Source organism: Sminthopsis crassicaudata, chromosome 2 (genome assembly GCF_048593235.1).
Source record: "Sminthopsis crassicaudata isolate SCR6 chromosome 2, ASM4859323v1, whole genome shotgun sequence".
Classification (NCBI taxonomy): domain Eukaryota; kingdom Metazoa; phylum Chordata; class Mammalia; order Dasyuromorphia; family Dasyuridae; genus Sminthopsis; species Sminthopsis crassicaudata.
The window spans coordinates 400420662-400486930 of NC_133618.1; the positions used below are offsets into that span (position 1 = coordinate 400420662).

At 44.2% G+C, this 66269-nt stretch overlaps 1 protein-coding gene across 2 annotated transcripts; it reads right to left on the minus strand.

Annotated features, from left to right (window-relative positions):
• Positions 1-31335: 31335 nt before the first annotated feature.
• On the minus strand, positions 31336-53644 carry SPARC (secreted protein acidic and cysteine rich). 2 transcript variants are annotated; one of them, XR_012486656.1, is made up of 10 exons: positions 53472-53640; positions 42632-42701; positions 40954-41019; positions 39273-39357; positions 38517-38638; positions 36921-37041; positions 34677-34810; positions 34289-34495; positions 33663-33838; positions 31336-32631 (listed from the first exon to the last, which is right to left on the minus strand). XR_012486656.1 is itself a non-coding variant. In XM_074291854.1 (10 exons), exons 2-10 carry the CDS (start codon positions 42686-42688, stop codon positions 32603-32605), a joined length of 912 nt encoding a protein of 303 aa, XP_074147955.1. In that variant the 5' UTR covers positions 42689-42701; positions 53472-53644; the 3' UTR covers positions 31336-32602. The 2 variants fall into 2 exon arrangements, 1 of the variants encoding a protein (XP_074147955.1); XM_074291854.1 differs by having other exon boundaries at positions 33663-33811; positions 34347-34495; positions 53472-53644.
• Positions 53645-66269: the final 12625 nt, after the last annotated feature.

Genomic DNA, 66269 nt, shown 5'->3' on the forward strand with positions numbered 1-66269 from the left:
TTAATATCAAGTCAAGTGAACTGAGATATCTTACTTACAAAATAATTGTGGGGAGTTACTGCCTGCTAACCCTCTGCCAAATCACTGCACAGTTACTCATGCCCAAGCTTTGGGCCCAATTAAGTGAGAAAAGACAGTGGTTAATGAAGAGTAAACAATCAGAAAGCCAGTAATTATACCACAGCTTTGCTCTCACATGTTTGGGGTGGGGGAGGGGGAAGAGAATGAAAAAGGGGGAGGGTAAGAGTGGGGAAGAAGAAGAGGAGGAAGATTCAGAGGGACTTTGACTTTGAGGGAAAGGGACATCAGGCTTATGTGGGATAGAAGGCTATCCTTTCTATAGAATCATAGAATATTAAAACTAGAAGGAACCTTGGGAAATAGCATATAAGAGCTGAATTTGGGGAGACATAGAAGAGGGAAACTTAAAACAGAGTTTTATATATACTATAGAGATGAAAGGTACCCCAGAGACTATCTAATTTGATCCCAACCTGAACAGGAACCTCTTTTATGACATTTTTTTTAAGATGCAGTGATGAGGTGACCAGACCACCTCCCAAGGCAAGCTTTGAATAGCCCAAATCTTTAGACATTTTCCCTTAGGGTGAACTTAAATCTGTGTCTTTGCAGAGTTAAAAGGGCCCTTAGAACACTGAATGCCAGAGCTGTAGGACAAGAAAGATTTGAGGGAGGTTAGTCTAAAAAGGAAGGCTGAGTAGTCTACACAAACTATTCAGGTCAGGTCAGAATTTTAATGCTTTGGATTGAAAGCAGTTGCAAAACTTGCAAAACAAAAACCAGCTTCAGTGGAAGTCATGATCAGACTGTAAAATCTATATAAGTGAAATATTCTGAACCAGTAGGTAGTGAGTGACCCATATTTAGAGTTATCCAAGCAGAGGTTGGATGACGACTTGTTGGAATTGGCATTGAGGAAGTTGTTCCCTGAAGGCCCTTTTAGCTCTGAGTTTCTGTGATCCATTAGATCATAAGCTCTTTGAGGGCAGAGACTGTCTTCTTTTTCATGTGTATATCCACAGCTCTTAACACTGGCATTTAATAATGTTTATTGACCAACTGGTTGATTCTGCGATTGGCCCCTGGATCCTGTGGCAGCCAGAGTGAAGACTCAAATGCAGATTTTTGAGTCTAACTTCAAGGTTCTTTTATTTAGTACCTTTTAGCAGGTAAGAAGCACATAGATAAGTGGCTAGAGTGCTAATCCTGGACTGAGAAAGACCCTAGGACAAATATGACCTCAGACACTTGTTAGCTGTGTGATAAGCCCTGGGCAAGACATTTAACTGTATACCTCACTTTCTTCCACTGTAAAATGGGAATTACAATAGCATCTGCCAGGGTTGTTGTGAAAATCTAATGAGATACTTGTAAAGTGCTTAGCACAGTGCAGGGCACATAGTAGTCACTTAATAAATGCATGTTTCTTTCCTTCCAAGTAACCCTACAAAAAAACTTTTCTAGCATTATTCCAAAAAAAGAAAAGAAAAATGTGCTCATCAAATTAAAAAAAAAATGTGCTCATCATAAATAGCTCAAGAAATATCTGTCACTTTTATAGACACAGAGAATACACTAAAAGTAATAGAGAAGATTCAAAATTCATTCAAAAAAGGATCAGTGCCCCATAGGAATGGGGAAGAGTGTTCTCTGGGCATTTAAATATTAGGTAAGCCTCCATGCTTAGCCTAGTCTCTTTACCAAAGGTTTCTGTGGGGCTGCAGTGGTTTTGACTTTTTCCCCATAACATGTCATGTCCGACTCTTCATGATCCTATTTGAGGTTTTCTTGGCAAAAATCCTGTAGCGATTTGTCATTTCCTTTCTCCAGCCCATTTTATAGATGAGAAACTGAGGCAAACAGATTAAGTGAAGTGCCCAGTCACACTGTTGATAAGTATGAGAGGCTGGATTTTAACTGACCACGAGGAGTCTTTCAAGCCCGTGTTCTGCCCACCTAGCTGCACTAATAATACTGGATTATTCATTATTGGATTACTGAAGCTATCTTGATGCTATTACTAGACACCATTTGCATTAGCAAGTGGATTTTTCAGTCTCTCTGGGGATAGGGCATTCCTTTCCCAGAGGCAATTTATAGATTAGGACTAATTTGAATTGGGGTCCCAGCTAGGTGCCACTTACTGGCCATGTCCCTCTGGGTAAATGTCTCATTCCCCAGAGTCTCAGATTCCTTATCTGTGAAATGTAGATAACATCTGTACCACCTAAATATTATGCCTGACTCTAAGTTGTTCAGAAAAGGACCGTAATGTGAGCTTTACTGAGAATCAATATGGAGTAACAACCTCTGGAAAAGCACTGTGGAACAGCAGATAAAGAACCTGCCTGGAAGGCAGGAGGATTGGATTCGAATCCTGCCTCGGACACATAATGTGACCCTTGGCAAGTCACTAATATCTTAACGCCTTGGTAAAGAGATGCTCCTCACTAAGAGTTCCTTATATTGTTGAAACCACAGATCTGTGCAGTCAAAAACCGGCACTAGAAGAAGGCACTAGACACGAGAGTTTCCTCTTAGTGAGCCTCAGTTTCTTCCTTTTTAAAAATCAAGAATCACAAATCTGACCCTGCTTACCTTTCCAGGTGACTGTAAGCTATTGTGGCTCTAGATGAAGCAAAGGTGCGGAGTGACTTACTGTCAGATCACCAAGCAACCAGCCCCGAGTGGCTGCCAGACTGTTACACTTTGCTGCCATTCCCAGGGTAATGGCATTCTCTCATGATGGTCCCTCCTCCTTTAGCCCGAGTCTGAAGTCACTAAATTGGTCTCATTTCAGAGAGCCTGGATCTCCATGAACTTCAAAACACCAAGTCCTGAGCCCTGGAGCAAGCACAGATCAGGAGAACCTAGCGGGACATGACCCGGCCTGTCATTTACCACCTTCCCTTCACCTTTAGCAGGCCAGTTAATGAGAGCAAATTACAAGAAGCCCATGAGCAAACAGGAGTTTTATGGCCTGGGTGGCGGGCTGAGACAGCTATAGAGAGTTTTTCCTCCACTTCCTTGGCTATGACACAACCATCCTTCAACTGGGAACAGGCAGGCACAGGCCAGGGCACGAGGCAGGCAGGGGAATATTAGGTAGGCTTTCTTCCCTAGTTCCCACAAGAATGTGGCTGGGCCTTGTGGAATGAAATTCTGGTATCCTCACAGCCACGGGGGGAAGCCTGGCTAACAGATGCTATGCACAAGGAGAAGCCCAAGGCTTTCTTCCTCTGCTCCAGGGATTGAGGTCTGATTCTCCCTGTGCTCCTGAGGTCTTTGTCTCCCACATGGACTCTCTGTTTCTCTCTTTTTCTTCCTATGTCTCTCTTTCTCTCTGTTTTTCTTTTTCCCAACACCTCTTCCCCTGTCTCTTTTTGTCTCTCCCAATATTTGTCTCTCACTATGTCTCTTTCTTTCCCTTACTCTATCTCAACTTATGTCTTTTTCTCTTTCCTTATGTTTCTCTCCATATGTACATATGTATCTATCAATCGCCTCTTTTTCCTTATGTCACTCTCATTACAAATCTCTGACTTTCTCTTTTGCTCCCAACATCTCTCTCTTCCTCTCCCACTATGTCCCCTTTCTCTCCTTATGTCTCACTTTCTCTCTCCCTATGTCCTTATTTCTCTCTGTTATGTTTTTCTCTATTCCTTATGTCTGCATTGCTTTTTCTCTGTCACTTTCTTCCTCTATCTTCTATCTTCCCCCTCCCTTTCCCATTCTGTGGACTAGAGGATTGGTTCTTATTCTATCTTCCCTCTTAAAAATCAGTGAGTTTAGGCTCACAATATCATAGAATATCAGAAACAAAAGGGACCTAAGCTTAAAGAACAGAGGTAGTCCTGATTCCTCTCAGTGTAGTATCTTTTTCCCTGTTGATTATTCCAAAGCTGTATCTAGCTTTTTAAACATAGTTTGCATATTATCTATCCCCTCAAACTGTCTGTCTTTCTTTGAAACCCCACTGCCTGGCACATAGTAGGTAGTTAATGAATGTCTATAGCCTAACTGAAAATGTTAAGAAATCCTTGATTTAGAATATTTGAATTTGAGTTCTGGCTCCTATTTTTACATAGAATTATATATATATATATATATATATATATATATGTGTGTGTGTGTGTGTGTGTGTGTGTGTGTGTGTGTGTGTGTGTGTGTATAAAGAGAGAGAGAGAATTCTATATTATATAAAAATTCTATATATAATTATATATGTATATACATATACATATATATATATACACAAACATACATATACACACATAACAACCACAGACAATTTAGTTTCTTTAACTATAAAATGGGGCAGGAAAATTACTTGTACCTTCTTCCATCATGGTTGCTATAAAGAAAGTGCTGAGTGAGCTTTCGAATGCTATATAGAAGCATATGTTATCGCCGTAGTACATCAGAACTGGAAAGGACCTGGAATATAGGGCATAGAATCTCAGTGCTGGAAGGGACTTTAGAACTCTTGATATCACAGACTTAGGTTTTCTTGAGCCTCTGAGCACCTGAGGTCCTTGTTCCCAATTCCTGCTTCACATTGGCCTCTGCTGGCTGCACTAGGGATAGCATTCAATAATCCTGGAGGAAGGAACACACTCACCTGTCTGGATGACAACGCTGAAAGTCATCTCTCTACTCGTAATCCTGTTTCTTGCCTCCCAACAGGCCCCTACCCAAGCCTGCGTAGGTAAGTGAACTCTCCAGCATACAAACTCCTCTACTTGTCTCATCTAAGACCAAATCTTAAAGACAGCTCATTGGCGCAGTGGACAGTGTGTGGGGCCTGAAGTTACCAAGACTCTTCTTCATGAGTTCAAAGCTGGTGAACTCACAACTGAATAATAGCAAAGATCAAATCACAGGTGAATTAGGCTCTATTTTCAATTTTGGTTCATTCCATTCCCTCTCTAGCCAAATTCTATCTGTCCCTCAAGCTTTCTCAAGTAGTCTAATCTGCTTAGCCCATAGGGAGCTCTCCTTTATACTTTCTATATATTAATATACTGCTTATTTTCCACAATCCTCATTATAACACAATTGATTTTCACATTGTTCTTCCCTAGGGTTAGCCTATTCCTAGTGCAGCAGTCTAGGGGAATGTCATGAGAGTCCATAAACTACCTTAACATCTGTATTGTCATTCTTTTTCCCAGGATGAGCATTTAATAAGCACTTACCACATATAAAGCTGTCTCAGAGAATACTGAGAGAGGAAGACATGGAAGACAATCCAAGGAACTCCCCGTGTAATTAAAAGGGTAAGAAAGCCTTTAGTGATAAAAGGAAAAAGCCTCATAAATTCCAAATTATTTATAGGGGCACTTTTTTTTTATAACAAAGAAGTGGAAACAATAGATCAATGCCTATCGGCTGGGAAATGGCTGAACAAATTGTGGTTAATGTATGTAATGGATTATTATTGTACTATAAGAAACAGTGAATAAAGAGGAATTCAGAAAAGCATGGGGACAATTTACGTGAACTGATGCTAAGTATAGTAATCAAACCCAGGAATATAATATGCATAATATTATAATAAGCATGTAATATATTATATGTATCATAACTATAACAACATAAAGAGAAGAGAGAACAAAACAGGCAATAGAAAGTGAATACTACAGAATTATGATGACCATTGGTCCTCAAAATAATATGTGAGATGTCATCTTTTCTTGTGGGATTCTGCATATGATCTTGTGCCTACATTTCAAATGGTTTACTGGACAGTGGATATGACTGTTAGAACACAATAAGAGCACTCAAAGTTTTTTAGTGATAGGATAGAATTAGGATCTGGAGTCTCAAGGATTAGTATGAATTTTATTGTTGGAATAGGACTGGAATCTCAGGCATCAATGGGTACACACAGAGGAGTTTTCAAGAGCATAAATTAAGCAGAGTTATATATAAGAGCTTGTTTACAGTGAAGCTTAATCTTAAGGACCATATAGATAAAATAATGTACACTAATTGTTAACTGAATTTTTTCAAGGGACTCTGACTCCAAGAAACCCCTGAAGAAACTAGATCTTATTGAGGGTTGAGACAAAGACAAACTGAGAGAGGAAAGAGTGTCCTTGGGGCAGCAATGAATGTAGCACAGATGAGGATAAACAAACTTAAGCTGATTTACCACTGTTTCACAGGGCTCTATACCAAGGGGTGAATAAAGAGAAATAACATAGTGTATTGGAAAGAGTACTGACCTGGAAGCCAGAAGAGACCTGAATTTGAATTTCTCCACCCATATTTATTTGTAGTGTGCCCATAGGCAATCCATTTAACTTCATTTAATAAAATGTGCAACTAGATGTTGAGGTACATGGAGTACCAGTTCTGAAGTTAGAAGGATCCGAGTTTAAATCTGGCCTCAGACATTACTAAGTTGTATGACTATGAGCAAGTTACTTAATCTTGTTTGCCTCAGTTTCCTCATCTGTAAATGACAAACCACTACATTATTTCTGCCAAAAAAAATCCCAAATGGGTTCATGAAGAATTGGATGTGGCTGAAACAACTCAGCAATAGTACGTAAAACAAATTTATCCAGAAACAAAAGGAAGTTGTGACTAAATGGTAAGCTAACCCACAGATTTTCCTTACAGAGAAGATAAAGGAGGCAGCAAAGTCAGTTTTATCAAGCCTCTGAACACAACAAGAAACTCATTTCATGAGACGTGTGGTCAGTTTGGATTACATTGTTCATAATAAGCATTTGCAAAAAGATCCCTGTGATGATGTGGATGATGAAAAGAATAATAATTTATTTCTCAGTCTTCTCTGATGCTTCAAAACCCCATTTCACTTCACAAATAGAGTCTCATTTGATCTTCACAACAACCCTAGGAGGTAAGTGCTATTTTTATCCCTATTTTACAGCTGAGGAAATTGAGATGATTAGAGTCTTTTAGAGAGGGTAAGTGCCCAAAATGACATCATTATATTAGAGTCAAGTTACAATGTGCTGCAATGAGTAGAATTTGCTATTAGAGATAAAATCTCTTGGGACTGTAACTAATATTCTTTTTTTGTTTGTTTGTTTTGTTTTGTTTTAATTTTATTTATAATTTTTTGACATTATATATGCATGAGTAATTTTTTTATAACATTATCCCTTGTATTCATTTTTCCAAATTATCCCCTCCCTCCCTCTACTCCCTCCCCTTGATGACAGGCAATCCCATATATTTTACATGTGTGTAACTAATATTCTTTTAAGTTTTGAATTTGATTGCCTGATCATTAAGTCTGTAACCCACCATTTGAGAGAAATGTCATGTTATTCAGAGGGATGCTTCCTGAACTGTTATAGGTGGATGTCTTATCTGGGCAAGAGCTGGGAGGACAATCTTGGCCTTTGTTCAAGGTCAGAGCCTTCTGACTCAGTTTCTCAGTTCTGTTTCTTTGTTTCCCACCTGATTTTTCCTGAATCTAGCTATGAGGTGGAATTATTACTTCATGATAGGTTGTCAAACAGAACTAAAGAAGCTTTATCCCATCATGTGTGTGCTCTCAGGCTGAAGCCTGAAGGACCTGTTTGTTTTTTTGTTTGTTTGTTTGTTGTTTGTTTGTTTTTGTTTTTAAGTGGGCTTTAATATAAACAAGTACTGAATTAATCAATGTCCATTTCAGGAAGTTTCTTCTCAGAATCTGGGGAGATGTTTGGATCTATATTCTGTTCAGTGGCTTGAACCCCTCCATGCTATCACCTTGTCCTTCTAGTGGTCCATTCTGTAAGGACCTGCTTTTTCCTCTTATAGCAAATTTCTATAATCAGAGCAGCCATGAGCCCAACACAAGTATCCCAGGTGACAAAATGGTTTTCTATCTTAGATCTTAAAGATGCTTTCTTTTGCATACCATTGCATAAAGACTCACAATTTCTTCTTGTCTTTGAAGGGGTAAATGCAGGGGAATGCAACTCCTACCAATTAACATGGATAGTTATGTCCATAGCATGGAGGCAGCTCAGGACTTCCGTGACAGCCCCTACATATTTGCATAGGCCCTGGCTATCTAGCATGTACATGATATCTTGATCAGCAGCCCCACCTGAAAGGCTTCTCTGGCTGCAGCCATACAGCCCCTCTTCCTCCCACCCAGGGCTATGAATTTGCCCATCAGTCTGTTAATCACTCCCCAAACCCTTGTGTACTTTCCTGGGCAGGGCTGGATTTTATACCTCACTTTAGTTATTGCCAGTCCCCTCTGTGAGTCTATTCTAGGACCTGACACAATTCCTCTCAAGTAGGGTCAGTGATCAGGCCAAGCTTTTAAGACCCTGAAAGCTAAACAACCTCTGCCCCAGCCTTAGTCCTACCTATAGCCTTGTACACTATACTTTGATGGACGGCGGGACCAGGTCCTAGGGGTCTTGAACCAGTCCCTTGATTCAGACCCTATCCCAGACCCCTTGCTTACTTCTCGAAGAAATTCCGTGTCTTTAGGATGACTCCTGCCTTAGAGTTAGCTGCCACAACCCTTCCAATTGAGGAAGTCTAAATTCTCCCCAGGACAACTTTTGGAGATTCTAATTTCCTCACCAGGTTCAGAGAATTTTTGCCCTTGGAGTTTTAGAACTGGGGAAAGACTGTGATTGAACATCTTTACTGACTCCAATATTTTTTGCATGCTCATAGGGCTAGATGGAAAGGGCAAAACAATTATGGCAAGTTGTCCATGGACCTAGAGAGGTTTCTGTTATATTTTTTAAAGGACATCAGAAGGGGGATTCACTTCAGGCCAAGGGAAACAGACTTACAGATTCAGCTGCCCGTGCTTCGGTCTGTCTGCCCCTTACCATAGCACCTTTAATTCCCCAGCTCCCTGTCTCTTATACCCCTTCATGTAGCTTACAGACACAAGCCTTTGTTTCTCCTTCTGGGTGGTTTCAAACACCCTTAAGCCAGCTCCCAGAGGCAAGCCAGTGGGAACTTCTTCCTGGTCTGCCCAGCTCTTTCCAGAGTGACAATGGTTCATCTTCACTTCTCAAATAACTCAAAAGGTGGCTGAGCCACTTAAGATTACTTATCTCCACTCTGTCTGGCGTCCTCAGGCTTCTGGGAAGGTGTGGAAAATGAATCACACTCTCAAATGAGTCCTTACTAAACTGTGCTTAGAAACTCTAGAAAATTGGATGAAGAATCTCCCACTAGGAAGGACCCTCAAAGTCATTCTGACTGCTCCAACTTCAGTCAAACTCGAAGGTTTCCCCAGTTGGACTCTTATTTCTAGAATTAAAAGTTCTACTTCTGTTAACTTCTTCCTCAGACATTCCTGAATATTCCTGTGAACCCTTAGAGGACCTGAAACTTCTCTTCTGCGAGGACTCCTGGAAACACTGGAAACACACTGGATAGAGAAGAGTGAAATTGCTTGTGTCCTTTTCTCCCTCTCTAGTTTTCCTTCTTTCTTGTTATTTTCCACCTTTTCCAGATGGACCTTTAACAACACTCTGAGGATGAGAGCTTTGCTCCTAGTATTTTCTCTCTAGTTCTCCTGGCGTCGCTCTGTGGGCCCCCACCAGTGGGGAGATAACTCCATGGACTCCATGGACATGGGGGCATTTAGGATTGTTGGGTGGGCCCTCAGCATCCTTAAGGCAGCCCACATATGTTACCTGACACATTTTTTTGCAAAGGCCCCATTGCCAAATGTCACCATCTCCACCCTGGAGGCCACCCCATTTGTACTAGTTCCCCCCAAGGAATAACTTTAACCTGACTTGCTGGAAAAGATCTCTTTCCCACATATCTCAGCACCTATATCACAGGTACAGAAATTGTCACTTTGACCCATAATGGCCATGTTTACGTCCTAGATGTTGAGACATTGATTTGTACCACTAATACTGTTGGAGCAAATGAGTGCAAACCTTCTCGCACCTGCTGCAATTCACTCTGTACTAGCAATACAGGTGAGTCAAGGGCTCACGGTACTTATGACTGTGGGCCATAACTAGAAATAGTTGTAGGATATATTTTCCAAAATTAGTCTGGCAAGCTCACTCATAATGCTTCTTTCTCCACCACTTTCCTTGAAGCTTCTTCATAACCTTCTGAGAACTAACATTCCTATTGGTAGATTTGTTTCCTCCAGAGTCCAAGCCATGAACTTCCAACTATTTATACATATCCCCATCTAACTGATTCTGACACTCAGCACCTCTGATTGCTGCTACTGCCGCCATCTTCAAGTCATGTGCCTCCCCTCCTCAGTCTGGACCCCCAGGGACAACTCTAACCCCTTATCAGCATGAAGCAGTTCAGAAGATAAGATCTCTGTCCCTTTGTCCCAAATGAATTTGGAAGTTCAAACTGCTTGAGAGGGAGATGTAGGAGTATAGCTTCTAGGGGAGACAGCACTAGGGAAGTTCCCCCCAACCTTGGAGTACTATTGTTCAGGCAATCTGTCTGTCAATGATTGTAAAAGTCTTCTGACTTTGAATATAATAATATTCACTTTTTGCAGATGATATGATGGTATACTTAGAGAATCCCAAAGACTCTGCTAAAAAGCTATTAGAAATAATTCAGAACTTTAGCAAAGTCGCAGGATACAAAATAAATCCACAAAAATCCTCAGCATTATTATACATTACCAACACAATCCTACAGCAAGAGATACAAAGAGAAATTCCATTCAAAATAACTGTCAATAGTATAAAATTTGGGAATATATCTACCAAAGGAAAGTCAGGAATTATATGAGCAAAATTACAAAACATTTGCCACAAAAATAAAGTCAGATTTAAATAATGGGAAAGACATTCAGTGCTCTTGGATAGGCCGAGCGAATATAATAAAGATGACAATACTCCCCAAACTAATCTATTTATTTAGTGCTATACCAATCAGACTCCCAAGAAACTATTTTAGTGACCTAGAAAAAAATAACAACAAAGTTCATATGGAAGAACAAAAGGTCGAGAATTTCAAGGGAATTAATGAAAAAAAAATTAAATGAAGGTGGTCTAGCTGTACCTGATCTAGAACTATATTATAAAGCAACAGTCACCAAAATCATCTGGTATTGGCTAAGAAATAGACTAGTTGATCAGTGGCATAGGTTAGGTTCACAGGACAAGATAGTGAATAAAAATAGCAATCTAGTGTTTGAAAAACCCAAAGATCCCAACTTTTGGGATAAGAATTCATTATTTGACAAAAACTGCTGGGAAAACTGGAAATTAGTATGGCAGAAATTAGATATGGATCCACACAACACCACATACTAAGATAAGATCAAAATGGGTCCATGATTTAGGCATAAAGAACGAGATCATAAACAGATTAGAGGAACATGGGATAGTTTACCTCTTAGACCTGTGGAGGAGGAAGGAGTTTGTGTCCAAAGGAGAACTAGAGACCATTATTGATCACAAAATAGAAGATTTTGATTACATCAAATTAAGAAGCTTTTGTACAAACAAAACTAATGCAAACAAGATTAGAAGGGAAATAACAAACTGGGGAAACATTTTTACAGTTAAAGGTTCTGACAAAGGCCTCATCTCCAAAATATACAGAGAATTGACTAATTTATAAGAAATCAAGCCATCCTCCAAATGATAAATGGTCAAAGGATATGAACAGATAATTTTCAGATGATGAAATTAAAACTATTTCCAATCATATGAAAGAGTGTTCCAAATCACTACTGATCAGAGAAATGCAAAGTAAGACAACTCTGAGATACCACTACATACTTGTCAGATTGGCTAAGATGACAGGAACAAATAATGATGAATGTTGGAGGGGCTGTGGGAAAACTGGGACACTGAGGCATTGTTGGTGGAGTTGTGAATGGATCCGGCCATTTTGGAGAGCAATCTGGAATTATGCCCAAAAAGTTATCAAACTGTGCATACCCTTTGACCCAGCAGTGCTACTACTGGGCTTATATCCCAAAGAAATACTAAAGAAGGGAAAGGGACCTGTATGTGCCAAAATGTTTGTGGCAGCTCTTTATGTAGTGGCTAGAAACTGGAAGATGAATGGATGCCCATCAATTGGAGAATGATTGGGTAAATTATGGTATATGAATGTTATGGAATATTATTGTTCTGTAAGAAATGACCAGCAGGAGGAATACAGAGAGGCTTGGAGAGACTTACATCAACTGATGCTGAGTGAAATGAGCAGAACGAGGAGATCATTATATGCTTCAACAATGATACTGTACGAGGATGTATTCTGATGGAAGTGGATATCTTCAACGTAGAGAAGAGCTAATCCAATTCTAATTGATCAATGATGGACAGAATCAGCTACACCCAGAAAAGGAACTCTGGGAAATGAGTGTAAACTGTGAGTATTTTTTGTTTTTCTCTCCAGATTATTTTTACCTTCAGAATCCAATTCTTCCTTTGCAACAACAACAACAAAATTCGGTTCTGCACATATATATTGTACCTAGTATAGTATAGAATATACTATAACATATTTAATATGTATAAGACTGCCTGCCATGTAGGGGAGGGGGTGGAGGGAAAGGGGAAAATTCAGAACAGAAGGGAGTACAAGGGATTATGTTGTAAAAAATTACCTATGCATATGTACTGTCCAAAAAAATGTTATAATTATAAAATTAATAAAAAAAATTTTTAAAGAATATAATAATATTTCTTCCCTTAGACTTTAGGGAAGGTATATTAGTGATCCTGAGAATACTTAGAATACTATTGTTCTAACAATCTCGACTGTCAATGATTCTAAAGTCCTTTGGCTTTAGGATAGTCCTAGGTCTGCTGATCAGTGATAACCAAATTCCTGAGACCACCCCTCAGTTCTACCTCTAAGCCATAAATTAGCATATCAATAACATGAAGAACTAGATAAATGTGTCTCCTTGCTCCAGGTTCTTTGCCAAAAGTTCTATTTTGGAACTTAGTCCGCTTTCATTGGCATTACAATTACAATAAACTTTGCCTCTTGACTTGGCTATGTGTTCAAGCCTGCAAATTCTTCTGAGACACATTATGGCACCAGTCTGTGACTCCAATCTTTTGGGGTCTCTTCCTAACCTCAACAGTAACATGGCATCTCCCTCTCGACAAAAAGGTGATGGATTCAAGATCCAGAAAGAGACATACATTTTCTAATATGGCTAATGTGTGAATTTGTTTTGCTAGCTAGATGTGCTGTATCAGTTTTTGTCTTTCTTTTTAATTTTTCTGGGGAAGAGATTGGATGGGGAAGAGGCTAGCAATGAAGCTATAAAAAAAGAAAAGAAGATCACTGAAGCATTTTTAATAAGGAAGATCAGAAAGAACCATGAAAAACAGGATAGCTTTTAAAGTTACATCTTGAATTTATTATATACAAAATTTATTGTTTTATTAAATTTATTATATATCAACAGCAAAAATTATATAAGGAGGAACAAAGTGACGGATGTCATTAAAGAGATACATAACTGAAAAATTATGGATTGGCCATATAGGAAGAATGAAAGATAAGGGAAGGATATGCCCTGTATTTTTTAGGTAATCTCAAGAAATCTAGAGCTACCAGGATGTTGGGCGGATATGATATATATAATTACCATTCCCAGGAAAGGATGTACAGGAGAATATGAGTCACCCAGAGAGTAGAAATTTCTACCCAAAGGTAGAAATAGTTTTGTCTGTATAGAAAAATGAATAAAGTATTTATTAAGCATATAGTACGTTCAAAGCCCTGTGCTAAATTTTAGGAATGCGATAGGAAACTAAGACCATTTCTGCTCTTCAAGAGCTGCCATTCTAATGGGGGAGACACGAGTGGAAGGATTCTGTCACAAATAAGATAAAAGGTCCTGTGGTTCTTAGGGTATAGGGGCAAAGCAGACAGTAATGGCTCTTCCTTAACAACATTTTCCACTGAGAAAATAAGATCTTTTTCTGATGTTGGATCGTCTGACAATGCCAAGAACTTTGGTGACAAGAACTTTCTTTTCAGGATCATCAGCAGCTGCAGTTGTAGCCCAGCTGTATCTCCGCAGGTTTACTTCCCTGGAAAATGGCTGTGGAACCTGGGCTAGAAATAATGCTGCCCCAGAAGCGCTTAGGCTCAGGGTCCTGTCAGTATCTCAGTGATTTGGCTATGCCGGCCCACCTGCCTTGTAAATGGCCCTTGTTGGCAGCCGATTCTCTGCAGGGAAAATGGTTATAAAGCAGGACAGGTGGTGGGACCTGCTGCGGCTCCCAGAGTTCTCGTGTTCATTTGTCTGTTGGTGGTCAGCAATTGCGGCCAATGGCGATGAACAAGGTGATCTCCATGATAATTCCCCTCTTCAGTGATGGCTGTGGAGTTGGGTGAGAAGCAAGTCTAATGGTATGGGGAGCATTGTTATTCTCAAGCCTTTGGTCTCAGGGTCCCAGAAAATCTTCAGGCCAAGATGAGGTTGGTCCAGTTTTTCCAGTGTGTGCTGACTTCCTTCTCTCTCAGAGTGCCTGGTTGCTTCAGTTAGGATGGTGTAGCTGCCCTGTGAGTAGCGGTCGGTGGAGATGAATGGCTCCTCCACAGGAGTTGCTCCCCTGGCTGGTGCCTGTGAGAGCAGGGCTGCAGCAGGACTGGTGGTCCGAAGAGTCCCGGGTCTCCTGCGCTCATCATACATGGCATGTCTGTCCTTATCACAGAGACCGCTGCCAACCCACTGAAGTACCAAAATACTCATCCCTTTTCATCCCTTCACAATGCACTGCGGCAGCATGCTAGCCTGTCTCCTACCCTTATTTTCTCCTTCTATCTAACCCATCCTCTGTACACTCCTGGATTTTCTGATTGCCTTATGTAGCTCCACGAGGGCAGGGATACAATCTCTGTGCACCCTCAGGGCCTTGCTATGAGGAAATACCTGTCAGTTAGGCTAGAGATGCTGATGAAGACAGCCAATCAGTTCTTACATCTTTACCCCCGCTCTAGTCAAATTCCTCCTTCTAATTTGTTTCTCCTTCAGCTCTTGACTGAGTATCTCAAAGCCTTTCCAGGAAGTATGGAATAATGATTCTGGTCTTCACAAATACCCTCTGGCTTCTATACTGTAAAGACTATATTTCTACCCTGACAGTCCTTCCAGCTCTGAAAGTCTGTGTTGGAAAGTCCCTTCTGGCTGAAATTCTGAAATGTTATCCTTTCTCAAATCCACTCTGGGTGTGAGGGATAAAGACTGACATATTTGAAAAGCATGGCTCCTGACACATCATAGGTCCTAGATAAATATTAGCTATCCCAGTGATGATGATCTTTGTTCTTTAAGCTCTCACATTCCCTCTCTCCATCCTCCCCAACTTCTCACCTGGAGGTGAGTTCCTGGGATGCACTTTTCATCCACTATTCTCCACAAGGCCACCAGGGGGAGCTCCGAGGCCCTCTGTCTATTTCCCCCTCAGGCTGCTGGGCCTGGAGGCAGGGGGGCCTCCCTCAGCTTCAGATACAAGCCCTAGTTTCTTTGGCTTGGGTGCCAGTCCACAGCCTGGAGCAATAGCTCAGCTGGAAAGAATGTCCGGCTCTGGCCAGAGTTTCTGGCTGACAGAGAACAACTGGGAAACAGGTTGCGATGCTGCCTTCTCCCCTTCCCCACTCCACTCTTGGGGCTCAGTTAAGGGAAATGGGAGACATTTCCAACCTCGGACCCCCCCACCCCCCCTTGTGGTTAACCCTTGCAAGCCTGGTCTACTTCCAGCTCTCTGTACGACTCTGGATTCCTACCGAGACTTCCCCTTCAGACCTTAGTTTTAGCTTCATTTAATCAGTCCCACAGGTTGAGCAGCTGCTCTATGTTCACCCTATTCCTATGTTTATGATGGAATAAAATATATATATATAATATGTGGCTTGTGCTGAATTCTTCCTACCTTTTCCTCCCCTTTCCCCCTCCCGTGGTCTACTTTCTACTCAATTGTCTGCTTTGGAAAGCTCACTGTCTAGTTGGGTAGATAAACTTCATATTTAGACACTTAAATGGATTCTTTATTTTGCTGTCTGGGTGGTCCCTTCTCCCAGGACCGATTCAAATGCAGGCTTTTTCATCTTATTTTGACTCTTGTCCCTATCTTTTCATCAACTTTTGGAAAATCCAACCAACTCCTTATTTGGTTCCTTAAATCTCAGTGAAGCGCTTGGTCAGTCTCTTAACCCTTTGTCTCACTCATAAACAGCCCCTTCTTTTGTCAGTCATTGTGTCACTTCTCATGGTAGAAACCTCATTCCCTGCAAGTCCAAATCAGCCTTGTTACTCATACCACATCAGTACCGTCCGCCCCGGAAACCCTCTCAATGAAGAAATCTTGCCAGAACTGCTGTGGAAGGAGGGGACCCGGGAACTCTCTTCATTTTCCACTTCCTACACTGCTCATACCCCTTTCCCTTCCTCCCACTTTTTTAGCTCTTTAGATTGTAAGTTCCTTGGAGGCAAGAACTGTCTCTCCTTAAAAAACAAAACAAAACAAAAGAAAAAAACATTCATATTTGTATCCCCCCACACTTAGTCCAGTGCCTGGCACAAAATAAATGCTTAATCAATGTTTATTGACTAATAAACTGAAGGCCATTTATATATATCATGCATCTTTCCTGAAAGCTCCTTTAGACATGTTGGATTGAGACTACTCTAATAGAAAACTCACTTGTTCTTTCTTTTAATCTGGATTGATTTTTAAATAGTATTGTGATCTGACTGCACAGGACAGCTGAGTCGAAAATATTTTACCAGTCATTTCCCTGTCTGTTAGAATATGGTAGGCTTTATTTGTTTGTCATATTGTTTGGTTCTCAATACCTTTGATGAGAGTTGGGGTCCCTTTAAGCTTCCTAATTGCCCAACCCATGACAGACCTTGATTCACAAATCCTGGTCAAAGGCACCCTTTGAATATCCGGGCCCAGCCCCCCACTCTCAGCTCAGCTTCCCCCAGCCCTCACCTGATCTGGGCTAATTGAAAAGCCCGCCAAGAACTTAGGGGTACCGCCCACCATCTTCTAGGTATAAAAGAAACAAGCTGGACCTCCCTCTTTGTAGGAGCCCTCCCAGCCAACACATGGTATCCTTCCAGCCATGTAAGGGTCCTTGCCCACCCAGCGGCCACCTTTGGCCCTGGCGTCTTTCTAACTGAACTTTACTTCCAAATTTCTACAATAAACCTTTTATTTATCAATCTAGGTTTTTGGGCCTGTAAATTCATTTTACAGGGGACACTGTGCCTCATGGGATTATCTATGCGCTGAGAAATGGGGTTCCCCCTTTCCTTTCCCTCATTAGTTGGTGGCCCTCACGGGGACCCCGAAAATTGTTACCCCGAAAACTAACCTTAACCTTTTCAGGTCTCTCAGAACCAATTTTCGTCCTTAGCAGTTTCAAGCAGCTTCCGGGAAGAATATCTGTGTTCATATCCTCGTCTCACTCTATCTCTAAAACATAGGGCACCCAGACCAGGTTTGGGGTGCGAGCAGTCTCCCGTGGAGACTACTCTTTTTGTCTCACTCTGTCTCTAGAGGCCGCTTCTAGAGCCTAGACATTTCTAGTCCCTTTATCTTGCCAGAAAAGCCTGCCCACAGGCCGGAGAGAGTGTCTCTTCTTCACCCCTCCCCCACCATATGGCCAACCCTCTCGGGTCCCAGGCCTCAGTCTCCTTGATCTCTTCTGGGGGAGATATCTGTGTTTGAGCCCCTCTCACACTCCAACCGTAGCCAGGCTGTAGCCACGAGGAGACAGTCAATGGATTGGGGGGAACTTGGAGATTTGTCTCTACCCAACTGCATGAGCCTTCACCTTCGCCACCTGAGAAGCACTGGGTAAGATAACATCTCCCCTTTCCCCCATCCTCTCTCTTTTCCAACCTCTCCCATGTGGCTTAACCTGCCATTTAAATGCTCCCATCCTGTCCCTTTTTGGGGTACAGTGGGGAGATTTGGGGACTCTTTTCAAGATCTCTAGAAATGCCCCCTCATAGCTTTTACCTGGTTCTTAAAGGAGCCAAGACTTCCAGAGCTCTCAGAGAACTAGCTTGTCCCATACCTTTTAAAATGGGACTCGGTTTCCTGACTGTGCTCTCTAGGCTGAATGAAGGATTTTAAAACTGCCCATTTTCTTTCTAAGCCTCAGGGCATATTTACCTGCTTTCTAAAGCCTAGACAGAATTTAAACTAGCTGTTCAAGCCTTTCTCTGTCTCAGTAACCTTGAAGGTGGGAGTTCCTGACTTTTCTCTTGGTCCAGGACTTTTAGCTCCTAGCGCACTCTTTCTCTCGATTGGATGCCCCCTTTGCCCCTCATATGCTGACAATTAAAAGATGCCCTTTCAAAGTTCAGATCCTGGCCAGGCTAGAGCTTCAGAAAGGACATCTTTGTAATTTGGGCTGGGGAACTTGCATAAAACTGTTTGACTATTGTTCTGTATGAGAAAAACTTTTAACTATTGCTCTGTATAAACCTGTTTACTATTGCTGTTTCAAGAAATTTATTAGTCTGTTATGTATAATCTGATAATTTCTGTAAACAGGGGGGAAGGAAACTAAGATTTCAACTGGTCAGAAAATTGGGAAAAACTGATGTCTTATTTCAGTTCAGGCCGAATTGGAAACTCTTTGCTTAAATTTGCTAAACTATGATTGGCTGGTTTATGTTTTAACTTTGAAATCCCTTATTCAGTCTTTGGGATTATTCTTTAAAAGCAACCAAAATCAGACACCTGTCCTAGGACTGGCAGTCTCTCTGATCTGTTTCTCTACCCCGTTACCCCATTTCCTTAATTATTATTTCAGCATTTTGAGATCAGAACTCTAATGGTTGGGGCTACCTGTCTTGGTCTAATTTCATAATTTACTCAGAAATCCCTCCGAGAGAGAGAGAGAGAGAGAGAGAGACAGAGAGAGAGAGACAGAGAGAGAGAGAGAGAGAGAGAGAGACAGAGAGAGAGAGAGAGAGAGAGAGAGAGAGAGAGAGAGACAGAGAGAGAGAGAGAGAGAGAGAGAGAGAGACAGAGAGAGAGAGAGAGAGAGAGAGAGAGAGAGAGAGAGAGAGACAGAGAGGGAGAGACAGAGAGACAGAGAGAGAGAGAGAGAGACAGAGAGAGAGAGAGAGAGAGAGAGACAGAGAGAGAGACAGAGAGAGAGAGAGAGAGAGAGAGAGAGAGAGAGAGACAGAGAGGGAGAGACAGAGAGACAGAGAGAGAGAGAGAGAGAGAGACAGAGAGACAGAGAGACAGAGAGACAGAGAGACAGAGAGAGAGACAGAGAGAGAGAGAGAGAGAGAGAGAGACAGAGACAGAGAGAGAGACAGAGACAGAGAGACAGAGACAGAGAGAGACAGAGAGAGACAGAGACAGAGACAGAGAGAGAGAGAGAGAGAGAGAGAGAGAGAGAGAGAGAGAGAGAGAGAGAGAGAGAGGGAGAGGGAGAGGGAGAGGAGAGAGAGAGAATGAAGCTCTCAAACTCCATTTTTTGTCTCTCTCGGAGCCCCTCTCAGTGCCTTCTCGGGGCAGCAGGACCACCTTGAGCACTACTACACAGCAGAGGCTGAGTTAAATGCACAAATGACCACAGACCTAAAGACTGTCCGTCTCTGGCTGAGATGCCCCCCAACTGCAGAGATTCAAACAGGGAGGCGTGTGTCTCTGAATGAGGAGTGCTGTTCTATGCTAATAATTCTGGGGTTATGGGGAGAAACTGGTCCTTGCCACAAGTCCTTGCATTTTCCAGTTTTAGTCTGGTTTGTTTATTATTGTCCTAACTCAATTTCCCTAATTATCCTGACTCAGTCCTGCCTCAGTTTCCCTGCCTCTTAGTCCTGCAAAACCTCCCCCTGCCTCTTTATCAGAATACTTGATAAGATCTTAGGTTTCAGAATAGCAAAATGCCTCTCCCATCTCAAGCTATGGGAATGTCTTCCAATATTGCTCTTGCCTCTATTTCAGTCTTCTTGGTTTACTGTTCATGAGATAACAAACCCTCCACAGACTCTATCCGGGAGTGGGACAGCTCAATTTCCCGGGACTTGATTGACGCTGTCTGGAGCTCTACGCTCAAGCCAAGCATTGGTCATTGAGACGTCATGGCACAAGCTCTGGCGAAATAATCTCTCTCTCCCTTAGGGATGCCTAAAGGGAATGAAAGCTATAGAGTTGGGGTCTGGTTACAGCCTCTCAAACTCCACTGAACAGATTAACTAATCTCTCTCCACCCACCTTAACAGGGCTTCCCTGCTGTTAGCCCCTTTGAATCGAAAAGGTTGAGAAAAGAGCAATAACCAAACTTAGCCTGGCTTTCTGTGAATGTCATCCATACTCGGTAGGATTTATTTCTAAAAGTTTCCTTGCTAACTTCTGCTAACTGCTAACTTCTTGAATTCTCTTATGTGGAATTAGACATTCTGTATAAGATTTTATTTGCATTGGGTATTTTAAAGCAAACTGATTTATATCTACTTGGATATGAACTCATTGGGACAAATTCTTTATTGTTATCAATATAAGGTTATGAAAAATTTTTGGTTAGAATTTATGTTCTTGCATTTTTTCCCTCATGTAACTGGTTTTAAGATCAGAGCAATAGTCAATAGAAATTAATGCAATTCAATTATGTCATACCTTGCTGTTTCTAGCCTGATTATATGTAATCATTGTATCCTAAATGCTTGGGCAAATGAGCATTTAGCCTGGTCATCTGTCTGCTGCTGGACAACTAATAGAGATCTGTAAGACCAACACTGATTTCTAACACCTGTTGGTTTCCTTAATCTCATTAACCTGAGACTCTCAGTTCTCTTCTCAGGGTAACTCCTGCCTCCAGACACTCAGAAAGAAGCAGAGATGCCCTTTTAATGCAAATCTCTTCTAGACTTAATCCTTAGAAGACCCCAGTCTCTGCCCTGAATTCGAGCATGAAGAACAGCCTTCTCACCACTACAGAACTGGCCCCCAGAGTCCTGCTCCCTGGTAGGAATTTGAGGTCTGGCCCTGTTTCCCTTTTATCCCAGGACAGCCTGAACACCTCAGGGGCCAGTAAGCTGGGTAGGCTATGCTGATACTTTTCACCCCTCCCCCATAAAGAGTGGGGAAACTAGGAAGGAAAAGATTCAGGATCTTTGCTTATTGAATAACTAACTCTCTCCAAGAAAAACAGGAGTTTTTCCAACATTTCCAAGAGCTTAAACCGCATTCTAATCTTGATCTGCAGCTCTGACAATTGGGGATATGCCCATCCCTAGACCCTGCCTTAGAGAAGAGCAGCAGTGGTTCATTAAATCTACTAGGTATCAAGGCCTCTTGCCTCCCCTGGCTTCTGGGCCACACCCGCTAATCCCAAACCCAGGAGAAATTAGCTTTCCTGGAAATTAGGGTGAAAGAGCTAGGCTACAAATAATCTTTTCTCAGCATTTTCTCCTATTTCTCTTTGATAGTTAGATGGGCCATCAGACAAGCAGCCCACAGAAGGGACCTGATGCATTTCTTGCTAAGGCCCCGTTCTCCTGAATGTCACCATCTCCACCCTGGATGACACCCCACTTTTAGTCTCTTCCTGAGATCTGTTTTCTCTATGCTTCACACCTTGGATTCTCAGCTGGGCTTTCAGCCTGGAGAACATTGACTGGGGACAACTGACTGGGACACCTCCTTGATGCCCTGCTGCCACCTCACGCCTCACCTCCTGGCATGGAACCCCAAATCTCTACGAACTTTGTCAGCTCGAAGCAGTTAAAGAGGAGATCAATGCCCTTTTTCCCACATGCATCTGGAGGCGATGGTTTGAGGGGGGAACAAGATGAGAGGACCCCGCTACTCTGAAGATCTTTGGAGAAAATCATCAACCTTTCCTTAAATGAAGAACACTGTCCCATATTTTCTTTTTTCTTAAATGAATTTAAGTCTCAACTGTTTAAGGGGGGAACTGATGAGGGTTGGGGTCCCTTTAAGATTCCTAATTGCCTAACCCATGACTGACCTTGATTCACAAATTCTGGTCAAAGGCACCCTTTGAATATCCGGGCCCAGCCCTCACCACCATCAGCTCAGCTTCCCCCAGCCCTCACCTGATCTGGGCTAACTGAAAAGCCCGCCAGAACTGGGTACCGCCCATCATCTTCTAGATATAAAAGAAACAAGCTGGACCACCCTCTTTGAAGGAGCCCTTCCAGCCATGTAAGGGTCCCTGCCCGCCAACCACCACGGTGTCTTTCTAACTGAGCTTTACTTCCAAATTCCTACAATAAACCTTTTATTTATCAATCTAGGTTTTCGGGCCTGTAAATTCATTTTACAGGGGACACTGCGCCTCATGGGATCTATGGGCCAACAAATGGGGTTCCCCCTTTCCTTCCCCTCATTACCTTCTGAGTCGTTGATTAAAGGCCTTTGAGATGTACAAGTGTATATTTTCACACAGTCTATAAGCCTTTAACCACTTTAATTCTTTGATCTCAAACCATATTGACAAATGTAGCACTTCTCTGTGCTCCCTCTGCCTTTATATTCAAGACACCAGCTATCAAGTTTATGTGAAAGTGATTTGGAGGATCTAATCATGTTCTTCATAGATTTTCTCTATTTCATTATTTGCAATAGATATTGCTGAGCAGGAGGCAGCTGGGGGGTGGGTAGAATACCAAGATTGGAGTGAAAAAGACTTCTTTTCCTGAGTTCAAATCCAGCTTCTCAAACTTTACTAACTATGTGAGCCTGAACAAGTCCCTTAACACTGTTTGCCTCAGTTTCCTCATCTGTAAAATGAGAAGGAAATGGCAAACGACTGCAGTATAGCTGCCAAGAAAACTTCCAATATGAAGTGAGTGCATGATCAGGCTACCTCTGCTCATTCCTTTATTTGGCACCCCAAGGAGAATTTGTGAGCCATTCTGCTATTTGATGGTAATTTCCTGATGTCTTCTAGTTTAATTTATGGTGTATTTGTTCTTTTGGTTATAGTTCAGTTCCTCTAGCCTTGTGTGTCTCTGAACAAAGATTATTCATTAACAGCACAGACTATTAAATTAGCTTTTGTGGGTATTCTTATTCCTGTGATCCCTAGCACGCTTTCTTTAGTGTCACTTTGACAGAGACCAGAGGGGCCCATCTAGAGCAGGAGGACATTTTATACTTCTAACAGGGGGCTGACTGGGGCAATCCTACATTTCCCAGTGTGCCGTTCAGCAAAGCCAAGTCCATTTAATTGGGAACTACATTTCCCAGAAAGCAGTGGCTCATTGGAAAAGATTCTCAGGACGCCATTTTATGTGAACCTGTGACAAAAGGCAATTTCTTCTTGAGGCACAAACTCTGATTAGGGTCAAAGAGCCTTCTGAGATAGCAATGATAGCACTCATGAGCCCCAGACTTCAGGCTCATTGCTGATACCCCCCAATAAGGAGGGACAGTTGCCAAGAGCATAGAGGCAAGCTAGAGTAGCCTGAGGAGAATGGGAAATGTAGGGAGAGGGAGAGGAGGGAGGAAGATAGAGACAGAGAGACAGAGACAGGCAGAAAATAGAGACACACAGAGAGAGAGAGAGAGACAAAGAGGCAGGGCATAGACAAAAGAGAAGAGACATACAGAGAGAAGGACATAGACTGAAGAGAGTGGGAGGAGAGATAGAAGGGATGGAGAAAGACATACTGAAAGAGAGAAAGATACAGAGAGACTGACAAAAAGAGAGACAGAGATGGAGACAAAGGCAAAAAAGAGACAGGGAGAAGAGGCAGGGGGAGACAGAGATGGAGACAAAGGCAAAAAAAGAGACAGGGAGAAGAGATGGGGAGACAGAGATGGAGACAAAGGCAAAAAAAGAGACAGGGAGAAGAGATGAGGAGACAGAGATGGAGACAAAGGCAAAAAAAGAGACAGGGAGAAGACATGGGGAGACAGAGATGGAGACAAAGGCAAAAAAAGAGACAGGGAGAAGAGATGGGGAGACAGAGATGGAGACAAAGGCAAAAAAAGACAGGGAGAAGAGATGGGGAGACAGAGATGGAGACAAAGGCAAAAAAAAAGACAGGGAGAAGAGATGGGGAGACAGAGATGGAGACAAAGGCAAAAAAAGACAGGGAGAAGAGATGGGGAGACAGAGATGGAGACAAAGGCAAAAAAAGAGACAGGGAGAAGAGGCAGGGGGAGACAGAGATGGAGACAAAGGCAAAAAAAGACAGGGAGAAGAGATGGGGAGACAGAGATGGAGACAAAAGCAAAAAAAGACAGGGAGAAGAGATGGGGAGACAGAGATGGAGACAAAGGCAAAAAAAGACAGGGAGAAGAGATGGGGAGACAGAGATGGAGACAAAGGCAAAAAAAGAGACAGGGAGAAGAGATGGGGAGACAGAGATGGAGACAAAGGCAAAAAAAAGACAGGGAGAAGAGATGGGGAGACAGAGATGGAGACAAAGGCAAAAAAAGAGACAGGGAGAAGAGATGGGGAGACAGAGATGGAGACAAAGGCAAAAAAAAGACAGGGAGAAGAGATGGGGAGACAGAGATGGAGACAAAGGCAAAAAAGAGACAGGGGGAGACAGAGATGGGGAGACAGAGATGGAGACAAAGGCAAAAAAAGAGACAGGGAGAAGAGATGGGGAGACAGAGATGGAGACAAAGGCAAAAAAGAGACAGGGAGAAGAGATGGGGAGACAGAGATGGAGACAAAGGCAAAAAAAGAGACAGGGAGAAGAGATGGGGAGACAGAGATGGAGACAAAGGCAAAAAAGAGACAGGGAGAAGAGATGGGGAGACAGAGATGGAGACAAAGGCAAAAAAAAGACAGGGAGAAGAGATGGGGAGACAGAGATGGAGACAAAGGCAAAAAAGAGACAGGGAGAAGAGATGGGGAGACAGAGATGGAGACAAAGGCAAAAAAAAGACAGGGAGAAGAGATGGGGAGACAGAGATGGAGACAAAGGCAAAAAAAGAGACAGGGAGAAGAGATGGGGAGACAGAGATGGAGACAAAGGCAAAAAAAGACAGGGAGAAGAGATGGGGAGACAGAGATGGAGACAAAGGCAAAAAAAGACAGGGAGAAGACATGGGGAGACAGAGATGGAGACAAAGGCAAAAAAGAGACAGGGAGAAGAGATGGGGAGACAGAGATGGAGACAAAGGCAAAAAAAAGACAGGGAGAAGAGATGGGGAGACAGAGATGGAGACAAAGGCAAAAAAAGAGACAGGGAGAAGAGATGGGGAGACAGAGATGGAGACAAAGGCAAAAAAAGACAGGGAGAAGAGATGGGGAGACAGAGATGGAGACAAAGGCAAAAAAAGACAGGGAGAAGACATGGGGAGACAGAGATGGAGACAAAGGCAAAAAAAGAGACAGGAAGAAGAGGCAGGGGGAGACAGAGATGGAGACAAAGGCAAAAAAAGACAGGGAGAAGACATGGGGAGACAGAGATGGAGACAAAGGCAAAAAAAGACAGGGAGAAGAGATGGGGAGACAGAGATGGAGACAAAGGAAAAAAAAGAGACAGGGGGAGACAGAGATGGAGACAAAGGCAAAAAAAGAGACAGGGGGAGACAGAGATGGAGACAAAGGCAAAAAAAGAGACAGGGGGAGACAGAGATGGAGACAAAGGCAAAAAAAGAGACAGGGGGAGACAAAGATGGAGACAAAGGCAAAAAAGAGACAGGGAGAAGAGGCAGGGAGAGACAGAGATGGAGACAAAGGCAAAAAAAGAGACAGGGAGAGACAGAGATGGAGACAAAGGCAAAAAAGAGACAGGGAGAAAAGGCAGGGGGAGACAGAGATGGAGACAAAGGCAAAAAAAGAGACAGGGAGAGGAGACAGAGATGGAGACAAAGGCAAAAAAAGAGACAGGGGGAGACAAAGATGGAGACAAAGGCAAAAAAGAGACAGGGAGAAGAGGCAGGGAGAGACAGAGATGGAGACAAAGGCAAAAAAAGAGACAGGGGGAGACAGAGATGGAGACAAAGGCAAAAAAGAGACAGGGAGAAGAGGCAGGGAGAGACAGAGATGGAGACAAAGGCAAAAAAAGAGACAGGGGGAGACAGAGATGGAGACAAAGGCAAAAAAGAGACAGGGAGAAGAGATGGGGAGACAGAGATGGAGACAAAGGCAAAAAAAGAGACAGGGAGAAGAGATGGGGAGACAGAGATGGAGACAAAGGCAAAAAAAGACAGGGAGAAGAGATGGGGAGACAGAGATGGAGACAAAGGCAAAAAAAGACAGGGAGAAGACATGGGGAGACAGAGATGGAGACAAAGGCAAAAAAAGAGACAGGAAGAAGAGGCAGGGGGAGACAGAGATGGAGACAAAGGCAAAAAAAGACAGGGAGAAGAGATGGGGAAACAGAGATGGAGACAAAGGCAAAAAAAGACAGGGAGAAGAGATGGGGAGACAGAGATGGAGACAAAGGAAAAAAAAAGTGACAGGGGGAGACAGAGATGGAGACAAAGGCAAAAAAAGAGACAGGGGGAGACAGAGATGGAGACAAAGGCAAAAAAAGAGACAGGGAGAGGAGACAGAGATGGAGACAAAGGCAAAAAAAGAGACAGGGGGAGACAAAGATGGAGACAAAGGCAAAAAAGAGACAGGGAGAAGAGGCAGGGAGAGACAGAGATGGAGACAAAGGCAAAAAAAGAGACAGGGAGAGACAGAGATGGAGACAAAGGCAAAAAAGAGACAGGGAGAAAAGGCAGGGGGAGACAGAGATGGAGACAAAGGCAAAAAAAGAGACAGGGAGAGGAGACAGAGATGGAGACAAAGGCAAAAAAAGAGACAGGGGAAGACAAAGATGGAGACAAAGACAAAAAAGAGACAGGGAGAAGAGGCAGGGAGAGACAGAGATGGAGACAGGCAAAAAAAGAGACAGGGGGAGACAGAGATGGAGACAAAGGCAAAAAAGAGACAGGGAGAAGAGGCAGGGAGAGACAGAGATGGAGACAAAGGCAAAAAAAGAGACAGGGGGAGACAGAGATGGAGACAAAGGCAAAAAAGAGACAGGGAGAAGAGGCAGGGAGAGACAGAGATGGAGACAAAGGCAAAAAAAAGAGACAGGGGGAGACAGAGATGGAGACAAAGGCAAAAAAGAGACAGGGAGAAGAGGCAGGGGGAGACAGAGATGGAGACAAAGGCAAAAAAAAGAGACAGGGGGAGACAGAGATGGAGACAAAGGCAAAAAAAGAGACAGGGGGAGACAGAGATGGAGACAAAGGCAAAAAAGAGACAGGGAGAAAAGGCAGGGGGAGACAGAGATGGAGACAAAGGCAAAAAAAGAGACAGGGGAAGACAGAGATGGAGACAAAGGCAAAAAAGAGACAGGGAGAAGAGACAAGGGAGAGACAGAGATGGAGACAGGCAAAAAAAGAGACGGGAGACAGAGATGGAGACAAAGGCAAAAAGAAAAACAAGGAGACGAGATAGAGGAGAGACAAAAGGGGAGAAGAGACATACAGAAAGACTGAGAGAGAAAGATAGAGACAGAGACATTGATAGAAAGAGACAAGAGACAAAGGCAAAAAAAAAAGAGACTGGAGAAACAAAAGGGGAGAAGATACATAAAGACAGAGACAGAGAGAGACAGAGAGACATTTAAAGAAAGACACAGAGACAGAGACAAAGATAAAAAGAAAGACAGGGAGAACAGGCAAGGGAGAAACAAAAGGGAGAAGAGACATACAAAAAGAAACAGACAGAGACAAAGATATAAAGGGAAGGAGAAAGAGAGAGAAATAGTCTTCATTTAGGGAACTTTAAACCAATAGCATATTGTTTTTCTAAATTATTTGGGGATAAGACACTAATCCTCAGAGAGTATGTGTCAAGATTGTTTTCCCTTTTCCTTGTCAATTGTTTTAATTAGATTAAATGTTTTTGTTTTTGAAATGCAATTTATTTGCTTGATTGGCTAGCTTGATGCAAACTGAGTTTAGAGGACCCTAGTGATCTCCCAGTGGAGCTGGGATAGGAGCTTGAGTCAAGTGAGGCACACTCATTATCTCTGACCCTTATTTATCTCAGTATTCTTTTAGCTCCAGAGGTGAGGTGATTCTGGCTTATATACTTTCATCTACTTTCTAGTAAATCATCACACAGTGATGAAATTTCTGGTTACAAGCTTCTTTAGCTTAGTACTTTGGGGCTTAGAGAAGACAAAGCTTCTCACCAGGCCTACGTTCAAAGCCTTTTCAGTTTAGTAGGACATGCTGGAGCTTGCTTTTTTGGCATTTCTTTCAAGAAATCTCTGAGCCACAAGATCTTGTTGTAGAACTTTTGTGGAGGAAATCTCACATTCATGGAAAACTTCCTAAATAATGCTGGTCAGTATAGAATCAAAAGTTTAATTTGGGAAAGACCAATGTGGGTTAATGTAGTTTTTAGAATTCTTTCTGGAAGAGGTGGGATTTTTGAGCTCTGCTTTGAAATATGGGTAGATTTGGAGTGGGGAAGAGGAGAAAGGACATTTCATGAGGTTGACAGCAAAATTCTATGTGTAAAGATCCATGCTAGCCCTAGCACTCCTTTTTTTTAATTCTTTTATTTTTCTTTATTAATTTTATAATTATAACTTTTTTTTGACAGAGCATATGCATAGGTAATTTTTTACAACATTGTCCCTTGTACTCCCTTCTGTTCCGAATTTTTCCCCTCCTTCCCTCCACCCTCTCCCCTAGATGGCAGGCATTCCCATACATATTAAATATCTTATAGCATATCCTAGGTACAATATATATGTGCAGAACCGAATTTTGTTGATGTTGTTGTTGCAAAGGAGGGATTGTATTCACAAGGTAAAAATAATCTGGGAAGAAAAACAAAAAATGCTCACAGTTTACACTCATTTCCTAGTGTTCCTTTTCTGGGTGTAGCTGATTCTGTCCATCATTGATCAATTGGAATTGGATTAGCTCTTCTCTATGTTGAAGATTTCCACTTCCATCAGAATACATCCTCATACAGTATCATTGTTGAAGTGTATAATGATCTCCTAGTTCTTCTCGTTTCACTCAGCATCAGTTGATGTAAGTCTCTCCAAGCCTCTCTGTATTCCTCCTGTTGGTCATTTCTTACAGAACAATAATATTCCATAACCTTCATATACCATAATTACCCAACCATTCTCCAACTGATGGACATCCATTCATTTTCCAGTTTCTAGCCACTACAAAAAGGGCTGCCACAAACATTTTGGCACATATATGTCTCTTTCTGCTCTTTAGTATTTATTTGGGATATAAGCCCAGTAGTAGCACTGCTGGGTCAAAGGGTATGCACAGTTTGATAACTTTTTGGGCATAATTCCAAATTGCTCTCCAGAATGGCTGGATTCTTTCACAACTCCACCAACAATGTATCAGTGTCCCAGTTTTCCCACATCCCCTCCAACATTCATCATTATTTGTTCCTGTCATCTTAGCCAATCTGACAGGTGTGTAGTGGTATCTCAGAGTTGTCTTAATTTGCATTTTTCTGATCAGTAGTGATTTGGAACACTCTTTCATGTGAGTGGATATAGTTTCAATTTCATTATCTGAGAATTGTCTGTTCATATTCATTGACATTTATCAATTGGAGAATGGTTTGATTTCTTATAAATTAGAGTCAGTTCTCTATATATTTTGGAAATGAGACCTTTATCAGAACCTTTAACTGTAAAAATGTTTTCCCAATTTGTTACTTCCCTTCTAATCTTGTTTGCATTAGTTTTGTTTGTACAGAAACTTTTTAGTTTGATGTAATCAAAATCTTCTATTTTGTGATCAATAATGATCTCTAGTTCTCCTCTGGTCATAAATTCCTTCCTCCTCCACAGGTCTGAGAGGTAGACTATTCTCTGTTCCTCTAATTTATTTATGATCTCGTTCTTTATGCCTAAATCATGGACCCATTTTGATCTTTTCTTATAAATGTGGGTCCATGCTAGCACTCCTTTTTTAATGCTAGGTCTAATATTGTTCCTTTCTAGCTCTGACCTATGTACTATCCTCAAGCTCCATGTCACCTCTCAGCTCCAGTTCTGCAGGTCCAACTGCCCCTTGTATATCTCTGAATTGTCCTGCTGACAACTCAAACTCAACAGGTCCAAAGCTGCATTCATTTCCATTGCCCCAAACCTGACTTCCTTCCTTCCTTTCCTCTTGCTAATGATGGGAACTATCATTCTCAAGTTCAAAGGTTCAAAACCTCAGGATCATGTTTGATTCTTCTCTTTCTCTCCTTACCCATACATAAATAAACAAAAATTCACTCATTGTTTATTTCTTCTTCTGATCCCATTTGGGGTTTTCTTGGCAAAGTTAGTAGGTGGTTTACCAGCTAATTTTATAGATAAGGAAACTGAGGCAACAGGGTTAAGTAACTTGCTCAGGTTCATAGCTAGTAAGTGTCTGATGAATCTTCCCGACTTCAGGCCTGGCATGGTATTCACTGCGCTACCTGCCTGGCCATCAATAAATAATAATAACAGATAAAATTAGTGATAGATAAAATAAGCTAAAATGCATATTATATGCTGGGCACTGGGCTAAGCACTTTACAATTATTATTTCTTATGTGATCCTCACAACAACCCTGGGGAATAGGTGTTAATATTACCCAATTTACAGATGAGGAAACTGAGACAAACAGCAGTTACATGACTTATACACAGTCACACAGCTAGTAAATGCCTGAAGCTGGATTCAAACTCAGGTCTTTCTGATCTAGGCCTAGTGCTTTAATCCATTGTGACATGTATCTCCCCTTGTTGTGACCTCATTCCATCTACTTCTTCCACATAGCTATTCCTCAATCCTTTGCAAAACTTGATGTGATACATATATAACCTATATCAGATTGCTTGCCCTCTTGAAGAGAGCAGAAAGGAAGGAAGGAGGGACAAAAATTTGGAACTCAAAAAAGTTTCCCAAAAAATAAATGTTGAAAATTGTTTTTAAATATAATTGTAATTTAAAAATCATCCTGATGAAAAAAAATCCTCAATGTGATAAATGTCGGCTATTATTATGGTAGGCATTTTAATAGGGCAGCTACATGGCTCAGTGGACAGAGTACCTGGCCTGGAGTGAGGAAGATACGTTCAAATTTGTTCTTAGCTACTAACTGTGTGGCTCTAGACAAGTCACTTAATGCTGTTTACTTTGGTTTCCTTATTGATTAAAATGAGCTGAAGAAGAAAATGGCAAACCAGTTTGGTATCCTTGCCAAGAAAACTCCCCAAATCAGACATGACTGAAAGGCATTTATTAAAGGCTAGAGGCATTGACTGAAATCAGGTCCCTTTCAGCTTCACCATTCTAGAGCTAATAACTGATGATATGAGATGCTGTTCAATAAAGGAGACTGGAAGAAAAGAGGCACAGGCTAGTTGAGTCTGCAGGGTTTCCAAGTAATTACTTTTTATTCTGAAACTTGTCAAATTGCTCACACCGTGGCAAGACTGTATACGATTAATAAGAAGCAGCAGCACATGGAACACTGGAGGTGAAAGGGTCCTCAATCTCCGGGGAGAGTTGACATCCCTTTCACAGTGAAGATCTTATCTTCATTAAAAACAAACAAAAAAAAAACCACACAGGCACACCCTCACACACGCACACACGCACGTACACACACTAAGAACAGACAGAAGCTAGAAAAGCCCCTCGAGGGATGAGCCACACCAGTGGAACAGCAAACTCCACTTGGCATCAGGTGTTTTTTTGGTCCTTTATCCGAAACAGCATATAAATTTGGGGCTTCCTCGAGGGGGGCAAGAAAGTAAAGATGAGAGAAAAGAGAGCAGAAATAAGCTTCTAGAGCAAGGGACTAAGTTTGCCTTAAGGGAATTAGCGGGGGTCCTAGCAAGCAGAAGCAGAAGAAACAGCCAATGTTAGAGTAATGTGACAGAAGTAACAGTGGGGAGCATTTTCTTCAGTTTATTTTTTTGTGGGGTGAAGGGGAGGGAGGGCCTGGGTGTGTGTGATGGTTTCTGAATTTACAGTCTCTGCTTTTCTTTTGTCTTTTTCTCTTCTTTTGTTTTGACAAATTATTTCTCAATTAAAGTACTTCTGGATTTTTGTTTTGTTTTGTTTTCCTTTACACTGGTTTCCCCTTCTCTGGGGAAGACCCCAGGAAATCTTCACCCAGGACCATTCCACTACTTTCTTAAGTTCACCATCATTCCCAACATCCTTTGCTCATCCCCTTCCTCTCCCTCGCCCATGGGCCAGGAGCTGATACCCTGGACTTAAAAGAGCTGCAGAACCTGACTGTGAGTTATTCGATTTAAAAAATGAGAGTGTGGATCTGAACCAAAAAGGAGGGCCGCTGTGTAGGATGCGTGAAAGTGGATTGGAGTTGCTCCCCATATACCATGGAATCAGTAAGCATTGCTGCAGGAGAAAGAAGAAGGAAAAGAGGAAGAAGAGTAGCAGAAGTGATTGAGTGAGTGAGCGGCCCTCAGGTAGGGTAGGTTAGACAGCCAGAAAGTCACGGCTTCATTTTCCGTTTGGTTTTTAGCACCGTTAATACACACATCTTAGACCTATATTAGCACCTCATCCCCAGGGAGAAAGAACAAACCAACCACACACATTAATTATAAAAGAAAATAGGAAGTCGGGGGTAAGGGAAGGAAACTTGGGCCACCGGGAAGGAGGCTTCTGGCTTAGATCACCAGGTCCTTGTCGATATCCTCTGCAAAGGGAGACAAAAAGAGGAACAGAGTTATAGACAGAATCTGGCACGAATGTGGCCTTCTTCCCAAGAACATGTTTTCTGAGCGTGGAAACCTAAAAGAGTCACCCAGATTCACAGAACTTGTAGTTAGGGTCCTGGGCTCCTCTTCGGCTCTGTTCTTCACGACCTGTGTGATCTCAGGAGAGCTGCCTGTCCTTTTAGGGACTCACTTTCTTTATCTGCATCACAGAAGGCACTAGACAATCCCAGAACTAAATCTATCATCCCAGTATTTCAAATTGGGGGACAAAGTCCAAGAGAGTTTTAGAGATCAGCCTACGTTTACAATGGGAGACAAGGAGGAGTGCAGACACGAAAGCTTTGGAACACCACGGGAACCCCTGGCCTGCCAAGTCAGGGCTGAGACTCAGGAGGAAGGTGCAGAATTTGAAGTATTTTGAATGATTTCTTAGAAAGTTTCATCAATGCCTAATAAACATTCCCACGACGAGTTTCTGGTTCTCTGGAGCCAAAAAATAATGGCAAATTCTGTAGAACAGAGCTCTGAAGGCTTTAAGGGTTCTTGCAAAGCTTGAGCACAACAAGAGCCATATTCATTACTGAGCAACTTGGTTCTTGGGAAAGCTTCTATGTCCTTCCCCCTGCCCCCCCTGCCTAAAAGGCTGTTATAGTGCAGGAAATTTTAATGTAGAAAGAGGGCTGTTCATCTAGTTCAGCTCCTTCCTTTAAAAAATGAGGAAATTGAAGTTCAGCGAGGAAAGCAGCTTCCTCAAGATCATACAGCGTTAAGGGCAAAGACAGGAATAAAACAAAGGTCTCCCGACCTTCAAATCAGTTTTTCCCCTTAAGGCATTTCTGTCTCAAGGCAGGTTTTCAGGAGTGTTGGATGGAGCTACTCTCCTTTTCATCCTACGTTTCCCAAGGAGTGCAAAGTGAGCTGGGGAAACCCAGGTGAAGTCTAGTGGGGTCCCAAGGCAGCGTCTAGGACGGGCGTGGGGGGAAGGGGCCGGTGGCCCAGAGACACTCACGATCCTTGATGCCGAAACAGCCAGCCCATTCATCCAGGGCAATGTACTTGTCATTGTCCAGGTCACAGGCTTCGAAGAAGCGAGTGGTACAATGCTCCATGGGGATGAGGGGGGCCCGAAGAGGGGCCAGTTCGGTGTGGGACAGGTACCTGGGAGGGAATGGGGAGAAGAGTCAGCTGGCGAGGCCCTTGACGCCCTGAAAGGGGGATGAGGAGCGGTTGCAGCGAGGAGGGGACCTGTGCTTTAAAGCTGGAAATCATTTCTTCCCCCTATCTTGAATCACATCACTAGGTTTCACTCCCACTCTCCCAGCCTGTTACCCAGCTCTGCTCCCTTGGAAAATACAGATCACTGGACTCCACAGAGGGTTCATGCTCTCACTCTAGCCAACAGTGCCTCAGCTTTGGGCAGTGGGATCTGGGGACGACTAGAGGACACCGAACCAGCCAAACAAAGAAGTGAGTTCTAGGAAGCCCAAAGGGGAGGGGACCTAAGAACTGAAAACAAAGGATACCAGAGCCGGGGGGACTTGTTAATGAATCCCTTGATTTTACAAAGGGGGAACCTGAAGCCCAGAGATCAGGGGAAATCATGATTCCTAACTCCAAATCCAGGGCCCTTTCCACTGAAGTAGACTGTCTCAGGCCTGCAGCCAAGGGGGCCGTCCACGGGCGGGCAACCTACCCATCGATGGGGTGCTGGTCCAGCTGGCCAAACTGCCAGTGCACGGGGAAGATGTACATCTGGTAGTTCTTCTCGAAGTCGCGGGCCAGCAGCTCCACTGGGTGGTCCCCGGCTTCCAGGCGCTTCTCGTTCTCGTGGATCTTCTTGACCTGCGGGAGCAAATGCAGGCGAGGCCGGAGCTCAGCGTGGGGCAGCTCGGTTCCACGGTGCTGTTTTCTCCCGGAAGGAGGGAGAGCATGCTAGGGGGAGGGGGAGGGGCGGCCCCCGCGGACATTCCTGAGCAGGGAGCCCCTGGGAGGCCTTCCCACACCCGCTCGGAGGCTCACTCACTTTGAGCTTCTGCTTCTCAGTCAGCAGGTTGTTGTCCTCATCGCGCTCATAGAGGGTGACCAACACGTTCTTCAGCCAGTCACGCATGCGCAGGGGAAACTCGCTCAGCTCAGAGTCCAGGCAGGGGGCAATGTCTGGTCCAGAAACAGGGTGGTCAGCCTGAAGCCGGGGCTCCTGGCCTTCCTGAACGCGCTAGTGCTCTCTTCCACCCTAACCGGCCCTATGTGCCCTGAGCAAGCAGTTTCCCTAGTTTCCTCCTGTACCCAGTTTGTTCTAACTTGCAGGATCCCAAGGTAAAATTATGGCCCCAAAGTCCCCTCAAAACGCCTTCTTTTAACTGAACTCCTTGGGGGAGGATGTAGGTCCCTACATGTGGTCTGCACAATGATCGTGCCCAGCTTTCCTGCACGCTGTGTGTGCTCTGAAAAAGGAGGCATCGGGGACGGCTACAGGCTCGCCAGCTGGAGAGCCCAGGGGCCTCTGTGTGGGAACGGAGAAGGGGGAGACGTAGGAACATCGTTCATCAGTGGGCACCTCCTGGCATGAGAACCCAACGTCATGCTGCAGTTGGCCTTTGGGCTTAGTTCCAGACTGCAGGTCTTGGCCTGGTGGCCACAAAACCAGAGACCCCCCACATACCAGTGCTAGAAAGGACTTTAGAAGTCGCCTGATCCTATTCCTCTGCCCTGAACTGCCTAAAAACTCGTCAGCCTGACTTTTTTTTGGCTCCCACGCCACGCTGCTGATTTAGAGGAAACCTGCAATCACTAAAACTTCTTGGGCCTTTTCACAGGACCCAGGCAAGCTTCCCTATCCTGTACATTTGTGCCAGGTTGGGTGGAATTTAAATTTTCTCTTTTATTCCTTACCATGGACGAGAAGAGCAATTCTTAATGTTTTCTGGGCCATAAAACCCCTTTAATAGTAAGGGAGTCTGTGATCCCCTTGTAACAATAATTTTTTAAAATAAAATATATAGGATTACATAAATTATAGTAAAATGTAATGATCAAAATATCAAGGAAAAATCCCAACAAGTTCATGGACTCCTAGCTAAGAAGCTCTACACAAGGGAGTTGGTCCTTGGGGAAGCTCCCTTACTGCAGCTCTTTCTTACAGCAGATGTCTTCTCTTATCTCTCATCCCAGGTTTAGTTTCACATTCTGCACTCCTATAGCTAGATGCAGGGAAAAAGAATGGTCTTGTTTTTCGTGACACAACTCTAACACCAGACACACCTGAAACAGGTGAGGCGGCCAGGTGCCACCTAGCACCAAGGTGCCTAGGGCCTACAATGAGGCCATTATCACAGGCGGTGAAGAGGAGGGTGTGGGGGAAGCAGGTTGGAACCTGAGTGTTTCAGAAGATGAAGGGGCAGCCTGCCTGGGCCTGAAGAGCTGAGCCAGCAGGATTTCATGAAGCTGCGAGTACTTAGGTTATCTTAAACATTAGAGAGGCCTTAGAGTATGAAATCCAGGTGTTTCTTCTCCCTGAAACCTGACAATATCTCAGTAGCAGACATTGCCTAACAATCAGAAGGAATCTTAGAGTTCAGTTAATTCAGGCTGAACCTAAAGCATGAATCTCCTTGATCATGTTTTTGACAAAAGGTCATCAACCTCTGCTTGAGGTCCCCAGAAATAAAGAGCTCACAACTAGCCAAGGCAGCCCAAATTGTGTTTTTTTAAAGCAATTTTTAATAGCAATGGAGGTTAAGTGACTTAGGATCACACAGCTAATAAGTATCTGAGGTCAGATTTGAATTCAGGTTCTCCTAACTCCAGGGCGGAGTTTCTCACCTAGCTGCTCCCTCACTTTACTTTAAACCTTTTCTCCTATTTTCCTATCCTTCCATTCCTCTGGGGCTTAGAACACATCTCCATCTTGTTCCAGCCTTCTGGATACTTGGAGATGCTAGGATGTTCACCCTAACTTTGGTTTTTTCCAGGCAAAATCTCCCCACTTCCTTCAAATGATCCTCATGGGGCATACTTTCCATTACTCTCACTACCTGAGGATAGTTTTCCTTAAATGTGATGCCCAGAAGTGAACCTAGTACTGCAGCAATGGCCTGACCCAAAGCAGAGAACAGCAGAGCTTTGATTAATCAATTAGTCTAAGTTAGTTTTAGGGATATTTTTTTAGCTTTCAGGTGACACTATTGACTTATAATGAGCTTCCAATTCGCCAGGATCCTCTCCCTCAATGCCCTTTTCTATTTTGTTAAAAACTAGAAATACTTACATTTGCAGGGTCCAATGTAGTCCAGGTGGAGTTTGTGCCCCTTCTTGGTTCCCTCTAGGGTGCATTTGGTGGCAAAGAAGTGGCAGGAGGAGTCAAAAGTCTTGTTGTCATTGCTACAAACCTATGGGGCAGATAAAAACTTGAACCACTGGATTTCTTAGCATTTCCTTTCCTCCTTTTTCATCTGGCCCTCACCATTGGTCTGAACCGAATGAACAAGCATTAAATTCTCTCCATTTTACAGATGAGAAAGCTAAGACTCAAAGCTGTATTTAATCAAAGCTTCTTAGGGTTGGAAGGGAGCTGGGAAAGCACTTGGACCAAACTCTATTTGCAAAAGAAATCCTATCTACAACATTCAGCCACCTATATTTTAATACCTCCAAGGCTGGAGAATCAAGAAAGAGCTATCAATCTGTCAATCCTTTCCATGTCCAGGCCGGGTGAGGTTTCCCGTGTTGGAGGTATTATGGTCTCCTGATGCAATCCATTCCATTCTTAGGCAGATAAACCTAGGGTTCTACCCGTACCTAGATTTTATCCCTGGATTGCTCAGAGGCCTGTATTTTATGACCATTTCCTGTGTAAGTCCTCACAGACGTGCGGTGAGGGAGGGAAATGGTTCTTTTGTATATCATTGGACTTTGTCTAGGAGCAAGATGACTATTGCAGCTGTATCCCAACTCCACCTGGGGCATCCTTCCTTGTCTCTGCTTTGTTAGAACACTACTTCTTGCCCTAGAGTTACAAGGAAGCAGATTCAGGCTCTCCCCTGATGCTAAGGATCCGTCCGGAAGTCCCTTTCCTTTCTCTTAGTCTACAGTACAAAGGGTGGGGTTTCCAAACGATTTTAGTGATAGGAGAGAAGAGGGAAAATCCAGGCTAGCTGGAGTTACCGAGCCCTGGGATCTGTTCTCCAGAACCTCTTGCTGGCTCCTGTCCAAAGCTGGTTTTCTCATTGCCCTGGCTGGACAATTCCCATTGTCTAAGGTATGGACACCAATGTTGTAATACTCTGCTTCACCTACTATAAATGTAGGGTCATATCAGGCATTTAAGAAATGGTTGTTGACCTGGGACTGATGGAGTAAATGGACACATGATCCCTGAAAGATTTGATGAGTCTAGCTCCTTCAGAGTTCTTCCTTTCATTGGATCCGGCGTGCCTCCTTGAAATTTCCACTCCCTGTCCCCAGATCTACCCTTTAGGGCCAGGGTCCTGTCTGGTGCCCAGGCTCAGAGAAGGGTTCAGTAAAACCTAAGCTCTGAGTGGTTGTGTTGTTTCAGTTGTGTCCCACTCTTCATGACTCTATTTGGGGTTACCTTAGTAAGATACTGGAGGGGTTTGCCATTTCCTTCTTCAACTCATTTTATAGAGAGAAAAATGAAGGGAAATAGGGTTAAGTGACTTGCGTGGCTAATTAATATTTGAGGCCAGATTTGAACTCAAGAAAAGGAAGAGTCTTCCTGACTCCAGGTACAACACTTTATCCATTGCACGCTCTAGATGCCCCAACCCATACCAGCAGAAAATCTAGAATGCTTTATATCAGTCCCATTGTTTTCCCTCTTTCCCATGCTATCTGGGCCCCTTACCTTCTCAAACTCTCCTACGGGGGCAGGGCAGCTGGTAGGGTCCTGGCACACGCACATGGGAGTGTTGTTCTCATCAAGCTCACAGACCTTGCCATGTTTGCAGTGGTGGTTTTGGCAGGGATCTGCAGAGGAGCAAGTATATACATCAGGACCTTTGGACACGCCACCCACTGAGTTCATTACATTAAGTGTATCCATTCCCTCACCCAGGACTCCCTGTGAAATGGCTTGGTGACAGGACTAAGTCTGGGGCTGGGGTCAGGGCTCAAATGCAACCAGGATGAGGGCTCTTACAGAGTCCAGACTGGGGCTCAGTTCATGGCAGGGAAACAGAGGAAGGAAGAGAGTAAGGGAAAACTAAATATAAATATATTATGTGGCCCAGGCTTAAAGGTGGAACAGAGCGAAAACTCCAGGGGATTTCAGAGACAATGTCATTTCCTACTGTGAACTTTTCCTTCCTGCTCACTTACAGAAATGATGAGTGTCTCTGATTATAAATAGATCCTCCCAGGCCCTACAGAATGGCCAGGCCACTGAGGGTCAGGGCTCATTCCCAGCCCCCTTTCTGTAGATGCTAAGGCAAGGACCTCTGCTTTTATCTTTCTCCAGCTGTGCACAGGGGTCTCTAGCTCCCCAAGGGCTTTTGTCAAAATTTCCAACGGGAAAAGGATTTCACAAGTGCTTAACCTCTCTCCATTCCCATCCCTCAGTCAGGGAAAGTTAAGCAGTCTGCCAGGGTCTCCCATTACTTACTTTCAGCTACAACCTCCTCAGCTTCCTCTACAGTTTCATCAAACTCTCCAACCTCAACCTGGACAGGGTTGGCACCCACAGGCTCCTGGCAGGAAGAAAGAAAGGCTCTGTCATCCATTGATCAGGACAGGGTTTGGGGTAAGCACAGAGGGAGAAGAGAGTAATAAAATGGAGAAAATAGGGAGAGGAGAGATGGGAAAGAGAAGAAAAATAGAGGGAGAAAAAGAAGTAGGAGAAGGGAGGGAAATAAGACTGGAAGGAGAGAAAATATATGGGAAAAGGGGGAGGAAAGGACAAAAGATGAGAGAAGGGAAAGAAAGAACGGGAACAGGAAGAAGGTGAGGGAAAGAAGGAGAAGGTTAGAGAAGGAAAAAGAAGCCTGGGAGAGGGAAAGCAAAAAAGAGAAAGAGAGGAATGGAAAAAGGAGGATAGGGAGGGAGTGGGAAGGAAGGAAGCAGGAGAAAACAACAGTACGTGTTAAAGCAGGGATGAGAATGGGGGAAAAGAATTGATTGGAAAAAAGAAAACTGGAAACAATGGAAAAGTGAAAGAGAAAAGAAAAGAGAGGGAACCCTTTTGGTAGGTATAGATAATACCATAAAGGGGATTATGGGAGACCATAAGTAAGGAAATTTAGAGTTAACACATTATGAAACCCAGATCTTTTCAATTTCCCGTCCTCTTTTTATTAGTACAGTATAGAGATCACCCAAAGCAGCCAACAATACTTTTCTTCCTGTCAAGACTGGCAGAGTGATGTGGGAGATACATGTGAATCTGCATGAACATCATCAGTTACTGACATGTATAAAGTGCTCACCATGTCAAGGAAGAGGGAGGAAAAAAGAGGGAATAGAGAACTGGAACTAGCAATTTAAAAAATGCTAAAAAATATTTTTTGGCTAATTAAGCTAAAATATATATTTTTTAAAAGAGTTGATGGGCATCTGTTGGGATTAATTTAGATCATAGAGGGATGACTAAAACCCATTCCTCTCCAGGGATCTTGCGATCTAGATAGGGAAACTGTGTACATGACCAAAAGCAGGGTTAGCTAAGTGCCCAGGGACTGGGGGAGCCATTGAGTACTAACAGTACACAGAGAAGGGAGGTGGGGAAGGGACAGACAATAGGAGAGGGAAGGAAAATAGGGAAGCTTCCCAGAGCTGAGTGAGGTTCAAATAGACAGGAGGAGGAAGGAAAGAATGTCATTCTGGTTAGAGGGCATCATGTATAAGCAAAAAAACCACACATGGCTTATTCGAAGAACAACGAGAGAAGCATTAGAAAAAGCAGAAGAGAAAGTGAAGGGGAGTGGGCAGAGATAAGACTGAAAAGTCAGCTGGGTCAGCTTGTGAAGGACCTTGAATACTCGGTGAAGGAGTCTGGACTTGATTCCTCGGGAAGTTAGGAACGCAGGTTTCAATGGTGTCTGTGGTGAGTATCTTTGTGTTGTGTGCTTATGTACAGACTCGTACCTGCATCTCGTATGTTCCCTTTAAGGGAACAAGGGCTTTAAACACATGTGTCAACAACAGGGGAAAGGACAGACATTTGGATAGCGCCGTCCCTTCTTTGGAGAAGAGAACTCAGAGTCTGGATACCTCGGTGGGACAGTAGGCAGACAGAAAGTGGGGCTAAAGCCAGCCACCTGCGTGCAACTGGGTAACTGAATTCATACCTCGGTTACTTCGGCAACTGGTTCCTCCACCACCTCAGCCTCATCAGGAAGCGCTTCCTGCTGCTGCTGCAAAGGAAGGAAAATCAGGGAAACTGAGCCCATCGACATTCAACTTCACAACTAGAATTGCCAAGTACTAGGGGACCAGGACCCCAGCCTCATGAGCTCTTCTATAATATTTGCAATAATTTTTATAATATATACTTTAAGTTTTACAAAGAACTTTCCTTACAACAACTCAGTAAGGTAGTTACACAAGTATTATTATCTTCAGTTACAGATAAGGAAACCAAGATCCAAATGGATGTGTTCAAGGGCACATAGCTAGGGAGAAGTAGAGTCAGGATTCGATTTCAGTTGGTTTGCCTCCAAGTCCAGTGATATTTCCAAATGGCCTCTCCTACCCCGCCCCATTCCCCATTCAGCTTGTGAGCACTACTCCCCTTCCCTTCATGTGAAGTCTTGGGCCTGAGTTATGGAGCGGAAATTTGGTTTATCTGCCTTCCTCAGAAGAGGACTGGTGGGTGGGAAAGAGAGACCTTGGAGACTCATGTGCAGATGGAGAATCATTCTCAAACACGCACGCCAGAAAAAATCAATTCCACAGAGACCCCTTGAGATTCCAAGCTTGAGGAAATAAACAGTCATCAGGCTGCTCCTTAGCTCCAGATGCAGCCCTGCTGGGGGAGGGCTCAATTACACCAGGTAAGGGCATTTGTGCCGTTAAACAGATGCAGAAACTTGGGCCCAAGAAGGTTCAAGTGACTGATCTGAGCCAGGGGTTGGTTCTTAAGCATGAAGTTGTTTTAGTTTTAATATTTGAAAGTTGTTTTACAATATAATTGGCTTTCTTTGCAATTCTATTTTTTATGCATTTAAAAAGACTATTCTGAGAGGATTTCCATAGGCTTCACCAGTGTGCAAAAGCAATCTATAACATTAAAAAAAGAACCCCAAATATAAACGGTCATAGACTACTCGTGACAAAGCTGAGGCAAGAACTGATGTTCTCTTACTCTAGGACTCCTTCCACTACATCTCAATGAAAGAGACAGACAGACAGACAGACACTATACAAGTCACTTCACCTTTCTGTGCATCAGTTTCCTCATTTGTAAACTGAGAAAGCTGAATTTGTGGCCTCTGACCCCATTATCCTTCAGTAAAATAATACCTTGATGCCTCATCATTGTAAGGAGGTAAGCCAAGGCTGCTCTCAAGGAGTACAAACTCGGTTAGATTTTACCAAGATAGAAAGGCTTCAAAGTGCGGGCTAAGTGAAGAGCTGTCTGTCTGTCACACATTCTGAGCTCAGAGAGGATCACCAACAGACTTTGGCCACAACTTCAAAGAGGAGCCACACTCAGCACAAGGAGTACTCAGAATGGTGAAATCAGTTTACTGAAGAGTTGCTTCTGCTTCTAGTGGATTTGGAATCTAATCTGGATGTAAATTCTGCCTCTGCTACTTTCTTCCTGTGTCACCTTTGTCGAACAACTAAAATGTTTGTGCCTCAGTTTCTTCATCTGTAAAATGAGACGGTGCCTTGGTACAAGATGGTGATGGGTTCCTTCTCTCCGGGGATGTTATGGAGGAGAGTAAAGGGGATTGGGATTGCAAGCCCCTAAAGCCAGTGACAAAGAAAACAGTTATGTGTCTAAGGAGGTCTCATACTTACAGGAGCCGCTAGTGCCCTGCCTGCCAGGCAGAGGAGGAAGAAGATCCAAGCCCTCATGGTGCTAGCAACCCTGGGTGGAAGAAAGGAAACAAAAGCTGAGTCATCGGAGGCCTCCCTACTGAATCTCCAGGGAGCACTCACCCCATCCCTGCCTCCCAACCATCACACAGTGGAAGGAATCATCTAGGAGCTTTCAGAAGTCTTGGAAAATTCACTTTAACTCGATAATACTGTGTGGGGAACCCAGAAGGGGAAGCAGCTTCTATGACGTCTGAAGTTGTCCCCAGCTTAGATTGTACAAATCATTCTTCTCTCTCCTCCCTGTCTTCCTTCTCTCCTCCTCTTTTCCTTTTATCTTTTTCTTTTTTCTGCCTCCCTTGCCACGATACAAGACCTGAAACTTCTCTTCTTCTTACTCCCTCCGGCACATACGATTCAAACTTCTCTTTCTGTCAAGCCTCCTTTTCCTGCACCAGTCAGTACCCCTCTTATACATCTCATGTCTCACGCACATCCTCTTTTGCCCATTTAGTTTTCCTACACTCTGCTTCTCACACCTACAAGCTTTCTCCTCCATTCTCACATGCTTATCCCACACATCTCCGCACATTTATGATTCATTCTTTCCCCTTCACACAAACTCTAAAAGTTCCCATCTCTTTTCTCACTTCAATCAACCCCTGCAGGCCTCCCCTTAATCCCCGCAACCCTTCTCTTATACAGCCATCATCTTTGACAATACACAGTTCATCCCCCCTTCCTCTCTTCAGGGTCCTCTCTTTCACACACACCCCCTCCCCCACACACAGAGTCCACATCGCTCTCTCTCTTCCATCACAAGATGGTGATCTGCATTAAATCCTGGGTTGGCCCATCTCTTCCCAGGAGGTTGTGTTAATCAGAGAAAATGAAATCCAGACCCCAAAACAATGAACACTGCGTTCTGAAAAATGACCTAAACGTTCTTACAAAAGGAAAGAATGTTCTTGAACTTCCACAGAGACCGCCATGTGACACATCACGCCTGCATTCAATCTGCTTTTTATCCCCCCCAGAAAAGTGAAGCAACTGTTGCCATCTGAGATCTAGCATGCCCTTGGCCCCCACGATAACTCAGAAAGCTCATAGTATGTGTCTTGTGAAGGTTTTTTACAAAGCACATTCCTTCTGACCGTGTAAAAAGTATTCTCTGCAATCCTGGATTCTAGAAAACTGGACTTTCTGACCATAGAATCTAGCAGAATGAGGGAGATTACAGTCAGCTCAGAATCCCGAGTGAGATGTCATTAGCCCTTCATAACTCAGGGCTTTGTCCTTTATGATTCACAGTTTGTACCATAATTTTCTTATAGCAATCCTGTGAGGGAATTAGAGCATCATCATCCCCATGTTACAGAAGCAAAAACTGAGCCCCGGAGAAGTAACTTGGAGAAGTTAGAGTAGGAAAGGATCTTAGGAATCACCGTCCAAACTCTTTGAGGGCAGGAACTGCACCTTATCTTACCCAGCACAGTGCTTTGTATACGTAGACATTTAATAAACATTGGTTGAATGAATTTTATGGATAAGGAAATTGGGGGCACAGAGGTATAAGTGACTTCCCTAAGGAATTATGTGTGGCTTATCCTTATTAAGTAGAAGAAGTAAGATTTGCTTCTTATTCTGCTGAATGTAGGCCTGGTGGTCTCCACACCACACTGTGCTACTTCTGATCTAGCATCACACAACTGGTATCAGAGCAGGGGCTCAAACCCACGCTTGCCACGGCTTGTGCTGGTTTCCAGTCTCTGTGTTCATGACCTGCCACGTTTTCTATTCTTGCACATGGATTTAGGAGCTCAGGGATACCCTCACCCTGCCATTGTGTGGGCCCTGATGATAACTTGGGATTTCTGGAGCCTTCTTTCCCCTCATACAGTTCAGGGCTTGTCTGATCAGGACTCAAGATGGAAAACTTCCCTTCCTCCTGCTATTTGGCACGTGGCCTTACGTGAATGAACCAGTGAAACTCTATCAATGAGAGAGTTGTCTAAGTTTGTTTGATGGCAATCAATCAGAAGCCAGACTTGCAGCTGGAAAAAATCACCCCTGTGCCTCCAGGAGAGTCAATTGTGTCATCAAGATGGATCCCAGCCTGACTGGAAATTTACCCTCCTGGTTGAATAAGGGCCACCACTGGACAGAGGCTGCATGTCTAAAATGAGATCTCTTTGAAAAGTAAAACAAATAAATAGATGGCTATGCACTGAAAAATAACAGATTCTAGGTGGGAGCCAGAAGTGGGGTGGGAGGAAGTACCAGTAATAGGTTACAGGTCTGGGAGCTGGACAGAGTAAATATTTCCTGAGTCTCTTTCTGGGCAGAGATCTTGTGTACCTCTCTGGCCACTGAAAGGATTTATCTGTCAGCCAAGAGGTCCTGTCTCCACATCTTCCTGCCATCCTATCTGGAAGGTAGCCCTTCCTCTCTCCCCACCGTGAGCCAGAATAGAAGGGCATTCAAGGCTTTGGTCAGTGTTAAAGTACAGGGGGACTTGGTTTGGGGTGGAGAGCTGAGTGAGCGGGCTTATTTGCCCCTCGATGAAGCAGTCAGTGCTCAGACCTAAGAGAGCATGGCTAAGAGAGTTACTAAGGGCATCTCAACTCAGGAAGATCTGGGTGAATGGCAAGGACTCTAGAGAGACAAGCTGCTATATTACCTCGTTCCCTTGGAAATAAATTTTTGAATCTTGGATCCTGGATTAGATGGCTGGCCCTATCTCTAAGAAAGAAATAAAAATGGTTGAAAGAGAAACAATATGGAGTAGTATAAAGCACGGAGTTTAACGACCACAGTCTGAAGCCTGCAAGGACACTGTGTGACCTTGGACAAATCCCTTCCTCTCTCTGGACAGAAACTTCCATCCAGAAAAGTCCTCTAAATATAAAATAGAGGTGTCTTTGGGATGTCACCCAAGGGAGCCATCTAAACTCCTTGGTGGGTTGGTGAAGCATTTTTGCGTCCGGTTAGAGCCCCAATGTTGATCTCTGCCCACTCACAGAAAAGTACACAGCTCTGCAAATGGTCCGATGAGCCTTGCCCAAAAGTAAGAAACTATGAAAGGACCTTTCAAAACCAACCCAAGTGTCAATACACATGGAAGGGCAGTCTGTACCACTGCAAATGTTAACTTACTTCTTTCTGTCGCAAGCCAAGTAGAATAAACAAAACCAGGGATGGCAAGAGGGAAGCTTATGAGACAAGCTGTCCTTGTGGGACAAGCAAACTTTGAGGGGTTACCCATGGCGGGCCTTTTCCATCGTGGCTTGCTTCCACAATGCCATCAGAAAGCAAAGCCAACACTGTCGGGCTCCCAAAGTATTCTCCTACGTGCTAGCTACCCCTTTCTCCTCCTTCCCTCCTCCCACAACTTCTCACTGAAGAACTCTGAAAGACGCTTAGGAAACCCTCTTGAGCCAAGGTGTCCTTAGACTCCTGCAGTATCAGAGAGAAAATGGGAGGTGAGCGGCAATGATGACACCTTCATTTCTGGGAGATGTCCAGTGTGGGAATTTATTTTGTATATTTGCTTTAAGAGTTCCGTGTTTTTTTTTTTTCCTTTTCTTTTTCCCAATAGGGCAGGGAAGAGAACGAGGATAGGAAGTGGGAAAGTGAGAAAATAAATTCTTGTTACTTGAAAATTTTTTAAAAGACAGAGGGTGAAACCTGACTTACCAGTTGTGCCCAACTTTATTAAATAATCCTTCTCATATTTTTAAAGCTCTATACTTTTCAACATATATCTTCAACATCTTATTTGTTCCTCAAATCCTGTGAAAAAAGGGACTGTTGTTTCTAGTTTTAAGATATGGAAACGGAAGGTCAGAAAGGGCTCATCACTGCGTAGGGATTACATGGTTAATATTAGACCTAGAACCTACAACTACACGTTGCCTTTATGATCGCAGTCCTCCAACAGACAAAAGCCCATCAAAGAACTTCCGAACTAGAGGAGATCTCAGAAACACCAGTCCGACCTGTACCCGAACAGCGATCCTTATGTGAGCATCCTCGATAGGGATCAGCCTTTTACTTAAGTAGCTCCCCTTTTGAACAGTCTAGTTGTTAGAAAGCTTTCCCTAATATGGAGCTGAAATTGCTTCCCTGAAACCATTACTCCACTGGACCCAGTTCTGTCTTCCAGGGCCAAGAAAAACAAGTCTGATCCCTTCTCCCTACCCAGCCCTTCAGATATCTGAAGATAAGAATTATCTCCGGCCGGCCCTAGGTTACACATCCCCACGGCCCTCATGAATAACCCTCACGTCTCAGTCCCGGATTAGCCATGAGAAAATCACTCTTCCTTTCTGGGTCTGAGATGCTTAAGGGAGGGTTCTTGGGTTTTGTCACCGAGTGCCCTGGCTGAAAGAGCACTTTTAATGTAACAGATGTTTAAGAATTGCTCATGAATTGGACCAGACTGAATGGAGTTAAACTGAATTGAGCCGAGGAGGCCGGCCCAGGTTAGAAGCTGACAGAAGGGAGACTTGTGCTGACACACCAGTGCCAGGCATTTCCCTTGGCTTGGTGGCTGCAGAAAGCAGACAGTCCTCAAAGCCAGAGCCCCCACTCTCTTCCCTTCCTGTTCCCAACACCAAGTCCCTCCCTCTGTCTTTTGTTTATTCTAGAAGCTTCTGAAAGACCCTCCTTTCTGCCAACAACACTGGAAACTGAGATCACTCAATCTTCTCAGGACTAGCCTTAGGGATGGAAAAGAACAGCTAAATTAGCCTCTTGGGAGACTCTTTCCACCTCCCCCCTTCATAGGCAAGGGCTCCACCAGACACTTGGACAGGACATGGAGCAGCTCCTGGGAGAAAGAAGGGGAGGACTTAGCACAAGACAGAAAGAAGACACTGTTCCTCCGGCTTGGGGGAGGTTAGGGAGGCCGAGGCTATGTCTTCAAGCACAACAAAGTGCAGTCTCAAAGGATGAGGTCTGGGCTCCTTAGTCAAGGTCAAGTCTACAGCCTTCAGCTGTGAGTCTGGAGGGAGATGGAAAATTCAAATAATTCCACCCAGTAACCAAACTTTACCTCACAGAAATGGGAAAATAAACCTGAAGGGACAACAGCACCACTGAAAAAATAGCAGGCCCTGGAAGGAGGCCATGTCTAGTCTCTTAAATTAGGGGCTCCACGGAGACACGGAGCCAGCTTTGCCAGGTCCCACAGATGCTCTGTCCTGAGCTGGCCCTGTAGGGTCCTTACAGGTCTGTGTCTAAGGCGGTGGGGCACCTTAAAAGTCCCGAACTGGGAAGCAGGGGCCGGAGCTTGCTGTCCCCCAACTTGGCTACACGACTTGAGGCTCACCCCTCCCTGGGCCCCACTCTCCCCATCTGTCAAAAAGAGTAAAACTTGCTGTGAGGGACTGATGAGGCAGCAGATACAGGGGAGCTTCCATCAGTCCGGAGCCCTTGGAAGGACCTGCTCTGGTACATCATTTGGACTGGGGGTCTCCTACTTCTGAGAAGCATCTCGCCCTAGAAAAATGGGGCTCGGTGTCTCTTGCTGGGATTACGAAGGTGGCTGGCCTGCCTGGTTCTGGGCCTGGGCCAGCCATCTTGGCAGAGCCCTGCCATAGCGAGATTGGGGCCAGAACTCTCGGGGGAAGCGGGGACTGAACAGGAGCCTGTGACCTTGAAGCTCAGGGACAGCGGCTCTCGGGAAGCGCAGGGCCAGCTCTCCAGAAGAAAGAGGCCCGAGCCGCCGAGCTGGAGCTGTTACATAAGCCCCCCCACTCCAAATGCCACGTTAGTGATGGGAGAGCAGAAGGGAGGGGCCCATCGTTATTCTCTGCCTCCCCCTGGAGGCCAGACTCGGGATAGCCATCCTGGGCTTCGCAGGGCTTGGGGCTGGAAGGGACCTTAGGGATGGTCTGCTTCAGCCCCATCATTTTACAGAGGAGAGCCCCAGAGAATTTAAATGGCCTTCCCCAAATAAGCCAGTAGTATGGGAAGCATGCTTTTCCCAGCGGCCCCCGGACTGTAGGGCTGTCCTGGGGACTCCCTCTGTTGCCTTCTGGTTCCTGCCCCTCACCCCCATTCCCTTCTCCCTCTCCATCAAAAGAAGGCTCCCACTTTGTGTAGCTTACCTAGAGGAATGAGGGAGGGAAGATACTGTTAGGCAGTAACGCACTAGGGATCTCTTAATAACGAGGATTCCTAAAAGTTGACAGATTTCCCCTCAGTGACAGAAAATGAAGCCGAGGCTCGGAGAAGTCACGGCTTAGTCACGGCGTACCCAGGAGCACAGAGAGCTCCAGATCCAGGCTCCCTGCACTTGCCAGGAAGCCGGGCGCAAGGTCAGCCCCAAGGCCTGCATGAAGAATCAGGAAACCCAAGTCCTGCTTCCAGTTCTATCATTAGCATTCTGTGACCCAGACCGAGTCACTTCTGCTCTTTGGGTCCTTCTTTGTAAAGAGAGGATTTGGATTAGATGAGCTGGAAAGTCCTTTCTAACTCAAAAACTATTGCTTGGAAAAACCTACCAAATGCTTATTTTCCAAGTAAGACTTTTATGTGTGTTCCAGGCTAGAGCTGAATAGAAATGGGAGGGAGGCTGAGGAGTGGAAAAACAGCAGCCTTGGGTCAACAATCAAAGTCACCAGAAAACCAAGGTTCTGAGAAGATCGTTGACACTATTCTCTCCCCCCCCGCCCCCACCCTGCAGCCTCCCCACCAAGGGAGAGTAGGAGAGGACCTCCAAGGGCTCAGCTCTGGAACTGTGGGTTATTCTGAGAAGAAAGGTCCCAAAGATGGCTTGGGCTTGCCAGAGCCAATAGGGAGGCTCCTGTGGATAAGACGCCCCCAAGCAAGCCAGCTCCAGCCCCAGCAAGACCACAACACAAGCAAACAAGCCTTGATGTGGCTGTTTATTTCCATCCCTGAACAAGTCAAACTCGCCAGCAAGGCTCTCCTGGTGGCCAGGTTGTTTGTATGGAAGGGGGACCAAGCTCAGTCCAGATGTTGACATCTGTAAATGAACAGCAGGGTTTCCTGTCCAGCCTGTCTGCCCCTAGGGAGTTGAGAACACTGTTTTTCTAACTAATTTCATTTAGGTCATAGCTTGACCTGGGGCATGAGTTCAGTGGCCCTTCTAAGCCAGCTGTGAGACAGCGAAGTTTCTTCATTTTCTCCTTGCAACTTCTTCTGTGCTTCAAAAGAAAAGATGAGTTATCGGGAGACAAAAGGGTATAGTGGGAAAGAGTGCTAAATGTAGAGACGGAGGGTTGTGGTTCGAATCCTGGCTCTTGTCTCTGTGATTTCTGGCAAGTTTCCTTTTTTCTTTGAGTCTCTTTATCTATAAAATGAAGAGGCTGGGTTAAGTTCCTTCCAGCTCTAAATCTGTGATCTTCACCGAATCTATGATATTCACCTCGGAAACGACTGCCCAAAGTCATGCAATCCAAAAATGAATCCTGCTCCTCTACCACTTAGACAAAGCACACGCCCTCCTAAGCCTCAATTCCCTCACAAGCAAAAGGAGTCTAATTTTAGCTCTGCCTTCCTCGTGAGCATATGGTTGTAAGGATCCAATTAAATAAAGTGTTAAATGATAGCGGTACGATTATCATCACTACTGATTATGGGAAGGTACTTCAGATGACCAAGGTGACAAGGCACATGAGGAATGCTGTTCCCCAAATAATTGGGGGACAGGTAACTACATTTTTTCTGGGCAGCAAAGGGGTGAAAGAAGTGGCAGGCCAGAAATCCTAGTGAGAATGCCTACTTAGGTTCCAGTCTGGCATTAATCTGTAATCCCCTCCCCTGGGCCTCAGTCCTCCCACCTGTTTTCTCATTCCCGTACAATGTGCCTGGAGTACAAGAACTGTTTTTCATTTTGCTTTATTGTTGTTGTTGTCCAGCCATTTCATTCATGTCCAATTCTACATGATCCCATTTGAGGTTTTCTTGACAAAGATACTAAAGTGAGTTGCCATTTCCTTCTTCAGCTCATTTTACAGATGAGAAAACGGAGGCAAAACACAATGAAGTGACTTATCCAGGGTCACACAGCTAGTAAGTGTCTGAAGACATATTTGAACTCAGGAAGATGAGTCTTCCTAATTTTGTCTTATAAAGCCTTCCATAGGCGATAGGCGATTTAATAGATGGATGTTGGATAGTGGATGGATAAGGGGCTTAGATTAGATAATCTCTAAGGTCGTAGCTATATCTATCTCACATTCTGTCTACTCCAGCTCTTATATTTTGTGTTCAGTGTTTCAAGGTCTCTTCTAGCTCTGATGGGCCAGGTTTCTAAAGCTCCTTTCGGCTCTGATACCCCATATCCTAAGAGGCTTGCCAAGTCCAGAATTTTATGACTTCTGTGATTTAAGTGAATAGAGCCTGTCGGTGTGACAATCTGCCCGTGTGCCCAAGGACATGCTTTCCTGGGCTGTAATCCCATCTTCCTGAGGCAGAGGCTAAATCTTGGGGCCTGGGTTTCCACAAACTGGTTTCTTTCACGGCCCCGCTAAAGCAAAGACTGCAGGAAATCTCGGTTCTCAGGAAACAGCAGTTGAATCAAAAAGCAAACCTCTGAGTCTGCCCTGCTGAGATTTCTATAGGTGGGACTCAGTCCTGGCTCAGGAGAGAACAAACAGTCCCCCCTAGGAGAATTGCTCCCTCCCAAATAAAGCCTCCAGCTGCCAGGCTCCTTATTCACCTCCAGACCCACCCATGTTTAATCTAGCTCTCCCTCACAAAGGGGGTCCGTGGAGCTTAGGGATGGAGGTGGGAGGCTTGAGGCAGAGGGAGAGAAGGGACTAGAAAGGCAACTCGGGCTGAGGACTGGAGGCTGGCCAGAGGAACAAGCCACAGAGAGCTCTGGGATGTTCTGGGAAAGAAGGGGGAGGCCCTCACAGAGTGTTCCCCACCTCCGCTTCCCCGGGAGGTCTGCCTTACACCTCCCCTAGCCCAAGAGACCCTGAAAAAAAGGTTACCATGGCAACGCACATTCCTCTGCGCCTGAGTCATGGCAGAGGAGAGATTTTTCAGTGGGTGGAAAAAGTTTCAAAAGTAGATTCCCTCATCCCCTGGTGGCCTCCCCCCAACCACAGGCAACTCCCCCCTCCCCTCCAACCTCCCAGCCTCTGTCGATGTGGCAGACAATGGCGGGGGTTAACTCTTTCCACCATAGTGCTCACTTCCACCCCAAGCTCCTTGGCCCTCTAGCGGTCCCTTCCTCCCTCCCCTTCTAGGAAAAGGAGGACCTGGCAGGGCCTTGGCTGCGAGAAAAGCAGCCCCCGAGTCTGGCACCCTTCCACGACAGCGCACCAGGGGAAAGAGAGTCTCTTCCTCTGCCCTGTCACTGCCCCAGGGCAGCGTTTGTGTAAACAAGTTCTTTCCCCCACACGGAGGTTTTTGCCTCACTGGCCCCCTTCGGCCTGTGAAATCACAGATGCCCTTCCAGATAAGAACAGCCAGATTTCACATTTCTTTAGTTACCAAAGGGCTTTCCTCACTACAGTTCTGGAAGGCGGGCCCACAAGACTTTCTCTCTTCATCACGAAGATACGGAACTGAGGCTCCCGGAGGGCTGTTGTTCCCAGGGTCGCAGAGCATCCGGACCGAGGCGCAGCCCCCAGGCTCAAGGCTGCCGGCCCCCGGCCACAGAACCCGCCACAGCCTCTCCTCCCCCTGCCCCAAGCCCACCATTTTGTCTCGGGCTCCTTCAGTATTTGGATCTAAAGGGAATCCCCGGGGGGGCGGGGGTGGGTGATGTGGGGGCCTGACCCTGTTCGCGGCCAGCCTTGGAACAACGAAGCGGGCTTTGAAGCCGAGGGAGCCAAGTCTGTCCTAGGCAACTTCTTTCCCTTAGGATCCCCAAAGACACTGGGCTCCCTTCCCCCTCCTCGGTCTGCAGCTCCTGAAAGGGAAAAAGCCCTTTCGGGCCTTGGGGTTGGCGATTTAATGTGTTACCTGCATTGGGGGTGGAGGAGAAGGAAGGAGCTGGCTGGTAGCCAATGTTTAACTCAGAGGAATGGCTCTAAGAGAGGTTCAGGCCCAGGGAGCTACAGATACAAATATATTTGTGCGTGTGTGCACCCATACAGACACACTTCTGTACATCATTATGTATTTTGGTGGGGTGTCCTTTCAGGGCTCTTCTAATTATAGAAGAGTTCTTCATTTGTAAAATCCTCCCTTTCCCCTCCCCCTTTTTTCTGACACTGAGCTATTAACAGAAACCTGCCCCTGCCCTCTTCTCTCTCATGGAACAGGCGGCTGAATCCATTTAGATCATCAGCTCCGAGGCCTCTGGACATTAGTCCGGATGGCTCTCAACTCACAGCAAGAGGCAGAGTGCAGGTACCTAGTTTGTCACTCACTCACTCACTCGCTCCTCCTCTGTGAGCCTGTTTCCAAACCTATGATAAGAGGAAAACGAACTAGATCCTTTAGAAGTCTGTTCTTGCAGGCTCTGATCAATGACTCCACAGTGTGAGGGAGGGGCAAGGGAAATGAAGGCACTTCACAAACTTGAGGATGGGATCTTCACATACCTCCTGTTCCCAACTTCATAAAGGGAAACTAGTACAGATTAGTGGGAGGGGAGATGGGTACGTTCGGTGTGGATCTCTGTGGACTGAAATTCACCAGACTGCCCACCCCCCAAAGTGACCTATGCAAGAAAGGGGTGCAAGAAAGGCCGTGATGATCCCAGTCTCCCCCCAAAGTGAAGGACCCATGGCTTAGCAGGAGGAGGTGAGCTGCAAAGTGTCACCCTATCCTGAGCAGGGAGCATAAAGTGTTCTCACAGATAAAGGAAGAAGTAGGGAAGCAGGGGGCATACCTCAGTGACTGGGCAGCAAGCAGTGCAGTCAGCGGAGAGCTTCGGACAGTCTGAAGGTCTGGAGGAATCTGGAGGGTTTAGAAGTAAGCAACAGGAAGCCACTTGCGGCGTTGGGCTGGGTCTGTCTTCCTCCCGCCTCCTCTCTCCCGCTCCCCCTCCCCCTCCCCAAATCTGCCTCTGCCTCTCAATTCTTTCTCTCTGTGGTGGGCTGTCCCAACTAGTCTCCCCCAACTCCGCCCTCTCTCCCTCCCTCCCTCCGATCTATTCTGAGCCTGCTGGACTCAAAGCAAAGTTAGACAAAGCGAAGGCCACAATGGGAATGGGGGGGGAGCACAGCTTTTGGGGGCAGTTTCTGCAGGCTAAGGAGACAACTGCCCATATGTGGCAGCATTGTCAAATCACTTGGAGACCCCAGTCGCATCTCTCGCCCTAAAGCATCACTTTAAGACAGGAAATACCCCTCCCTATAAATGACAACTTCATTCTTCCAGGCTTCCTCAGAAGCAGCAGGAGCAGGAAATCTGTACTGCCCAATTAGATACACGGCACTAGGCAAGTCACTTCCTTTTTCTGAACCTCAGTTTACTTATCTGCATAATGAATGCTTTCTAAGGTCTTTCAACAGCTCGAGAGTCTGTGACTCGGCTATTGTCGGGATCAGAGACAGTTTTGTCTGGGACTTGAATTCTGAAATTGGAGTCAGGGCTCAGTCTGGACCCAGGGTTTAATGTCCTTCTATGGCTAGGAGTAGGGTTTGGTGTGGTCCTGGGTGACAGAGTGGTTCCCTGCCTGAAGCCACTGAGACCCTCTGGGAAGACATCGGCTTTACTCTTTCTTACCCAACCTGTCCAATCAGTTACAAGTCTTAGCATCTGTACTGACATACAGTCTTGTCCCTTCTCCTCACACAGCCACCAAGGTCCTTGTCCCCTCAACGGGACTTAGAATAACCTAACTGGTGTCCCGAGTCTCTCCTCTTTCCAGTCCATTCACACGGCTGCCAAAGTGCTTTTCCTAAAGCATCGCTGGGTGACCATCTCACTTCCCTCCCAATAAACTCCAGTGGTTCCTTTTACTTGTAGCACCAAATGAAAATTCTTGTTTGACCCTAAAAGTCTTTAGACTTGGTTCCTGTAATGTTCTTGGTGGGTTTCTGGAGGTCTTGGGGCAGCCTTCTTTTCAGTAATCACCGCACGAGCAGCCAGGGGCTAAAGTCCAGATCCTTTATTGTCTCTTTCACAGTCTTGTCTCCTTTCCTGGGGCCCGTTAGCCTTTTTAAAGGACTTCAGAGTCTTGGTTTCAGGGAGAAAATGCAGGAGGTCAGGCCAGCCACCCCAGGTGTGAGATGGGATGGGTGACTGAGTCCAAGGGCTTGTGCTTCAGCCTCCAGTCCGCTTGTCTTCCCTAGCTCTCCATGAATCTGGCTGAGACTCCCCGCCTATATGCTCTACACTGTAACCAATCATTCTATCACTAGGAAACCATTATTTGTTATAAGATCCAATCAATCATACTGAACTAGAGAACTATTAAGCACCACGTTAAACTAGACAACCATGGTCTCATCAATCCCACCTTCTTAGCACCTTGTAAGAAGCCTTGTTTCAGAGTTCTGGCCCATAACAGTTCCAATATAAATTTATATAGTATTATATAGTACCATCTCCACGACTATTGCTCCCCTATCAGGGGTATACACTCCTCCTTTACCTCTGCCTCTTAGATCCCTACTTTTCTGCAAAGCTCATGTAAGCACCACCTTCTACATAAGGCCTTTTCTTATTCCCTAAACTATAAGTACCTTCTTCCCAAAATTATCTTATATTTATGTAATTATTTTGCATATACTTAAACAAGGTGACCTAAAAGACAGCCTGTTTATGTATATGTTGTATCCTCCCAGAGGATGTAAGTCCCTTGAGGGCAGATTTGGTTTTCTTTTTATCTTTGTATCCCCAACATGTATCACAGTGTCTGGAACATAGCAAGTGTTTGATAACTATTTTTTGATTGAATTTGGAGGACATTTGATTTAAGAGGTATGTTGAAATAAAATTAGTACTTAATATATTAGTACTTAATGCCTTTCATTCTAGAACACAGACTATCAGACTTAGAAGGGATCTCAGGATGGACAATACACATTCCAAGCACATCCCAATACACAGTCCTGGAAGGGACTCACTAATATGGGAAGTACTTCTATATTGTTCTTTACAATGTTCATAGAGCTTGTTTGATCACTTGTAGGGCTGGGGGAGTTCATTACCTTTTGAATGAAGCCATTCCATTTTCTCAGGAAAGTATAACAACTTGGATTCTACTTTTGGCCCTACAAGTACCAAAGCTGCCACTGATAGGTGTGTGGCTTTATAAGATCTTTAGTTTTCTTGTCTTTATGTGGTCCACAGTTTCCTTGACTTTATAATGAATCTAATTCATTCATCTCTGAGGTCTCTCCTAGGCTGATCTTGAACCTCTCTGTGGGTCCTAGAGGGTGTTCCTTAGAATGGCCACATTTATATGCCTGCCTGGACTGTGCTTTTAGAGCTACTCTCTGAGACCAGAGCTCCAGGGGAGTGGGGAGGGGGGGGGGAGCAGGAGAAGGGACCCATGGGACCAGAGAGGGTCTGAGAATTCTCAAATTACCCAGCCCTTTCCATGATGCAGCATCTTTATTCCTGCCAAAACTCACAAAGACCTCATTGTTCCTAAAGGCCACTTTATCCATTACTCTTATAGGAGCAGGTGGCCAGCACCAAACTATGAAGCAGGTGAAGTTTGACTTTGGTGCCTTTCTTTATAATAGTAGCTCACATTTCTACAGTACTCGATGATTAAAAAACACTTTACTTCCATTATTTTTTTTGATCCCTTAAAAGAACCCTTAAAAATGGGCAGGGCAAGGATTATTGTTCTTATATTAAAGCTGAAGCCGAAGTTCTTTGTTTAAAGCCACACAACTAGGAACAAGTGGAATCCAAGTGTGGCGCTTTTTGTACAACTATAGGAGAATACCTCCCTGTACCACCTCTACAACTTTCAACAACTGCACCTTCAAGTGCTCAGGAACTCTGCCACCCAGATGATCCCATGGGGATGAGTCTCTTGTGTCCTGCTTTCATCAAGAATTCACTCTCCTTTGCCCCATTCCCCAGCCCCCCTTGTTCATCATTAAACAATTAATAAGGTCAGTGTGTGATCCTGTTGTGTGACACTTGTACGTCCACAGGGGCTTTCTAGAATGACTATCATGACAGAAATTCAGAGTTGCACACAAAATTGGAGGACCTTTCATCTTCCCTATAGGTGATTTCTTTTAAATATGTTATTTCACTCAATGAAAGTGTGAAATCCTTGAGAGCAGTGACTGAATTGCTTTTTTTATTTGTATTGCCAGTGCTTAGCAAATAGGAAGAGCTCAGTGATTTATCATTCATTCAAGACATTTTTCATGGGTCCCCAGATTGAACTATGTAAAGTACACTTGAGCAAAGCTGGCCTTCCCAATATATTTTGTCTTTAGTCAAAGATGGATTTCTATTTCCTGATACATATTATCAGGGTGATCTTCCCTTCTGTGGACCTCAGTTGCCCCATTTATAAAATGGGAATGAAATCATCCCTGCCCTACTCAGGCTGTTGTTAGTTTTTACTCTTTTACTGAAGAGCTTTGTGACCCAAAGTCATTCTCCCTAGTTTGTGGACCTTACTTTTCCCCCCTGTACAAAGAGAGAGACTCCTCTAAAGCTCCTTCCAGCTCTGAAAGTCTATGATTCTAGGCTCGATCCCCAGGGCCCTGGGTGCCTCTTAGAACACTCTCCTCCACCAGACCTCCCTCATCTTGGCCTTGGCTGAACAAACTCTGGGGTGGATTGGCTTTGCCTCCTGCAGGAGCCCCCTAAGCCTGAATTATTGCAGCTGTTGGTACTCATCCTGTGAACAGACACCAATTTCTTCCCCCTCAAACTCCACACATCTGGAAAAATTTTTTTAACCAAAGGGGAGCTGCGGAGGGAGAGAAACTGAAAATCTATTTCTGACAACGTGGCAGCTCTTACGTGTTCCTTGATGTGGCCTGAAAGCCAAATATCTTTCCAGCTGGGAGTCGGGTCATTACTGCCACCATCTCTACCAACGTGGCAGGCTCCCCTGGTGACTCAGCAAGCACAACATGGAAGGAAATCCGCCGCCTTTGGAGGGATCCTCTCGTTGGAGCTGGAGCCTGGTGGAGGAACTCTCTGAGTGGCCCTCAGGGGGAACACAGACCAGCTTTTCCTTTTCCCCCTCACCTTCTTTGTCTCCTTCCCTCCCTCAATGGGGAAAGAAAACAGGTCTGTGAATCAGGACTGACCCTTGCAGACTGAGAAGGGAAGAAAGATTCTCTTTATGCCTTCAAACTCCTATTTCAGACTCTCCTTTTTTGGCATCCCCTTTTCTTTAAGACAGAAGGCTACAGGTTTCCATTCACAAAATGGAGAATGTCAGAATCAAAAGAAACCTCAGAACACAAGGTTAGACCTGGAAGGTCCTAGCACACAGAATACTAGTGAAAAAGATTTTAGATATGATTGAATCTGCCTTGTTCAAAAGAAGAGGAAATCTGGGCTCAGGGAGAAGTGAAATGCCCATAGTCATTTTCCAGGTGAAGGGGGAGGAGGAGAGATGAGAGTTTTCTTTGACGTGGCCCCGGAGAAAAGTGATCAGTTCATGAAGTGAGTTGAGGGATGTTACTAGTAGGGAAGCCATAAATGGCGAAGGGAGGAAGGCTGGACAAATTATATTCTGGGAATCCCGCCGGCATCAGCTATTGTTGACATGTGCCAACCGATGAACTTAGTCCTTCTTTCTGTCTATTAGCAATGGGTAATGATCCGCAGCCAGAGTCCTAGGTGTGGGCTCCTCCTCTGACCCTCATCAACTGTCTGATCTTAGACAAGTCGCCTCTCTTGGTAAGCCAGACTCCTCATCTGCAGATTGTTGTGGGGGAAATGCTATATTAACTGCTATAGAAAAGTTATTGTTATTATTATCAGCAACTAAAGCCTTACTGCAGCTTATGACAGCTAGTGGAAATGGAGGCCTAAGGGATAAAACACAGGATACGCACCAGAACTGGGGCCCTGAAAGGGGAAGGTGAGGGAGAAGGATGCCAAAAGTGAGCTTTGCTGCTTTCACAAACGTCTTTGGAGATTGCAGCCCACCAGCTGGAATTCATCTGCTTTAGGAACCTATCTGACCCGCTGTCGCCCTGACCCACAGGGTAGTAAATCTCCCTTTTCTAACTATCCAGCTGGTGCAGGAGGGGCTTGCTGTGATTACTCTTTTCTGGACTCTGTAACATGCAGCAGACCAGTTAGGGACTCAAAGGCTTCCTCTTCCCTTCTGCTTTTTCTCCTCCACCATTTCTTCTTTTCTCTGAGCTCCTTTCCCTTCTTCTATTCCTATCTCTCTTCTCTCCATTTCTCCTTCTCCCCTTGTAGTCTCCTCTTCCCCCGCCCTTTTTCCTTTCTTTTTATTCTTCCTTGATCAACTCTTACATTTTTAATAGGTATTGGATCTCCCATTTTTCTCAACCTGGAAGCAGAGGGGTCAGTCATCTCCCATACCATTATTAATTGGTCAGGGAGAGTTAAACTGTTACCTCTTATGACTGAGTTGGTTGGCCCCTCCTTGGGCAGCTGGGTGACCTCCTTATCCTGGGAGGGAGTCACCATATTGATTCTGACACAGTGTGGACATTCAATTGTCTGCTGCAGAACTCCCCAGTTTTAAGTGATCAACCAGCCCCAGCCTCGACGGTAAAAAGGACCACAAGCCTGGGCCACCACACCCTGTCTATCATATTTCCTGGGGCAGCTGTTCCAAATCTCCTTAAGCACCCTACTCCACCCCCTTCTCCTTCCCTCTCAACAGAGAGCCTCACCTACTTTGCTGAGAATATTTAGACTGTGACCTCCCTTTTCTCTCTCACTCTACCCCTCACAACTCTTCTTTAATGCTCTTTTCCCTCCACCCCCTTCCCTCTCCCTTTGCTCTAGTTTCCAAAAAGAATTGGCCTTTCTCCTAGTCAAGGCAACTCCTTTACTTGTGACCTTGATTTCATTCTCAGGGATTTTTAACTCTTTGATCATTCTCTTCTTTTCTCTCTCTTGCACACTTATACATGCACGCATGTGCATATACACATGTGCATGTGCACACACATACTTTCTCTTATCTGTTATCCCTCTCTCTTATTTATCTTTCAGCTCTTTCTATTATTTTTCATCCCTCTCTTTTCTCTCTTATTTGTCTCTCTTATTTATCTTTCCCTTATCTCACTCTCTCTCTCCTGTCTCTCCTTCTGTATGGCATTTTCTCTACAACATGCCCAGTCTTCACCCTTCCTTTAAACTTACCCTTGTTCCCGTCATACTCAGAAACTGCCTAGTCATTCTAACATCTTCTCTTTTTCACAGCAAAACTCCTAGAAAAATATTGGCTACATTTGCTAATTCTATTTCTTCACCTCCTGTTCAAATGTGAATCCCTTAGAACATGGCTTCCTACTCTATTACTCAAATGAAACGGCTTTCTCCAAGGTTACGGTTAGTGGCTTTTTCTGGTCTTCATCCTACCTGACCTCAGCCTAGCTTCTGATATTACTAACTACCCCTTCCTTTGGGACATTTTCCTTAGCTTCCTCGATAATGCTTTCTCCTGTATCTCATGTCAATTTGTCTGCTTCTAAATGTAGGGGTCCTTTGTGTCAGGGGCCTTGGTCTCTTTATTCTTCTTTCTCAACTCTCTTCCTTGGTGATATCATTAACTCCCATAGGTTCAATCATCCTTTTGCTGATAAGTCCCAAATTTACATATCCAATTTAATCTCCCAAATTCTGATTCCCAGCTCCATCACTAGCTATTTGACTGGACCTCTTGACATAAATGTACAATTAACCCTAAATACTCAGCAGGAACAAGAGGAGATTCATAGGATCACTGATGTAAGAGCTGAAAGGGACTTTGGAGGTCATCTAGTCCAACCTTATCATTTCACAGATAAGAAAACTACAATCTAACACAGGTAGTAAGTAAGTAAAAGAACTGAGATGGGGAACCAGACATTCTGACTATCAATTAGTCAAGCAACAAGCATTTGTCAAGTGCCTACTATGTGCTAATCACTCATCATCTTCCTTCCCAAATGTCCTTGTTTCTATTGAGGAATGCATCATCCTTCCAGTTATACCCAGATATACAAACCATGGAGCCACCCTTAACTCTTTCATCTCTCTCATCCCTGACATCAAATCAGTAGCCAAATCTTGTTAATTTGATCCTTACGACATCTCTTCTATTCATTCTCTTTTCTCTATTCAGACACCTACCATCCAAGTTCAGGCCCTCATCACTTCTCACTTGGACTATAATAATCCCTTGATTGATCCCCTCTGCAATCCATCTTACACTGCCAAAATCACCTACCTAAAGCCTATTCTCTCACTGAAAATCTGTGGTGGCTCCCTATTGCCTCTAGCCTACAACATTAACTCCCTTGCCTGGCATTTAAAGTCCGACACAGCCTCTCACCTACCTCTCCAAATGTATTTCCCAACACTCCCCTTCTGCATTCAATGTTCCAGCCCAACTGGACAATTAGGTGTTTCCCAAACTCCACATTCCATCTCCTATCTCCAAGCCCACCCAGACTTTCTCCCCTCCCTCCCTGGAATTTATTACCTCCTCACATTTGTCTTACATTCTCCTTTTCTCAAGGCTCTCAAGTTCATGTGTACACCAAGCCTTCCCCATCTGTTAGGCCTCTTTTCCTCTTGAAGTTAACCTGTTATGTACTTGTTGAAATAAAAGAGTAAGGTCAGGAACTATTTCATTTTGTCCTATCTCCTGAATCTAGGACAATAGATAGATGCTTACTAAATATTAGTAAAATTGAGTTGAATTTTCTCCTTTCCCTCCTGTTCCAGGAGGAACAAGGAAAAGTTCTAGAGGAAGGCCTGGCCGGACAAGAACGAGGAGGGCTGTGTCAGGGGAAGTGAGAGTGAGCTAAGGAGGTCTATGAATACACTGGCATTCCTAATCTAACTGAAAGGACCAAGGTTGCAGGGCACGCACAGGCTGTGGATGGATGTGAGAGCTGGTTAGTGAAGACAGACTGAGCAGGGGCTAGTTTGAGAAAAGACAGTGCACTGGATTAAAGACTGGCTCTGGGGTCAGAGGTGCAAGGTTCTAACCTCACCTCTTAGTTACAAACTAGGAGACCCTGAACCAGTCACCCAGCTCCCTGGGCCTCAGTTTACTCATCTGTAAAATGAGGGAGTTAGGGAAGAAAAGGTCCCTTCTAGTTCTGAACCTATAACTGAGAAAGGGGTAAGAGGAAGCAAATCCGTAGAAGAGGGAATCTAGATGACAAATGTGCTCGGGGGCTATATGAGACACCTGCAAAAGTAGAGGTCACAGGAACCTGAGGTTTTTGGGGGTCACCAGGATGAGGATTAAGAAAGGTTTGTCCATAATGGGTTGGACTTTGTTACCTTCAGACTGTGGCAGTTGTATTGGAATAAAAAAGGTACCCAGAGGTGAAGAAACAGTTGTGGCGTGGGAGTCAGGGAAGCTAGGTTATATTCCCAGCTGGGTCACCCATTCACTTTATGATTTTAGGCATATTCCTTCCTTTCTCAAAGTCTAAGTTTCTTCCTCCAAAGTGGGGAGTGGGGAAGTGAGGGCCTAAATAATCTCTAAATTCCTCCCAGTAATATTTTCTGACTTTTTCTTCCTTTTATTCTTTTCACAGGTATTTTGTCAGCCCCAAGAGGCTTGATAATTCTGAGAAGACTGGAGCTGTTTCCCAATCCCACTTCCACCTCTCTGAATTCCTTTCTTCAGCTGTTGAGAATCTGAGACCTCTCTTCCCTGCCTACTGGATGAATCACTTTTGTCTTGAAGCTCAGAGTAGGGTCCCCTCTTGTTTGGACTCCCTACCCTTCATTCTCCCTGGGATGGTTCAAGACAGCTGGGGCTCTCTCTTTTCCCTTTGTCTTCCCTAAGCCTTGAATCCAAACTACTCTAATTGGCCACGTCTCAGCTCCATCTGAAGCAGTCTCATTTTCCTGAATCAGACATTTTTGTGGGATGAAATCACCCCCGGCTAAACCAGCTTAAGCTGGGATCTTGCTGTATCAGGCCCTCCCCCGGCCCTCCCTGCCTCTGCCACGTCTCCTATACCTCTGGCTCATCTCAGCAAAGCACTGCAGGTCTTTATGCATTTTCCTATTTTCTTTTCCTTTTAAATATTCAAGAATAATTTAGATAGAAAGGAAGGTCAAGGGCATGGAGAAGTAAAGAGAGTAGATAGAGATAGAAACAGGCAGACTGGTAAACATAGTAAGACAGGAGAGTATAGGTAACGGGGTAATAAAGGAGTTGAGGATGCAGGAGGATGGGGGAGTCTGACTGGATTCTGGCAACCTGGAAAAGTCAGGAAGGTGTCAAGATGCCAGAAAAGGGAGGGAGAAGCTTCCCAAGGCCTCTTAGCCATGCCTGACATTTCTAAACCCTCTGCCCACATTCCACTGGGGGAGGCAGCCTTCTCCCTAGAGTTCATCAACTTGACTGATACTGCTGGCTTAGGAGACGCAGTATTCAGGCATCTTCTTGGGCAGTGAACTTCTGGGAAGCTAAAGTTTATCCCTTGAATCGGCTCCACTTGACCCTCCCAAGAACCAACAGGTACGAAGAGCAGAGGTCTTTAGCCAGGAATCTGTGAAAATTTTAATCTTTGATAATTGTATTTCAATACAACTATTTACTTAGTAGCCCTATGTATTTTATTTTGTGCATTTAAATGTAATATTATTCCAAAAATGAATATAAAGGTTTCCAAAGGCATCCATAGCACAGAAAAAATTAAGAATCCTTGCTAAAAAGCCACCCCTCTTTCCACCAAGCTCTGAACAGATTCTGGCTCTAGCTAAATCTAGGACCCCCAGTCATAGAGAAGTGCACTTTGAAGTAGAAAACATTAACTCACATTCAGATAGCACTTTCAAAAAGGTTTACAAGGCTATTCCCTCACAACAACCTATGTAGTAGGACCCAGTTTCTTAAATTGTGGGTTCTGACTCCATATGGGATCTCTTAGAATCACTCAGGGTTTAAAGTTAAAATGCTGTTTGGAACAGCATTTGATATGTATAACAAAAATAGCTAGTGATCATTATAGCTAACACATTTGCAAAGAGTTTTACAAATATCTCCTTTTGTTGTAACAACAAATGAGAAATAAGTATCATCTCCATTTTACAGATGAGAAAACTGAGGCACAGAGGTTAAATTGACTCACCTACACATAACTAGCAAGTATATAAGGGCAGATCTGAATGCATGACTTTTCAATTCTAAATCTAATGCTCTATACATTGGACCACCTCGCTGCCTCAGAACACTTCAGCGCTAGCAGGGACTTCAGAACACAGCAGTTATAGCTGGAAGAAACCTTTAGCACACAGAACAATATGACTTTCTAATAAAAATGCAAATGGGAAGGTGAGGAAAGCACAGTATCAGAGCTGAAAAAGACCTTATTGCTTGTATTGTTCAACAATTTCATTTAATGGAGGATGAAAATAAGACTAAGAGAGAGGAGGTGATTTTTCCTAAGATGACACAGTCTAGTCTCCCAATTCCCAGTGACCACTCTCTAACAAACCACATGTTTCTCTCTGAAACACTTGTGTATTGTGTTTTCCTTTTTAAGAGGGAAAGGCACAATGTTCACAAGTTCTTAGGAAATAGTTTTCATTTCAACAGCTGTCTTGATTCAGCTGCTCTGGAGAAGATCAAGAAGAGACCCATGACTTGGGCAGGAGGATAGATTCGACCTTCTTCCTAATTCATCCAAGGAACCAATTCCTTCAAGGATTATTTATTTCCTTAAGGGGCCGGTGTTTATCTTTATCAAAGTACAGGATCAATCAACTCAACATTTTCTTTTTCTATGCAAGACTTTGTGGGAGATACATAGATAAGTGCACTTTGAAGTAGAAAACACTAACTCACACTATTCCCCCACAACAACTCTCTGTGGTAGGTCCACTTTCTTAAACTGGGGGTTCTGACCCCATATGGGATCTTGTAACTGAATATGGGAGTTCCAAAATTATGATTTATTATCAACAAATGTTTAATTTGTATATCTATTTTACATACTTATATACCCGGGGTCATATAAAATTTCTCAGGTGAAAAGGCAAAACAAGTGGAAAAAGTTTAAGAAGTTCTGTGGTAGGTAGTATAATTATTATTAGTATTACCCCCACTTTACAGATGAAGAAACTGAGGCTTAAAAAGAGATTAAGTTAATAAAAGTACTGGAGCTGGAATGTAAACCTGAGTCTTTTTCTCCTTCTCTACTGGCCTTTTTGCTTCACCACTTGGGAATAAGACAGTTGCTTCCACTCTTAAGAAATTAAGACTCTTATTAATAGGACAAGACTAAAAGATTAAATAAAAACAACATATCTAAAGCAAAATGAGTGCCGATGGCTTCCAGAGGAAGGATTTATGTGGGCTGGAATGACTGGAAGGTGAGGAATAGGGAGGCTTCTTGGAGAACGTTGAGAGTTGATCCTTGAAGGATGCCTAATTCTGGCTAAGCACCCCCGATTCCGCTTCCTTATTAGGACTCTTCTCCCCCACACCACAGTGCTGACCAAGTCTTCACTTGCTCCTCATTTGAGTGACCCAAGTGACCCAACGGGGTGGGGAGGGAAGAGATGGGAAGGATTTTTCACCTGTTCAGAAAAGGGAGAAATAGGCAGCCTGGACCTCCTCAGTCTTGGAGAAGAGATCTCTCCACAGAACCAGCCTCCCACAGTTCCTTAAAGCAAGAGCCAAGATGCTCAAAAGCGTCATGGGGTAGAGGTGAGGGAATGCAAAGAAGACCAGAGAAATGAACCCTAAACAACTATTTGTTGGTACTGGCACAGCAGACCACAGGTCAGAATGTTGGAAATGGAACCCAAATCCCTCATTTTCCAGAGGAGGTAACTGAGACCTCCAGAGAGGAAATTACTTGTCTTAAGATCAGGAGGAGGGGTGGTCTTGAACCTAGGACTTCTGACTCCATGTCTAGTGCAACCCTACATTGTTGTCTACTCAATTCTAAATTCTCTTCCTGTTTTACCAACTTTAACATTTTATGTATTAGGTTCCAGTGTTCCCTTTAGAAGCAATATTTTATGTTCTAAGGTTCCTCTTTCCAGCTTTACTGTTCTAGGTAAAGGTTTGCTCTACGATCTGTGACCTCTGCCTCAGGCTACCCATTGCAAAGCTTCAGGAGGAAGGTTTCTGATTTGCCTAATTTGCTTAATCCCAGGTTGGGATCCACTGTTCATATGCCTCTTTTCATGTCACAGACTCTGACCATATGGAATCTGATTCCTGAATCATTCTAGATGGAGACTGGTTAAATAGAACTCCCAGTAGCTAACTAAGCCAGGATATTAACTGCCTAAAAGCACCCAAAGTTTGGATCCTGAGGGCAGAGTTTGGAAAGAAACGAGCCTAAAGTTGCTCAAAGACCTATCCCATTCCCTAGTCAGACACACCCTGTGCTTTCCCCAAGGCGACAGCCTAGTCCCAACCTGCCCCTCTCCTTAGGCCTCTGAGTTAGATGTACAATCACAAAATCCTCCAATGTTACAGTTGGAAGGGGCCTTAGAAATCGAGTCCAATTATGGGTGTGGCATATTAAACACACTGCTAGACTCTGATGGGCTGGGAGCTTTCTGAATT

Coding starts and splice junctions, on each gene's coding strand:
- SPARC (XM_074291854.1), bottom strand. CDS start 42,688: ATGAGGGCTTGGATCTTCTTCCTCCTCTGCCTGGCAGGCAGGGCACTA. Junction 41,020..42,631: donor GCAGGGCACTAGCGGCTCCT/GTAAGTATGAGA, acceptor CTTCCTTTGCAG/CAGCAGCAGGAAGCGCTTCC. Junction 34,811..36,920: donor CTACATTGGACCCTGCAAAT/GTAAGTATTTCT, acceptor TTTCTGGACCAG/ACATTGCCCCCTGCCTGGAC.